We start from the raw sequence: 72,089 nt of genomic DNA, 5'->3' as shown, positions 1-72,089 counted from the left end.
TTTTGACCAGGCGATAGTTTGCAATACACATTTTGTATATATAAAAAAAGTGCTAGGACAAGTGTCAGGTTTCTTTCATTTAATTTTGCTGTAATATTTTTATTGGGAAGCTGCAATAACACCAATGTTCACATTTGCGCTCAATGCATTCATAAGTATTAGATTATTATACCTTTGAGAGACTAAGTTACACTTAAAAACATTTTGGAACCTTTATTTTTACGAATATATAGGTTGATATCTGTTTTTAAGAGATCGTTCACCCAAAAATGAAAATTGATTGTGGTACTCTTGTGAATGTGCGTCCAAAGGCTGACACAAAAGAAAAGAAGTGGTTGAATAATGTTGTTTTTGTTGTCTTTGCACACAGAAAGTATTTTCATGGCTTCATAAAATGATGGTTGAACCATTGATGCCACATGGACTATTTTATCAATGTCCATACTACCTTTCAGGGCCTTGAACATGGTGGTTGTGTTTCTCTCTATGCAGGGTCAGAAAGCTCTCGGATTTCATCAAAAATGTTTTAATTTGTGTTCCGAAGAAGGTCTTACAGGTTTGGAACGACATGCGGGTGAGTAATTAATGACAGAATTAGTGTTTTAGGTTGAACTATCCCTTTAATTTGAGCTAAGACATTTATAATTCTGTTCTTCTTGTGCATGATGTTTTTCTAGATTAGAAGTAGAAAGAGACTTTCTTTTCATTTACCTTATAACACTGTCTGTACCTTATAATATATACATTTTAGCTTAAACTAAAAACTAATCTATATTACAGTAGTATGAAACACACATATTCATAACAATGTATTCATCCGACACAGTATAAGAGTAAAATGTTTAATAGTATATGAAGAGTGTTTGTGTTTGTGAAATTCTTAATTAGGAATTATTTGAAGATAATTCTAAAGTCCCAATTCACATACGTGTGCACTATTCTATGCCATTTGAGCATTTTATATACCCAGATCATGCTTTTAATGAACTAGAATCAAAAAGATGGATCACAGATAACCTTATAAAAGCCGTACACTAGACTAGATGGTTGAGTACAGCGAATGGTATTTGGGACGCATGTCTAAAGCAAAGCTTTACATGCATACAAGGAAGTATAACCATTGAATAGCAGGTCCGTGACATGTAACATACCTTGCAGTGAACAAATGGACAAACTGGTTTAAAGTTTTTGAGAAGGTACTTTTGTTCCCGTCATGGCCCGCCCATATTTATCAATAATATGTAAGATGGAGATGTGCATTTCAGCATCACTGTGTTCTGGCTGAGCTGTTGAAGAGAGAATCAGCCGTGATTTGCTCTGCAGCAGCATTTCATCTCAGGTGAAATTACTACTTCATTCATCCCATCTGACTCTACTTACTTTTTCAATCAAATGCTTTTGTTGTGCATATCAAATGTTTTGTGATTTTTAGCTTTAGTCTACCAATGGACATTTTACTAATTTGTTCTGGAGGTAATCTCAGGGTTTGTGGAATACTAGTTGCAACTTTTAGAAATATACACAACAGAGATAATTATAAAGCATCTTCTGCACTGCAAAAACATCTTAAATATTTTATACAAAAACCTTAACAACACTGTATGTTGCTTCTCATCATTTAGGAGTGCAAATATAAGAAGTGAAAGCAACTATTGACAATTATAATAGCAATTGCTTAATGGAAATAAATGCATTTATGAAAAGGCAAACTTTTAGAAATTACGCTTTTTTGAGCAACTTTGAGTTGTTTTTACCTAGTTGATCTCGATCTCTTTTTGTGGATGTATCAAGTCAGTTCCAATCAAGTAATCATGGGATAGATGGATAGAAATTTATTTGTCTTAGTTGTCCAAATACTCCAAATGCTATTTAGTATGCATGTTTTTTTTTTTTTTTTTTTTTTTTTACTGTTTGTTATGCATGCACATATATTACAAAATTAATTATGCATATAAATACATAAATATGCACATATTATTTACTTTTTTTGTTCTTAACAGATCACTTTGACATCTCTGGGGCACTTTGGCGTCTCCAGGAGCAGTCTGCCACAATGAGGTTTCTAATCTCTTTGTGTGTGTCGCTACTCCTGTTGATTAATGGTAAGAGATTTATTTAAATAGTGTCCACTTCATGATTTATAAAGGTAATTCCTTCCTCTTTCAATTTCTTTCTTTTATTAATCATAGAAAATATTTGTTTCAAACATTTTGCTATAATTTATTTAGCAATCTGCATTTGCACTGCAACAAACAATAATATGCATCTCAAACTTAGTATATATATATATTCTCAGACTTGTATACAAAAAGGACTCTCTCCAAAAATGTGTTTGGAATGTGAAATATTAATATACTGCACACCTCAAGGAAATTACAAAACATCCTTAGTTTCCAGAATATCTTTAATCAAAATGCATTAATGCTGTCATGTGTGATGTGGAGTTATGTGTGGCATTCATTTCCTGCTAGTATGCTTTGAACTGATTAGATCGTATTATCTTTTAATAATAAAATTACTTAAATTCTACTTACTTATTGTCGATATTGTTTTTATTTTGTAAATCACTGAACATTTTGTCATAACTTAATTTCATTCTGTTCGATATGTAAAACTGATGTTTATCATTCATGACACAAACTCTGAACACAAAATATTTAAAGCTGCAGTCTATAACTTTTTTTGGTTAAAAATTATACAAAATCAATTTTTGAGCAAGTACATAACCAGCCAGTATTCAAAACTATCGCCTTAATTTAGCCCGGTTCACAAAGGTTCGCTTATAATAATGTTTTCTAATTTGAATGGTATGGGTAGGTTTTCGCAGGGAAAAATTCAAGCATGCCACTGTGTCTTTAGGTCACGTAGCATGTGAGGATGCAGCTGCAGGTGCCGGATAGTTTATAGCCTTTTCTCACAGCGGCTGGAATAATTAGGGGCCAAGCACTGAAGGCAGCTATTGAAACCATTGGCGTTACGTTTCTTGAGTCTATGGCAGCCCATAGAAACACGGAAAGTTGTGAAATTTGGCACACTGGTAGAGAATAGACTAAAATGTCACCATAGAAAATTTGGTATCTTAATCTCAAACTTGGTGTGTGTTATAACCATAGACTGTAAAAAATATGGACGTAGTGTCCGTGATGTCACCCGTAGGTTTCTGAAGAGCGATGTTGAAGCCTATAGTGGGATTCGCCGTCGCCATCTTGGAATCGAGTCATCGCGCGTCACTCCCGGATAATCGAAAATGGGCAAAGAGGTGGGACGTGGGTGGAGCTTGGTGCTGAAACCACGCCCACTTAGCACGCCAGTGGTGACAGCATTGGCAATCCCCCGTCACTCAAGTGGCCACACCCTTAATTATGCAGAACTTTATGGCTTAATATAACTTAAACGGATGAGTTATAAAAAATTTCACCCACCTCACAGTTGACATGAAGGGCAAAATTAGCTATATAGTCTAAAACCACTTTTTGAACCAGGCTGTAAACATGTTTTATTTTTCTGCTGTAAAGTTGGGCATTTAAACATGGGGAGTCAATGGGACTGACTCCCTTTTGCAGCCAGTCTCTAGCGGCCAGTCGATGAATTGCAGTTTAAGCCACTTCCGTGTTGGTTTCAATAGAGAGAGCGGGAGGTTGCCGCCTGGTTATAACCAGCATGACCTGAGGCTACCTGCAGTGTTTCGGCACAGTGCAACCTAGTGGTCTGGAGATATGAAAAATGTCTATTTGTGCTTATAACTTTTCAATGGTTTGGCCAAAAATCTCGAAATTGGTATGTTTCTTCGGCACTGTGCCCTGACAGTACTTAAGTTAAATGGCAGTGCCACCTTGTGTCCAAAAGTTATAAGGAAATGTTGAAAAATGCTTAGAACTTCTGATTAAAATGGCTTATTGTAATGAAATTATGCCAAAAATTGTCCGACCTTCCTCGGCACCATTTTGATTATTGTAGAAAACCTACGTTTTCAAACTCCTCCTAGACAGTTGGTCCGATTTTCACCAAATTTGACTCAGATCATCGTTAGACCCTGCTGACAAAAAAATTATGGATTTCGTGTCGATATACAAAACCGTTTTCAGTTAACGCATCAACGAATTTGCTGGAAAGATGCCAAATTGCATTTGAAGCTGTGTCTCTCCAAGGCTTTGAGATATTTGCACCAAATTTTGTATGTGGCATGGTCACCTCACACTGATTACACCACATCAATTTGGCAACAGCACCGCCTATTGGTCAAGAGCAATAAACCATTCATTAACCATTTATTATGAATTAAAAAAAAAATGCTAATTGTTGACTTCATTAGCCTATTGTAATGAAAGTCTCAAAATATTCCTTGGGTCATGCCAACAACATGTCTAGACAGTTCATTTGATTTTCACCAAAATCGAGTTCCTTTACTCATTGTGCTCTCTGCCATGCTTAGTTTCTCATTTTTCCTTTGGTGCGCTTGGCCCCGTTGCTGCTTGCAGCTATATTTATATTTATATTATATCTTGTAGAAAAAATATTTCAGTGACTTCAAAAATGTAGTTTTTCACAAATCACGCATAAACGTTTTTTTTTTTTTTTTTTCAAAAACACAAGCATGTACATTCATGTTGTTTACATTATTGTAGCCCAATTTGTGCTAATTACAGTGTAATTCATGTCAAAACTTCCTCAAGACCCCAAAACACCCTAGACAGACCCCAGAGGGTTAACTGCAATTGCAGGTTTTCAAACAGAGATGGCGACAAAGAGGCAAACTTACAGACTGGATCTTTAATTTAACTATTTAATTGAAAATGCATTGGCAATCAGTTTTCTTTGCTTCCCAAAATGCTTTGCATAGGACATAGAAAGTTCAAAAGAAAAAAACAGAAACCTTTTGTATCAGTATAAATGTCTTTACTGTCATTTTTGATCAATTTAAAGCATCCTTGCTGAGTAAAAGTATAAATTTCTTTAAAGAAAGTCTTTAAACTTCAAACTTTGAACTGTACTGTTTAATTTCTATGAACACTCACCACAGATAAAACTCAGTATAAAAGTCTCACACGTTGCTCTTTCACTAACAACCCTTTCCTTCATGACAGTTGCTTCTGGCAGTGTCAGTGTTGATCCTTGTGACAACTATCAATCTCTGGATCGTCCCTGGAGAGCCACAAATGAAATTGGAAATTACATATGTGATGAAGATTTCTCCTGGAATGGCTGGTATCGACTTTTCTACAATGGAATGGATATTCAAATGCCAGAGAGCTGTGTGAACGCAGGCAGCTGTACCGCATATACCAGTCTGTGGCTCAATGGTTCTCACCCTCAGATAGAGGATGGAGAGGTGACCATAGGGGTCTGTGGAAGCACATTCTTTGACTGCTGCGATTTAGAATCAACACCCATCAGAGTCAAAGCATGCCCAGGCGATTACTTTGTCTATGAACTTGTAAATCCACAGTTTGATTGTTCAGGATACTGCACAGGTACTATTTTTCTTCCAGGTTTTCAAAACATTCCAGTTTAATTAAAAGTAATTTATTTATTTATTTATTATTATTATTTTTATTTTATTCTTATTTTTTACCTTTTTTTAGATATCAACGCAGTAGCCCAGACCTCTTCCACTTTAAGTCCGTCTACAATTAGTGGATCCAGCCTTACCACATGTAGGTTCCTAAACACCATCAATTTATTTATTGATTTAAATTCTGTCATCATTTACTCCCCCTCATGTCATTCCAAAACTGTACGCATTTCTTTTTTCTGTGGCACACAAAAGAAATTTTGAAGAATATTGGTATCCAAACCATTTTGATGTCCACTGGTTTACATTGTATGGACGAAACCACTGAGACGTTTCTCAAAGTATCTTTAAGGTTCCACAGAATTAGAAACTTCTTTTGTTGACTCTAAACAGGATGGAGGAGTCCACACCACAACTATGTTGATAATGACAATGACACAGAGGAATGATCCTTTTATACAATAGCAATTTTTTCCCATCACCTGATGAACATTGGCAGACTATCAAAAATCCTTTTGACATTGACATGTGTGCTGCAGTTACGTTTACAGCACTATTTTAGTTTGTAGTTTATATAGTTGTAGCTTTAAAATCAGGCTACAATACTGGTACCAAACTGTCATGATGTTGAATGATATATTTTCTTTCTTTCTTCAGCTGCCATAGATTATGACCCATGCTACAACTACAACATTCTTGATGAATACTGGAGAAGCACATTCAATTACTGGTATCAGTATGGATACATGAATGGATATGATGACACTCACGTTGAATGGCACGGTTGGCATCGACTCTTCATTAATGGATCGAGTGCTCAGATGCCTGAGTGGTGTTTCAGTTATATGTCTTGTGGAGGTTATAGTTCTCTGTGGCTTGGTGGCCCTCATCCTCAGCTAGAAGATGGAGTTGTTACTCGTGAAGTCTACGGCTCTGTTAATGACCAGTGCAGCTCCTACACATCCAACCCTATCCAAGTCAAAGCTTGTCCTGAAAATTTCTATGTCTACAAACTTATAAGTCCAATGCCATCGATCCCAGGGCCTGTATATTGTGCAGGTAGTCATTCTCCTTCATGACTTGCAGTATTATAGTCACTGTATTTACAGAACTGTTATTGCTAAATGGTATTGATCTTGTAGTCTTGAACATATTTAGTCCACAGAACATATAAAACACTCTTTGTATTTTCACAATAGTTCCATCCGATACTCCAATTACTGATCCCTGCTATGACTACACCAATCTGGACGACCTTTGGAGAGCCACTGACAATTATTACAACGGTTACACGTGTGATTACAATGTCAACTGGAACGGCTGGTACAGGCTCTTCTACGATGGTCAGAGTGTCCAGATGCCAGATTCATGTGTTAATAGCGGCGCGTGTGGCACAAACAGCCCACTGTGGCTCAACGGCCCTCACCCACAGCTGGAAGATGGAGTGGTCACTCGGCAAGTGTGTGGTTCCACATGGAATGACTGCTGTGGTTTCACATCTCATCCCATACGAGTCAAAGCTTGTCCAGGAAACTATTATGTGTATGAGATTGTCAGGCCACTATTGTGTTCATCTTATTGTACAGGTAAATATGTTTTCAGTACCCTGGTGAAGAAAAAAAAACAAAAAAAAAAACAGCTAAAACCAGCCAGTTTTAGAGGGGTTTTGGCCACTTTTCCAGCCTGGCTGGGATGCCAGCTAAAACCAGCTAAGACCAGCCAACCAGCCTTGGCTGGTTTAAGCTGTTTTTTTTTTTTTTTTTCAGGAGGGTATTTGCATGTTGTTTGGAATTTTTATGGTTTGGTGTCATAAATAAATGTTCCTTTACCAGATGTCTCAAGCATCAATGTCCCCACAACAACAGTGGCAGTCATATCTCCAGAATCCATTATTTCGCCAGTCACAGACACAGGTAAGGTACTAAACTTACGCTTAATTTTTATACAATTAGGATTTTTATTTATCTATATTATTTTAGTTTTATTTTCAACTCACAATTAGGGAATCCATGGGTATATTTTATGCACCCACTTATTTTTGTAGTTTTAAGTTTTATTTTTCATAATCATAATTCCATTTGCCCAACATTTCTATAAACACCAATGCTTTCTATTATTGTAATACATCATTTAATTCTATATATGTAGAATCACTACTATCGATTTGCCGCCAAAACTCATGGTGAAGAAATCTTTTCACAGATGGGTTAAGAGTAGATGATGTACGTACAGTAGGCTTATTTGGGGGCTACTACTTTTTTCAAGACAAGTGCTTATTCTCTAGCAAAACCTCGCGATATCGTCTCGTTTATTGGGTTCTTTGCATTTTCGTGTCTTGATTGAAAATGGAGAGAAGCGAAGATGTCCTACTTTTTTAAAGACGAGTTGACGATACTATCTCCAGTCTTTAACATTTGCGCGTAGGCGCAATTTAACGGTCGATCCGGTGTAGTGGCTCACTGACTGACATTCGTTCATCGGTTTCTTGCCATTTTCGTGTCTTGATTGATAATGGAGAGAAGGGAAAGTGTACAGTTTATTATACAATTACGTTAAGAATTATGTTAAAATGATTGGTTTTGTGGAATGATTTATATAAAAATCTACGTAACGTTACAATATCCCACCCTGACAAAACTCGGAACACAGAAAGTGAAAGTGTTTATTATGTGTGATTAAAAAAAGAGGCGAGGAGTCTCCACAAAATACACACACATGGGTGTCTGTGAATTGTGGGGCTTTCCATAGAGTTATATTGTTTTTATACCGACCTTTCTACCTGTCGTCATTGTTACACTTATACTGAGTGTAAAACATTATTTACTATTTTTAACATCAGCGCCCTCTAGTGCCGAATGTGTGTTTTCATCAAACACTAAATACTATATTAATAATATTATATTATTAAGAAGAACTTAAGTTTGTTATAGGTTATCGTGGCTTTAAGAAACTGTATTCGCACTCATGCTCCTAAATACGTTTTACATTTTCGAGCCCTGATTTGGTCCCCACAGTGTAGCATAAACAAGAACACACAGATATCTCCCATTTTTTTTTTACTTTTTTTAACTTTTTTTTTCTTTTTCTTTTTCCTTACAGTCCTCTCATCTGACCCCTGCTATAGCTACACTGTGCTGGACGATCCTTGGAGAGCCACCGACAATCGATATACATTCAATTTAAAGTGTGACCTTGATGTCTACTGGGACGGCTGGTATCGTCTCTTTATTCACGGCCAGAGTGTTCAGATGCCAGACACATGTGTTGATCGGCTAAGCTGTGGCACTCATGCCCCACTTTGGCTAAATGGTCCACACCCACAAATTGAGGATGGAGTGGTGACCCGAGATGTCTGCGGTAACTGGTGGAATGACTGCTGTGGTTTCCAGTCAAATCCCATTAGAGTGAAAGCCTGCCCAGGCAATTACTATGTCTATGAGTTTGTTCAACCAAATTTTTGCTATGGGACCTACTGCGCAGGTAAGCACATTTGCATTCATTAATGTATATGTCAGTATAATGTATCACATCTATCAACTTGTAAGACCATCTGTCTCCTTTTTTGTGTCTTTTTTTGTGTCTTTTGTATGTGTTTAATTGATATGTTTAGTTGTTCATTTGAATAATATTCATTAATTTTTTTTTTTTTCCAGAGGTTAGGAACATTAGCCTCAACATTCCTACTCTCACTCCAGGTAAAACATTGGCTGGTAATGTACTATGTCCTCTACTGACTGTTGAAGTTTTGACAGGGAAGATCAAATATGTCATATGGCAGTGGTGTGTTTGTATGTGTAGGCTAAGATGGTAGATAAAACAGTGTTTGCAGATGCAAATTTAGTTATTTTGCTGGGCTTCATGTACAGCTACACAATATTTACTCATTCATTCATATTTAATTTTACTGTATTAACACTTGATGTGTGAATCAGCTGTGTAGAAATATTTTTTATGTATTTTCTAGACATATACATTTGTTCATTTCAAATGAATGAATGCTTATTTTCGCTTTAATTTATAACAGGGGCTTTCCACACTGACCCCTGCTACAGCTACACAGCCCTGGATGACCCTTGGAGAGCAGTAAACAACCACGATTCATACAACTGTGATGCTGCTGTCAATTGGGATGGCTGGTATCGTCTCTTCATCGAGGGCCAAAATGCTCAGATGCCAGAAACATGTGTTGATCAGTATAGCTGTGGCACTATTGCCCCGCTGTGGCTAAATGGTCAACATCCACAAATTGAAGATGGAGTGGTGACCCGTCAAGTCTGCAGCAACTGGGACAATAACTGCTGCTATTTTGTGTTTAATCCCATGAAAGTGAAAGCTTGCCCAGGAAATTATTATGTATATGAGTTCATCAGCCCAGTGTTCTGTAATGTGGCATACTGCGCAGGTAAATATATTTTCATTCAAACTTGTATAAATGTGTTTGTTTGTATTTAACTAATATTTATCCAAAACTTTACAGAACTGACAAATATCAGCTATACAGATGTCACGCCACAGACCACCCCAATCGGTAATTTAGTGTTCTTTGTTCTCTGCCATACCTATTTTTTATTTTTTTGGACTAAATTTAGCAGGAAACTTGAACAAGCTTAAATCTTAAAGAGATCATAATAACAAAAAATACACAACTAAACAAATAAAAATAACCTTATCTGTATAAGGTGGTATATATACCATTATAGAAATCAAATAAAAAAAAAAAATTAACATTTTGCAGATTCACTTTTAAAAGATTTCCTGCTGTCAAAAATATATTTTTATTGTTCAAACCTTTATGCCATATTTTTACATAACTGTTTATAGATATCAAATCATTATAATCCTAAAGTCGTTTGTTTGCCACTTAATTTGGAAAATAAAATGAGCAGTCCAAGAACAGTTGTATAAAAAAAGATGTATCTTTAAGCTAAAACCCCTCTCATATTTTATCTCTCAAAAGTCACAACTCCCAGCTCTGACCCATGCTCTCATTATAATATTCTTGATGACAACTGGAGAGACGTGCGCCAGATCATATCCTTCGACCACGATGACACTCTTGTTGAGTGGAACGGCTGGTATCGGCTGTATTTGAATGGAGAGAGTGCTCAGATGTCTGAGTGGTGCGTGACATACACAGGATGTGGTGGGGAAGTTGGACTTTATCTCGGTGGTTCTCATCCACGTCTTGAGGATGGGGTGGTGACCCGTGAAGTCTTGGGATCTACAAGTCAGTGGTGGAACCCCAGCGAATGTGGCTATTATAGATCCACCTCCATTGAAGTCAAAGCTTGTCCAGGAGATTATTATGTCTATAAACTTGCCAAACCGGATGCGTCAATCTCCAGAGCTGCATACTGTGCAGGTACTCCTGCACTGCTTTGTATAATAATGTAAAACTTTTACTTCAATAAGTTGACTTTTTTTTACATTTAAACGGTGATTTCACAATCTTTTTCTCCATTTCAGTTGCTTTCAGCAGCATCAGTAGTGATCCTTGTTACAACTATGAATCTCTGGATCGTCCCTGGAGAGCCACAGATGAAACTGGATTTTACATTTGTGATGGATATTTCTCCTGGAATGGCTGGTACCGACTTTTCTACAATGGAGCGAGCATCCGAATGCCAGAGAGCTGTGTGAACACAGGCAGCTGTAACACAGAATTCAGTCTGACACTCAATGGTCCTCACCCTCAGATAGAGGATGGAGTGGTGACCATAGAGGTCTGTGCAGGCTTATGGTATTCCAGCCAGAATTTGAAGGCAACACCCATCAGAGTCAAAGCTTGCCCAGGCGATTACTATGTCTATGAACTTGTGAATCAACCAGCATATGGGTGTTCAGGATATTGTACAGGTAATGTTTTCACTTTTAAAAAAATATCTTCTTTCAACATTTTTATATTGTAAATAATGTGTTTCATTTCCACTTTTTAGATGTCAACACAATGTCTCTGGTTTCCACTACAAGTCCAGCTACCAGTCCTGAATTCAGCACGACATTGAGTATGTTTCTATAGTGATAACTCAAAATGGTCTTTAGTCTCAATTAAGAAGAATCATGAAAAGCATGTATTAAAAGCATTGCAATTGAAATGTTAAGAGGATAGTAGAAAATGTAGGAGTTACCAGTATAATTTTCAAGATTGTTTTTCAGCTTGCTCTTTCCTGATGTTCTTTATTCTGTTTATTTTCTCTCTTTGCAACATAGATTATGACCCATGCTATAACTACAACTTTCTTGACAATTACTGGAGAAGCACATTCTGGTCTATGTCTGGATATGATGACACTCGTGTTGAATGGGATGGCTGGTATCGATTCCTCATTAATGGATCGAGCGCTCAGATGCCTGAGTGGTGTTTCAGTTATATGTCTTGTGGAGGTTTTACTTCTCTGTGGCTTGGTGGCCCTCATCCTCAGCTAGAAGATGGAGTTGTTACTCGTGAAGTCTACGGCTCTGTTAATGACCAGTGCAGCTCCTACACATCCAACCCTATCCAAGTCAAAGCTTGTCCTGGAAATTTCTATGTCTACAGACTTGTAAGACCAAAACCATCAATCCCAGTGCCTGTATATTGTGCAGGTACAGTCATACCATGAATTGTATCATTCATTTAAAAACTGCACTAGATTTGTTCATTTTTAATGCATTTTCTCTTTATATTTTCTCTATAGTTTTATTTCACACTCCGAGTACTGATCCCTGTTATGACTACACCAGTCTAGACGACTCTTGGAGAGCCACGGACAATTATTACTACAATTACATGTGTGATTATAATGTCAACTGGAACGGCTGGTACAGGCTCTTCTACTATGGTCAGAGTGTCCAGATGCCAGAGTCAAGTGTTGGTTATGGCATGTGCGGCTCTTCTTACCCATTGTGGCTCAACGGCCTTCACCCACAGTTAGAAGATGGAGTGGTCACACGACAAATCTGTGGTTCCACTTGGAATGACGACTGTGGTTACAAATCTCATCCAATACAAGTCAAAGCTTGCCCAGGAAACTATTATGTGTATGAGTTTGTCAAGCCCACATTCTGTGGATCTTACTGTGCAGGTAGTTTTTTAATACGCTTTTAGCATTTATATTTTAGGTTTAAAATGACTGACAATTATTTAAAAGTAATATATTTGCTTTACAGATGTTACAAAACTTGCATCTACAACGACATCTGAAACAACAGTGACAATTGAACACACAGAATCCAGTACTGTCTCCATTACAACCACAGGTAATTTTTGTACATTAGTTTCACTAATGTTCCACAAATATTTTATGTGCACTTTTTCAATGGAATTTTTGTTATTTTACATTGAATGAATTAGTTGGCCAAATTTATGCTTGGGTAATAAAAATAGCTATGTACACTTCTCCAGTCATTTAAAAGGGATGCTCTAATTTACAAATTGTTTTTGCCATGTATAAAGTCAAACTGTACCAGGTAGCTCAGGAGAATGTACAGTTAAAGTTTAGTTCACCCAAAAATTTAAATTCCCTCATTATTTACTCACCCTATTGTTGTTCTTCTGAACACAAATTAAGATTTTTGTGATGAAATCCAAGAGCTCTCTGACCCGCCATAGACAGCAAGGGTACAAGAACGGTCAAGGCCTAGAAAGGTACATTGACAAAATAGTCCATGTGACATCAGTGGTTCAATCTTAATTTTTTGTTTTCTTTGCACACAAAAACCTTTCTTGTAGCTTCATAAAATTAAGATTGAACCACTAATGTCATGTGGACTATTTTGATTTGGCTATTGGTACTTTTCTGGGCCTTAAGCCTCAAAAAAGAGAACTCTCAGATTTTTATCAGAAATATCTTAATTTGTGTTCTGAACAAGAACAAAGGACTTACGGGTTTGGAACAACATGAGGGTGAATAATTATTGACAAAAAGTTTGTTTTTGGGAGAACTAACCCTATAGGAAAAGTTTAAATGAAGCTCCACTTGTATGCAAATTAAAACTAAACAAATATTGACCTATAAAGAAATTTTTATTTTCTCAACTGATCTATTTTATATTGCTAATGTTTCCACAGCAGAAGCTATTACTTATGACCCCTGCTATAACTACACTGTGCTTGATGATTCTTGGCGATCAACTAGCAATCAACATTCCTCTTCCATAATGTGTGATGCTTATGTCAACTGGAATGGCTGGTATCGTCTCTTCATTGGTGGCCAGAGTGGTCAGATGCCAGAGACATGCGTTAATCAGTATAGCTGTAGCACTCACGCCCCACTGTGGCTAAATGGTCAACATCCAGAAGTCGAGGATGGAGTGGTGACCCGAAATATCTGTGGTCACTGGCACAATGACTGCTGCTATTTCCAATCCAATCCCATTAAAGTGAAAGCCTGCCCAGGAAATTATTACGTCTATGAGTTTGTTCAACCAAATTTCTGCTCTGGGACCTACTGTGCAAGTAAGCACATTTGCATTTGCTCTAAATTGTATGTTTATATATATTTACAGTTATTCTTCACAGTCCATTGCAGAATGTCATTTGCTATGTCTTGTATTGATTTATTTTTGGGCTGAATGTATAGGATAAAACAATTTAAAATCTACAAACCTTGGTAACTTTTTTTTTCTCTTGACATTCTAAAGTCTCAACTCCCAGCTCTGACCCATGCTCTGGTTACAATGTTCTTGATGATGACTGGAGAGACTTACGCACAAACTTCTACCAATCTTATTACCATGATGACAGATATGTTGAATGGAACGGCTGGTATCGGCTGTATTTGAATGGAGAGAGTGCTCAGCTGTCTGAGTGGTGTGCGAGCTTCACAGGATGTGGTGGTGATGTTGGACTTTATCTCAATGGCTCTCATCCAAAACCTGAGGATGGGGTGGTGACCCGTGAAGTCTTGGGGTCGTCTTCGTGGGCCTGGTGGTGGTGGTGGTGGAATGCTCGCCATTGTGGCTCTTACAAATCCACTCCAATTGAAATCAAAGCCTGTCCAGGGGATTACTACGTCTATAAACTTGTCAAACCTGACATGTCAATCCCTATGCCTACATACTGTGCAGGTACAGTTTTAACTTGAATGTTCTTTATAGATTACTTTGTTAATCCCCTATATGGAAGATTAACATTTACAGTTCAACTTTGAAATTCCAAAACATTTGTATAATACAGTTGAAGTCAAAATTGACACACACCTTGCAGAATCTGCAAAATCGTAATCATTTGACCAATATAAGTGTGATCATACAAAATACATGTTATTTTTTATTTAGTACTGACCTGAATAAGATATTTCTCATAAAAGATGTTTACATATAGTCCACAAGAGAAAAAAATAGTTGCAGTGTGTATGATCCCTCTTATTTTGGTACAGTAATTAACATTGTGAAGATTTTGCAAGGTGTGTGTAAACTTTTGACCTCAGCTGTATGTACAGGTAGTAATGGCTGTTTCAACCAGTTAGACTAGACACATACACCCAATAGATGTCATTATTATGCATTTCATTTTATGATATTATTTTAAAGAAAAATGATTCTGTAATACAGCATTTAAACTGAGATCTGACAACTTTTTCTCCATATTAGTTGCTTTTAACAACCCCAGTAGTGATCCTTGTTACAACTATGAAACTCTGGATCGTCCCTGGCGAGCCTCAAATGAAACTGGGCTTTACATTTGTGATGAATATTTTTCCTGGAACGGCTGGTATCGACTTTTTTACAATGGAATGGACATTCAAATGCAAGAGAGCTGTGTTGCTGATGGCAGCTGTAACACATATAATGGTCTGTGGCTCAATGGTCCTCACCCTCAGATTGAGGATGGAGTGGTCACAATGGAGGTCTGTGGAGGCAGATATTACGGCTGCTGCGATTTCAAATCAACTCCAATCAGAGTCAAAGCTTGCCCAGGCGATTTCTATGTCTATGAACTTGTAAAGCCACATTCATTTCAGTGTTCAGGATACTGCACAGGTACTATTATTCTGTATGACTTTTTTTATTCAAAACTTTTATATTGTTTGATTAATCTTTTATAATTACCTCCTTCAGATACAAGCACTATATCAACAACTTTTTCCACTACAAGCCCAGCTACATTTATTGGGTCCACCATGAGTATGTTTTTTCTTTCTTCATTCATAGGATAATACACATTAAATATTGTTGTTCTTGAAACATTTAAAAAGGAAATTGTTTGAAAATTATTTATTACAGCATTTTTACATATATTGTTAGAAGGATATTGGTTAATTAAGAAATTTGTTGGTCTTGGTTTATAATAAAGAGCTAATGACATGCTGTACAAACTAAGTGGCTTAGATAGACTTTTGACTGTTGGCATGAACATTGCCTTACTAATTTATTTATTTGTTTTTCATCTAATCAGCTGCTATTAGCACAGACATTGACCCGTGCTATGACTACAACATTCTTGACAACTCATGGAGAACCACATTCAGTGTCTCGTTTCAGTATGCACATGATGACACTCTAGTTGAATGGCATGGCTGGTATAGACTCTTCATTGATGGATCGAGTGCTCAGATGCCTGAGTGGTGTTTCAGTTATATGTCATGTGGAGGTTTTACTTCTCTTTGGCTTGGTGGCCCTCATCCTCAGCCAGAAGATGGAGTTGTTACTCGTGAAGTCTACGGCTCTTATTACACCCAGTGCAGTTACTACAGATCTGACCCAATCCAAGTCAAAGCCTGTCCTGGAAATTATTATGTCTACAAAATTAAAAGGCCAAAGGTATCGATCCCAGCTCCTGCATATTGTGCAGGTACAGTAATTCTCCTGCATCTTTTGCATGCTTATCATGAATTCGAGCTTTGATGCATTTACAGACGTGTTAAAGAATGTATTTACAATGAAAAGGATTTGTGTTGTTCTTGAAGAAATCTTAGCACCTCTTTACTGTTCTTTAAACAGTTGCTTTCACCACTCCAAGTGCTGACCCTTGCTACAACTATAACAGTCTAGATGAACCCCGGAGAGCCACCATCAGCCCACACTACGATAAATATTATTCCTATGAAATATGTGATTATAATGTCAACTGGAACGGCTGGTACAGGCTGTTCTTCAATGGTCAGAGTGTCCAGATGCCAGATTCATGTGTTGGTTATGGCATGTGTGGCACTTATCACCCACTGTGGCTCAACGGCCCTCACCCACAGCTGGAAGATGGAGTGGTCACTCGACAAGTGTGTGCTTCCACATGGAATGACTGCTGTGGTTCCACATCTCATCCTATACAAGTCAAAGCTTGTCCAGGAAACTATTATGTGTATGAATTTGTCAGACCACCGATTTGCTCTGCATATTGTGCAGGTAGAGCACCAGTACATTAGTCAGATTTTTGTGTTTGAAAAGTGTTAATATATATTTCAGTTTGCATATTCTTTTTATTCACAGAAGTAAACATCACACATGCAACGACAAGATCAAATATTTCCTCAGGTACTTAAACAAAAATAATATAAGTATGTCATCACATGGTAACAGAACTTTGATATATTAATAGCCAAATAGGTATAGTATATGTAAAACTAAATATGCTGTGGTATTTATGTTATGTGAGCTTTATATCCAAAACTATATACCATACAGTACACAATGTTTTTCTGGCTTAATACCTGTTGCAGGACCATTTTATCCATTTGGAGATGGAGACACAGAGAATGATCGCTCTGATGATGGGATTTCACCAGTGATCTCCCTACTGCAACCGTTTATATTTTTTGGACAGACGTACAACCAATTATATGTAAGTGAATCGGGCGCTATTTTATTTAAATCACCATGGCACTCACACTGAGTTACAAGTGAACTTTTGAATGATCAAAATAGTTTTGCTCCCTTATTAACATAGCAAGCTTTAGTGTATTTCTGAACCTGTAACATAAAACTTTAGGATAGTAAATGATGGCTGTGTTGCTGATTGGTTGGATGTATTATTATTAAAACTGTTGTGCACATTGTAATCCTTCATTTCAGATCAACAACAATGGTTACTTGACATTTGATTGGTCATGGTACAGCTACTTTCCATACCAGTTCCCAGGATATGGTGGAATAGACCTCATCGCTCCATTTTGGACAGATATTGATAATCGTGGCAATGGTGTTATTTCATATCGTCAGTACACATCTGGCAGTGTCCTTACAGATGCCACACAAGACATTAACCAATACTTCCCTGAACTGAGCTTTTTTGCTACTTGGGTCTTTGTTGCAACATGGGACAGCGTTGCATATTATTCATATACAGGAACCGTAAGAAATTCAATCTGGTTTTGTAAAATTCTGTTATTTGTTTTATTTGCATATTTGAAAAATCTAAACTGATGACACCATAGAGTTCAAGTTGTATGATTACTGCTGTTTGTTATTTTTTTAGCAAACTTGTGTTGGCCAGCACGTGATTTTTCAAATTTGTATTTTTCAGGAAACATCTTTCCAGGTGGTTTTGATTTCAGATGGGCATTTCTCATTTGTTTTGTTTAATTATGGAACAATTGCTCCAACTCAAAGATATGTACAGGTGTGCACCGACATGACAAGTTGAAACTATTCCAATTTAATAACTGAAAAAAAAAAAAAAAACTAACATTTTCTTTTGCGTTTTTTTATTGTTCACTTATTATAGGCTGGTTATGACACCATCAGCTCTACATACCACTTCTCAATTACTGAATCTCTACAGAGTAACATCACAAGTTTAACATACAGCAGCAATGTCAATGTGCCAGGCAGATGGGTCTTCAGAACAGATCATGGATCACGGGGTTGTCAGTTTAATGGTAATTTTTTCTGATTTCCTGATTTAATTACTTGCTGTTTACAGTGACCCTCAATAACCTTTTAAAAATATTTTTTTATGTGTTTGATCACCTAACATACAATATTGAGTTCAAAGCCATGTGAAACTACTTTACTGTAGGTCTGCCAGTGCAGCTTGGAGACTCTTTCTGGAGCGATGCCACCTGCCAGCAGAGATGCACCTGTACCAGCAGTGGCCTCCAGTGTAGCCATGAGCCCTGCGGTTACTCCCAAGTCTGCCGTCCAGCTGCCTTCCAATTCTCTTGCCAGAACATTCAGCGGCAAACCTGTACCATCTCTGGTGATCCCCACTACTACACCTTTGACTATCAGGTTTTTCACTTTCAGGGCACCTGCACTTATGTTCTATCTGAGGTTAGTCTTTCTCTATAATTTATATGAGTTTGTATTTATTTTGTTGGTGTGAATCAACTGATAATCCTTGGATTTTTATTTAGGCTTGCGGCTATGGTTTGCCATATTATCGCATTGAGGGCAAAAATGAGCATCGGGGCAGCACGCATGTGTCATGGACACGGATGGTCAGAGTATTGGTCTACGATGAAGTAATTGAACTAGTCAAAGATCACTATTATGAAGCAAGGGTTAGTATGACTATTTGCTTTGTTACTTGAATACAACCTTCAGCTCATTATTCTAATTCCAACTTTTTCTGAAATTGTTCAGGTTAATGGAAGCTTTGCAGCAACGCCATTCACCCTTCGCAATGGCTCCATCCAGGTCTATCAGTCAGGGTTTTCCTTGGCCATCAGCACAGACTTTGGTCTGCTTGTTACATATGATGCATACAGCTACGTTAGCATTTCTGTACCATATGACTATTTTAATGCCACTTGCGGTCTGTGTGGAAACTTTAACCTGCACCCCGAAGACGACTTCCGTTCCCCAAGTGGTGAAGTGTTGAGCTCAGATGTGGACTTTGCAAACAGTTGGATGGTACAAAGTGACACAGATCCTGAATGCCATAATGTCAGGTGCACAGGTCTGGCTTGTGCTGTTTGTACCACAGATGAAACGACTTTGTACGGTGACAGCAACCACTGTGGAATCCTAGAAGATGTTTTTGGCCCTTTTGCCGATTGCCACTCTGTGCATGCACCACAGACCTACAAAGAGAACTGTGTGTATGACCTTTGTTTGGGAGGAGGGTACCAGCCCATTCTGTGCCAGGCCCTTAATGTGTATGCTACTCAGTGCCAACAGCAGGGTGTCCATCTTGGTCAGTGGAGACAGCAGGGCTTTTGTGGTAGGCATCTTGTTGAGATGGATAGCTAGAAAAAATAAATCACTCTCCAGACTGCATATTCTTGATCCATGTTCTTTATTTTATTCATCTGTTTCTAGAGATTCAATGCCCTGAACACAGTCATTTTGAGGCTCAAGGAACAGGTTGTCCTGCGACTTGCAGTAATCCATCTGCCTCAATTAACTGTCCCCTGCTCAGTCAGGAAAGCTGTATCTGTGACCCTGGGTACATCCTTAGCGCTGGAGAGTGTGTGCCAGAAGCAAACTGTGGCTGCATCTTCGAGGGTTTCTATTATGCAGAAGGACAGTCAGTGGTGTTGGATGGTGACTGTGGGAGACAGTGTGTCTGCAGCAGCATGTCGATGACCTGCAATCAGCACCAGTGTGGTCCGGCAGAGGTGTGTGGAGTCCATGATGGTGTGAGAGGCTGCAGACCCACTGGCTACGCTACTTGCTCAGTTGAAGACCTCGGGTCATATCATACCTTCGATGGACTAAGTTTCAGATACCCCGGAGCATGTAGACTGACTCTTGCTAGGGTGATGGGGCCATCCCCACTAACACATTTTGTTTTGACGGTGGAGAAAGTACCCAGAGGCCTTCAAGACTTTTCCAGGTTCCTGAAGTTTGAGGCAGAAGGAATTCAGGTCTCCATTGAAATGGGAGAGGGCAGCAATGTAAAGGTTAGGCAAAATATGAAATTGCTTACCTTTTCCATAGTACAAAAGCATAATTGCATTATTTTTCAATTTTATATGCTGGATGGAAAAGTCTCCTGACACTGTTTATCATTCTTTTCAGGTGGATGGACAGGTGGTTGGTCTGCCTGTCAGTGCTGGTTCTGGTCAAATCCGCATTTATCACAGCAGTGTGAGGGGATTTGTTTTAGAAACAAACTTTGGGGTCACTGTGAGAGCTGATTGGCCACACATTGTCAGAATCATGGTGCCGAGCACATACAGCGGTACACTTGGAGGACTGTGTGGGAACTTCAATGGAGACATTGCTGATGAGTTTTATACTCCAGATGCTGTCCTGTTAAATGACACTCAGCAGTTTGCAGACAGTTGGCGTGATGGTTCCCTATCAGCCAACTGCGTGGACCCAAATGACAGCTGGGAAACAGGGCATTATCAGAACAGCAGCCAGTTCTTTGAACATTGTAGCATCATGGCCAAGCATGATGGGCCATTTGCTGAGTGCAGCAGAGCAATAGATCCTCAGCAGCGAATCTTAGACTGTGTTCAGCTGCTGGAACAGACACAAGGTGCCAGAGAGGCTCTATGTGAGGCTCTGCGAGGTTACACACTACTTTGCCAACAGAATGGCATTGCAGTAGAAGAGTGGAGGAGTGCCACCCACTGTGGTAAGCATCAAGTGTTGAATCTGCTGACCTTTAACTTGATTTCATGAGGCTGAAATGTGCTTATATTTTCTGCCATTGTGATTATGTCTTTGTAATTTCAGATCCCACCTGTCCAGAAAATACCTATTATGAAATATGTGGCACGTCCTGTCCTTCATCCTGCCCCAGCCTCTCATTTCCATTTCAGTGCACATTGCAGTGCCAGGAGGGATGCCAGTGTAATGATGGAAATGTGTTAAATAAAGATCGTTGTGTGCCTCCTGTGGGTTGTGGTTGTTACCACTCTGGGCGTTATCGGCAAGCTGGAGAGACGTTCCGGCACGGTGAAGAATGCCAGTTCATGTGTGTTTGTGATGGAATCACTGGAAATGTTCGTTGTACACCATCTTCTTGCAGCGAGGGGGAGGTCTGCCATGTGTTGGACGGCGAGTACGGCTGCCACCCTCGGCCACATGCTACTTGCTATGCTTCAGGAGACCCTCACTACAAGTCTTTTGATGGAACCTACTTTGACTTCCAGGGCACATGTCGCTATGTGCTAGCCACAGTATGTAATGACACTATTGGGCTTCCACACTTCCAGGTGGATGCCAGGAACGAGGCATGGCATGGACTCTCAGTATCACTTACAGTTGAAATTTTTGTCAATGTCTCTGGGCATCTTGTGCACATGTCACGGGATATGAACCGTCATTTTACTGTTGAGGTAATCAAGCACTGTAGCTTATAGATTAATGATAGTTTTGTGTGATTGATTTAATGCCATTCTCTACAAAAAATGACTTCTTAAAACAATTTCAATCTGTTTTTTCTCTCTTGAACACACCTAGAGGTCACTTGTTTTCAAGCCTTATTGTATTTAGTCATGTATTAGCAATATTGCCTGATTGGCTTTAAAACAAGCTATTAATTTGTTCTTTTTTCAATCAGGTTGATGGAGAGACCAGAAACCTCCCCATCCTGCTTGACTCTGGTCGGGTGTCTGTCTACTCCAGCGCACAGTACACATTTGTATCAACCAACTTTGGTTTGAGCGTTGGCTATAGTGGCTCCTGGGCGGTGAACGTCATCGTACCAGCAGAATACAGTGGGGTTACATGTGGCATCTGTGGCAACTTCAACGGCCAGAGTAATGACGACTTCATGACTTCTTCAGGTGCTCTGGTGCGCTCAGCAGACCAATTTGGGGCTAGTTGGAAGGTTGAGGATGAGCTGCCATGCAGTGATGGGTGTGGAAACAATTGCCCTTTGTGCCAGGATCAGACAACCTCCCGTTCCCTGTGTGAAATCATCAGGTCCAGTGAGGGCCCCTTTAGTTTCTGCCATGTTTATGTTGATCCTCAAGCCTACTTTGATGACTGTGTTTTCGATGTGTGCCTTTCTGGAAACCTTAATGATGTTCTGTGTCACTCGATCCAAACATATGCGAGTGCCTGTCAATCTAACAATGCCGTTATCTACCCCTGGAGAGAAAGCGCGTCCTGTGGTGAGTGAGATCATTTTTTGTTATTTACGTTGATTTGTAATTAACTAGCACATGGAATACATTTTTAACACTTGCTTAACATAAATACAACTGTTACAGTCATAACCTGCCCAGAGAACAGCCACTATGAGTTGTGTGGCACAGACTGTCTTCATACTTGTGCCAGCAACATTGATGCTAGTTGTGAACACACATGCTCAGAGGGATGTTTCTGTAATGATGATTTGGTGATGAGTGGAGGACTCTGTGTACCGGTGGAGCAATGTGGCTGCTTGTATGACGGATTTTACTTTAATGTAAGAATTGAAATTTTCTTTTGATGAAACTTTATTATATATCACATGATATTGAAAAACAGAGCCTTGTATGTAGAATTTCACTACAAAAGCAACTAAAGTTCTTTTTTTTTGTGGTATGATTCATAGGTTGGTGAGCATTTCTGGAATCTAGAATGTTCTCAACACTGTGAGTGTTTTGCTCCAAATGATCTTCGCTGCTCTGCTTCCTCCTGCCAACCTAATATGGTGTGCATGGTCAGAAATGGACGTCGTGACTGCTACGGTCAGTACATGCCTATGATGCTTTTTTTTATATTGACTTACCTGAATTATGTCAGCTAAATGTTTGTCATTGTATACAAAATAACTATTGTTATACATTATCTTTCTGTCACTATCCAGTCACATAAATCATGATTTGATGATCTCTGTTGTATTCTCTATGGCTTTTAGGTTTAACATGTAATTAATAAAAAATATTTTCATGTAATTTTCTTTTTACAGAAGAGAGTACCACATATACAACCACCACCGGATCAAGCCGTCCCTCAGGTATTTCTTAAAAAATGCAGAGAAAAAAAACCCTTCATGAAATAAAAGAAGTCATGTGATATGAGTGATTTGTTTACAAATAAAGTCTCACAGGTGTTTTATTTTATATATTTTTTTTACAGCAATTTAACTGATTCATTCCCTTTTATGTCTTTAATGTTGTCTCAGAGGTAGCTTAGTTCAGAATTTTTTGCTATTGAAGAACTCTTTCATATCTTTCTGGAGAAATTAAATAGGAAAAACACTTCTAAGCAGCATTGGTGAAAAAGCAGACAATCATTGTTGCACACTACAGGGATATCAGAGTTGGCATGTAATGTGAAAAAGATATATATTTTTTTCTCTCTTGTAGAGTGGAGTACCATTAACATGACCACCACCAGACCAATCCCCCCAGGTATTTTTTGAAACAATTTGGAAAAATGGATACAAAAAATAAAATAATTAATAAAACAACAATAAATGTCAATTTATAAATTCCCGCAGCTGTGTTTTATCCATTTGGAGCTGGAGACACAGAGAATTATCGTTCTGATGATGGAAGTTCATCTGTAATCTACCTTCTGCAACAGTTCATATTTTTTGGACAAACATATAGTCAAATACATGTAAGTCAGTGAATGAGATGAATGAGGAAATACCTATTACTTGCATTTTTCATTTATGTTATGTAAATTCTCTGAATGTTATTGTTTAAATAGTTGTTTTGTTTATGTCTAAAAACAAATCAAAATGTTACCATTTTACTAATAGTCTTGTAGCCTATTTGATAATAAATTATGGCACTTTTCTCACATGACTGAATTTTGCATATTTTAAAAGAAAGTGTGTGTGATTTATCTGTTTCAGGTCAACAACAATGGACACTTGACATTTGATGAATCATTTGACAGCTACTCTCCAAACCAGTTCCCAGGATATGGTGGAATAGACCTCATCGCTCCATTCTGGACAGATATTGATAACCGTGGCAATGGTGTTATTTCATATCGTCAGTACACATCTGGCAGTGTCCTTACACAAGCCACACAAGACATTAACCAATACTTCCCTGACCTGAGCTTCTCTGCCACATGGGTCTTTGTAGCAACATGGGACAGAGTTGCATATTTTCCATATTCAGGAACAGTAAGAATCCCAACTTGATTTTGTCCAATCTTTCAGTCCTTGATCAATAACAAATCTGAGAAATCAAAATAAATGAACCACGTAAAGAATCCTTGATACACATTATACGATTTAATTTTTGATTTGTGTCAAGAAAACTTGTATTGACTAGCACTTTTATAATTGTCTTTTTCAGGAAACATCTTTTCAAGTGGTTTTGATTTCAGATGGACATTACACATTTATTTTGATGAATTATGGACCAATTGCTCCAAGACATTATGTACAGGTGTGCACAACATATTAAATAAAACACAGGAATTTAGAAGACTGTTTAAATAAGATGCTGACAGTGTTTTATCATAATTTATCACAGGCTGGTTATGACACCGTCAACTCTAGATACCATTTCTCAATTCCTGGATCATTCTTGGGTGACATCACAAACTTGACATACAGCAGCAATGTTGATGTGCCAGGCAGATGGGCCTTCAGAACTGATCATGGATCACGGGGTTGTCAGTTTAAAGGTAATGTTTTTTATTCTCCATATGCACTCTTTATTCCCTAAACATCCAGTAATTTTGAGTTGAAAGCCATGTGAAACTGCTGTTTTGTAGGTAGTCCAGTGCAGCTCGGAGACTCTTTCTGGAGCGATGCCACCTGCCAGCAGAGATGCACCTGCACCAGCAGTGGCCTCCAGTGTAGCCATGAACCCTGCAGTTACTCCCAAGCCTGCCGTCCAGCTGCCTTCCAGTACTCTTGCCAGAACATTCAGCGGCAAACCTGTACCATCTCTGGTGATCCCCACTACTACACCTTTGACTATCAGGTTTTTCACTTTCAAGGGACCTGCACTTATGTTCTGTCTGAGGTTAGTCTTTCTCCAATGCAGGGTAGCCAACTGTGAGAGCTAACTCTTCAAGAAAGCTCTCCAACAGCATGGTTGGCTACGCCTACTCTATAATTTCTTAGGCTTTCTATTAATACTATAAGAAGTATTAATTAATTGGTAATCCTTCACACTTTTAGGCTTGTGGAAACGGTTTGCCATACTATCGCATTGAAGGCAAAAATGAGCATCGGGGCAGCACGCATGTGTCATGGACACGGATGGTCAGAGTCTTTGTCTATGATGAAGTAATTGAACTGGTCAGGGATCACTCCTATGAAGCGAGGGTTAGTATTTCTACACTGCTTTAATTCTCTCTTAATTGCTGTTCATTTTCCTAATTTCGTCTTTTTCCAACACTGTCCAGGTTAATGGAAGCTTTGCAACAACGCCATTCACCCTTCGCAATGGCTCCATCCAGGTCTATCAGTCAGGTTTTTATGTGGCCATCAGCACAGACTTTGGTCTGGTTGTTACATATGATGCATACAGCTACGTCAGCATCTCTGTACCATATGACTATTTAAACAGCACCTGTGGTCTGTGTGGAAACTTTAACCTGCATCCCGAAGATGACTTCCGTTCACCGAGTGGGGAGATCCTTAGCTCAGATGTGGACTTTGCCAATAGTTGGAAAGTAGACAGTGACACAGATCCTGAGTGCCATAATGTCAGGTGCACAGGTCTGGCTTGTGCTGTTTGTACCACAGATGAAATGACTTTGTACGGTGACAGTAACCACTGCGGAATCCTAGAAGATGTTTTCAGCCCTTTTGGTGCTTGCCACTCTGTGCATGCGCCACAGACCTATAAAGAGAACTGTGTGTATGACCTTTGCTTGGGCGGAGGGTACCAGCCCATTCTGTGCCAGGCTCTTAATGTGTATGCAACTCAGTGCCAGCAGCAGGGTGTACAGCTTGGTCAGTGGAGACAGCAAGGCTTCTGTGGTAGGAATTTTTTTGATGAATGATCTAAATTGAGCAAATAAGATCTCAGTCCAAAACGAAGGATTACAATAATTCATGCATATTCTTTATTGTCTTCCTCTATTTCTTCCTCAGAAATTCAATGCCCTGAACACAGTCATTTTGAGGCTCAAGGAACAGGCTGTCCTGCGACTTGCAGTAATCCATCTGCCCCAATGAACTGTCCCTTGCCCAGTCAGGAAAGCTGTATCTGTGATCCTGGGTACATCCTTAGCGCTGGAGAGTGTGTACCAGAAGCAAACTGTGGCTGCATCTTCGAGGGTTTCTATTATGCAGAAGGACAGTCAGTGGTGTTGGATGGTGACTGTGGGAGACGGTGTGTCTGCAGCAGCATGTCGATGACCTGCTACCAGCACCAGTGTGGTCCAGCAGAGGTGTGTGGAGTCCATGATGGTGTGAGAGGCTGCAGACCCACTGGCTACGCTACTTGCTCAGTTGAAGACCTCGGGTCATATCACACCTTCGACGGACTAAGTTTCAGATACCCCGGAGCATGTGGACTGACCCTTGCTAGGGTGATGGGGTCATCCCCACTAACACACTTTGTGTTGACAGTGGAGAAAGTACCCAGAGGCCTTCAAGACTTTTCCAGGTTCCTGAAGTTTGAGGCAGAAGGAATTCAGGTCTCCATTGAAATGGGAGAGGGCAGCAATGTAAAGGTTAGGCAAAATATGAAATCGCTGAGATTTTCCATAGTACAAAAGCATAATAGCATTATTTTTCAATTTTATATGCTGGATGGAAAAGTCTCTTGACACTGTTTATCATTCTTTTCAGGTGGATGGACAGGTGGTTGGTCTGCCTGTCAGTGTTGGTTCTGGTCAAATCCGCATTTATCACAGCAGTGTGAGGGGATTTGTTTTAGAAACAAACTTTGGGGTCACTGTGAGAGCTGATTGGCCACACATTGTCAGAATCATGGTGCCAAGCACATACAGCGGTGCACTCGGAGGACTGTGTGGAAACTTCAATGAAGACATTGCTGATGAGTTTTACACTCCAGATGCTGTCCTGTTAAATGACACTCAACTGTTTGCCGACAGCTGGCGTGATGGTTCCCTATCAGCCAACTGTGTGGAACCAAATGATAGCTGGGAAACGGGACATTATCAGAACAGCAGCCAATTCTTTGAACATTGTAGCATCATGGCCAAGCATGATGGGCCATTTGCTGAGTGCAGCAGAGCAATAGATCCTCAGCAGCGAATCGTAGATTGCGTTCAGCTGCTGGAACAGACACAAGGTGCCAGAGAGGCTCTATGTGAGGCTCTGCGAGGTTACACACTACTTTGCCAACAGAATGGCATTGCAGTAGGAGAGTGGAGGAGTGCCACCCACTGTGGTATGTATCAATTGGATCTGCTGACCTTTTAACTTGATTTCACAAGGCTGAAATGTGCTTATATATTCTGCTATTGTGTTTTTGTAATTCCAGATCCCAGCTGTCCAGAAAATGCCCATTATGAAGTATGTGGCACGTCCTGTCCTTCATCCTGCCCCAGCCTCTCATTTCCATTTCAGTGCACATTGCAGTGCCAGGAGGGATGCCAGTGTAATGATGGAAATGTGTTAAATAAAGATCATTGTGTGCCTCCTGTGGGTTGTGGTTGTTACCACTCTGGGCGTTATCGGCAAGCTGGAGAGACGTTCCGGCACGGTGAAGAGTGCCAGTTCATGTGTTTTTGTGATGGAATCACTGGAAATGTTCATTGCACACCATCTTCTTGCAGCGAGGTGGAGGTCTGCCATGTGTTGGACGGCGAGTACGGCTGCCACCCTCGGCCACATGCTACTTGCTATGCTTCGGGAGACCCCCACTACAAGTCTTTTGATGGAACCTACTTTGACTTCCAGGGCACATGTCGCTATGTGCTAGCCACAGTATGTAATGACACTATTGGGCTTCCACACTTCCAGGTGGATGCAAGGAACGAGGCATGGCATGGACTCTCAGTATCACTTACAGTTGAAATTTTTGTCAATGTCTCTGGGCATCTTGTGCACATGTCACGGGATATGAACCGTCATTTTACTGTTGAGGTAATCAAGCACCGTAGCTTATAGATTAATGATAGTTTGTGTGATTGATTTGATGCCATTGTCTACAACAAATGACTTAGAACAATTTCAATCTGGTTTTTCTCTCTTGAACACACCCAGAGGTCACTTGTTTTCAAGCCTTATTGTATTTAGTCATGTATTAGCAATATTTGCCTGATTGGCTTTAAAACAAGCTATTCATTTTATTCTCTTTTCAATCAGGTTGATGGAGAGACCAGAAACCTCCCCATCCTGCTTGACTCTGGTCGGGTGTCTGTCTACTCCAGCGCACAGTACACATTTGTATCAACCGACTTTGGTTTGAGCGTTGGCTATAGTGGCTCCTGGGCGGTGAACGTCATCGTACCAGCAGAATACAGTGGGGTTACGTGTGGCATCTGTGGCAACTTTAACGGCCAGAGTAATGACGACTTCATGACTTCTTCAGGTGCTCTGGTGCGCTCAGCAGACCAATTTGGGGCTAGTTGGAAGGTTGAGGATGAGCTGCCATGCAATGATGGGTGTGGAAATAATTGCCCTTTGTGCCAGGATCAGACAACCTCCCGTTCCCTGTGTGAAATCATCAGGTCCAGTGAGGGGCCCTTTAGTTTCTGCCATGTTTATGTTGATCCTCAAGCCTACTTTGATGACTGTGTATTCGATGTGTGCCTTTCTGGAAACCTTAATGATGTCCTGTGTCACTCGATCCAAACATATGCGAGTGCCTGTCAATCTAATAATGCCGTTATCTACCCCTGGAGAGAAAGCACGTCCTGTGGTGAGTGTAATCATTTTTTTTTTGTTATTTACGTTTGTAATTAACTAGCACATGGAATACATTTTTAACACTTGCATGACATATATACAATTGTTACAGTCATAACCTGCCCAGAGAACAGCCACTATGAGTTGTGTGGCACAGACTGTCTTCATACTTGTGCCAGCAACATTGATGCTAGTTGTGAACACACATGCTCAGAGGGATGTTTCTGTAATGATGATTTGGTGATGAGTGGAGGACTCTGTGTACCGGTGGAGCAATGTGGCTGCTTGTATGACGGGTTCTACTTCAATGTAAGAATTGAAATTTTCTTTTGATGAAACTTTATTATATATCACATGATATTGAAAAACAGAGCCTTGTATGTAGTATTTCACTACAAAAGCAACTAAAGTTCTTTTTTGTGTGGTATGATTCATAGGTTGGTGAGCATTTCTGGAATCTAGAATGTTCTCAACACTGTGAGTGTTTTGCTCCAAATGATCTTCGCTGCTCTGCTTCCTCCTGCCAACCTAATATGGTGTGCATGGTCAGAAATGGACGTCGTGACTGCTACGGTCAGTACATGCCTATGATGTTTTCTTTTATTATGACTTTTCTGAATTATGTCAGCTAAATGTTTGTCATTATATACAAAATAAATATTGTTATACATTTTCTTTCTGTCACTATCCAGTCCCATAAATCATGATTTGATTTGATCCCTGTTGTACTCTATGGCTTTTAGGTTTAACATGTAATTAATAAAAAATATTTTAATGTAATTTTCTTTTTATAGAAGAGAGTACCACATATACAACCACCACCAGATCAAGCCGTCCCTCAGGTATTTCTTAAAAAAATCCAGAGAAAAAAAAAAACCTTAAAAAAATAAAAGAAGTCATGTGATATGAGTGATTTGTTTACAAATAAAGTCTTACAGGTGTTTTATTATTATTATTTTTTTTACAGCAATTAAACTGATTTATTCCTTTTTATGTCTGTATTGTTCACTCAAAGGTAGCTTAGTTCAGATTTTTTTGCTATTGAAGAACACTTTCAAATCTTTCTGAAGAAATTGAATAGGAAAAATACTTCTAAGCAGCGTTTGTAAAAAAGCAGACAATCATTGTTGCCACTATATCAGGGATGTCAGAGTTGGCATGTAAAGTGAAAAAGATATGTATTTTTTTTCTCTCTTGTAGAGCGGAGTACCATTAACATGACCACCACCAGACCAATCCCCCCAGGTATTGTTTGAAACAATTTGGAAAAATGGATACAAAAAATTAAAATAATTAATAAAACAACAATAAATGCCAAATTTATAAATTCCCACAGCTGTGTTTTATCCATTTGGAGCTGGAGACACAGAGAATTATCGTTCTGATGATGGAAGTTCATCTGTGATCTACCTTCTGCAACAGTTCATATTTTTTGGACAAACATATAGTCAAATACATGTAAGTCAGTGAATGAGATGAATGAGGAAATACCTATTACTTGCATTTTTTATTTATGTTATGTAAATTCTCAATTCTCAAATTTTTTTTGTTTAAATAGTTATTTTGTTTACGTCTAAATACAAATCAAAATATTACAGTTGTATTAATAGTATTGTAGCCTATTTGATAATAAATTATGGCACTTTTCTCACATGACTGCATTTTGCATATTTTAAAAGAAAGTTTGTGTGATTTATCTGTTTCAGGTCAACAACAATGGACACTTGACATTTGATGAATCATTTTACAGCTCGTCTCCACACCAGTTCCCAGGTTATGGTCAAAAAGACATCATCGCACCATTCTGGACAGATATTGATGACCGTGGCAATGGTGTTATTTCATATCGTCAGTACACATCTGGCAGTGTCCTTACACAAGCCACACAAGACATTAACCAATACTTCCCTGACCTGAGCTTCTCTGCCACATGGGTCTTTGTAGCAACATGGGACAGAGTTGCATATTTTCCATATTCAGGAACAGTAAGAATCCCAACTTGATTTTGTCCAATCTTTCAGTCCTTGATCAATAACAAATCTGAGAAATCAAAATAAATGAACCACGTAAAGAAGCCTTGATGCACATTATATGATTATTTTTGATTTGTGTCATCTAGAAAACTTGTATTGACTAGCACTTTTATAATTGTCTTTTTCAGGAAACATCTTTTCAAGTGGTTTTGATTTCAGATGGACATTACACATTTATTTTGATGAATTATGGACCAATTGCTCCAAGACATTATGTACAGGTGTGCACAATATATTAAATAAAACACAGGCATTTAGAAGACTGTTTAAATAAGATGCTGACAGTGTTTTATCATAATTTATCACAGGCTGGTTATGACACCGTCAACTCTAGATACCATTTCTCAATTCCTGGATCATTCTCGGGTGACATCACAAACTTGACATACAGCAGCAATGTTGATGTGCCAGGCAGATGGGCCTTCAGAACTGATCATGGATCACGGGGTTGTCAGTTTAATGGTAATGTTTTTATTCTCTATATGCACTCTTTATTCCCTAAACATCCAGTAATTTTGAGTTGAAAGCCATGTGAAACTGCTGTTTTGTAGGTAGTCCAGTGCAGCTCGGAGACTCTTTCTGGAGCGATGCCACCTGCCAGCAGAGATGCACCTGCACCAGCAGTGGCCTCCAGTATAGCCATGAACCCTGCAGTTACTCCCAAGCCTGCCGTCCAGCTGCCTTCCAGTACTCTTGCCAGAACATTCAGCGGCAAACCTGTACCATCTCTGGTGATCCCCACTACTACACCTTTGACTATCAGGTTTTTCACTTTCAAGGGACCTGCACTTATGTTCTGTCTGAGGTTAGTCTTTCTCCAATGCAGGGTAGCCAACTGTGAGAGCTGGAGAGCTAACTCTTCAAGAAAGCTCTCCAACAGCATGGTTGGCTACGCCTACTCTATAATTTCTATGGATTTCTATTAATACTATAATAAGAATGAATCAATTGGTAATCCTTGACACTTTTAGGCTTGTGGAAACGGTTTGCCATACTATCGCATTGAAGGCAAAAATGAGCATCGGGGCAGCACGCATGTGTCATGGACACGGATGGTCAGAGTCTTTGTCTATGATGAAGTAATTGAACTGGTCAGGGATCACTCTTATGAAGCGAGGGTTAGTATTTCTACACTGCTTTAATTCTCTCTTAATTGCTGTTCATTTTCCTAATTTCGTCTTTTTCCAACATTGTCCAGGTTAATGGAAGCTTTGCAACAACGCCATTCACCCTTCGCAATGGCTCCATCCAGGTCTATCAGTCAGGTTTTTATGTGGCCATCAGCACAGACTTTGGTCTGGTTGTTACATATGATGCATACAGCTACGTCAGCATCTCTGTGCCATATGACTATTTAAACAGCACCTGTGGTCTGTGTGGAAACTTTAACCTGCATCCCGAAGATGACTTCCGTTCACCGAGTGGGGAGATCCTTAGCTCAGATGTGGACTTTGCCAATAGTTGGAAAGTAGACAGTGACACAGATCCTGAGTGCCATAATGTCAGGTGCACAGGTCTGGCTTGTGCTGTTTGTACCACAGATGAAATGACTTTGTACGGTGACAACAACCACTGTGGAATCCTAGAAGATGTTTTCAGCCCTTTTGGTGCTTGCCACTCTGTGCATGCGCCACAGACCTATAAAGAGAACTGTGTGTATGACCTTTGCTTGGGAGGAGGGTACCAGCCCATTTTGTGCCAGGCTCTCAATGTGTATGCTACTCAGTGCCAGCAGCAGGGTGTACAGCTTGGTCAGTGGAGACAGCAAGGCTTCTGTGGTACGAAGCTTTTTTTTCAGATTAATGATTTGAATAGAGTTAAAAAGATCACAGTCCAAATTGAAGGATTACAGTAATTTATGCATATTCTTTATTTATTTTCTTCCTCTATTTCCAGAAATTCAATGCCCCGAACACAGTCATTTTGAGGCTCAAGGAACAGGTTGTCCTGCGACGTGCAGTAATCCATCTGCCCCAATGAACTGTCCCTTGCCTAGTCAGGAAAGCTGTATCTGTGATACTGGGTACATCCTCAGTGCTGGAGAGTGCGTGCCAGAAGCAAACTGTGGCTGCATCTTCGAGGGTTTCTATTATGCAGAAGGACAGTCAGTGGTGTTGGATGGTGACTGTGGGAGACGGTGTGTCTGCAGCAGCATGTCGATGACCTGCTATCAACACCAGTGTGGTCCAGCAGAGGTGTGTGGAGTCCATGATGGTGTGAGAGGCTGCAGACCCACTGGCTACGCTACTTGCTCAGTTGAAGACATCGGGTCATATCACACCTTCGACGGACTAAGTTTCAGATACCCCGGAGCATGTGGACTGACCCTTGCTAGGGTAATGGGGCCATCCCCACTAACACACTTTGTGTTGACAGTGGAGAAAGTACCCAGAGGCCTTCAGGACTTTTCCAGGTTCCTGAAGTTTGAGGCTGAAGGAATTCAGGTCTCCATTGAAATGGGAGAGGGCAGCAATGTAAAGGTTAGACAAAATATGAAATCGTTGAGATTTTACAGAGTACAAAAGCATAATTGCATTATTTTTCAATTTTATATGCTGGATGGAAAAGTCTCCTAACACTGTTTATCATTCTTTTCAGGTGGATGGACAGGTGGTTGGTCTGCCTGTCAGTGTTGGTTCTGGTCAAATCCGCATTTATCACAGCAGTGTGAGGGGATTTGTTTTAGAAACAAACTTTGGGGTCACTGTGAGAGCTGATTGGCCACATATTGTCAGAATCATGGTGCCGAGCACATACAGCGGTACACTTGGAGGACTGTGTGGGAACTTCAATGGAGACATTGCTGATGAGTTTTACACTCCAGATGCTGTCCTGTTGAATGACGCTCAGCTGTTTGCGGACAGCTGGCGTGATGGTTCCCTATCAGCCAACTGTGTGGAACCAAATGATAGCTGGGAAACAGGACATTATCAGAACAGCAGCCAGTTCTTTGCACATTGTAGCATCATGGCCAAGCATGATGGGCCATTTGCTGAGTGCAGCAGAGCAATAGATTCTCAGCAGCGAATCGTAGATTGCGTTCAGCTGCTGGAACAGACACAAGGTGCCAGAGAGGCTCTATGTGAGGCTCTGCGAGGTTACACACTACTTTGCCAACAGAATGGCATTGCAGTAGAAGAGTGGAGGAGTGCCACCCACTGTGGTAAGCATCAAGTGTTGGATCTGCTGACCTTTTAACTTGATTTCATGAGGCTGAAATGTGCTTATAATTTTCTGCCATTGTCATTATGTTTTTGTAATTCTAGATCCCAGCTGTCCAGAAGATACCCATTATGAAGTATGTGGCACGTCCTGTCCTTCATCCTGCCCCAGCCTCTCATTTCCATTTCAGTGCACATTGCAGTGCCAGGAGGGATGCCAGTGTAATGATGGAAATGTGTTAAATAAAGATCGTTGTGTGCCTCCTGTGGGTTGTGGTTGTTACCACTCTGGGCGTTATCGGCAAGCTGGAGAGACGTTCCGGCACGGTGAAGAGTGCCAGTTCATGTGTGTTTGTGATGGAATTACTGGAAATGTTCATTGCACACCATCTTCTTGCAGCGAGGTGGAGGTCTGCCATGTGTTGGACGGCGAGTACGGCTGCCACCCTCGGCCACATGCTACTTGCTATGCTTCAGGAGACCCCCACTACAAGTCTTTTGATGGAACCTACTTTGACTTCCAGGGCACATGTCGCTATGTGCTAGCTACAGTATGTAATGACACTATTGGGCTTCCACACTTCCAGGTGGATGCAAGGAACGAGGCATGGCATGGACTCTCAGTGTCACTGACAGTTGAAATTTTTGTCAATGTCTCTGGGCATCTTGTGCACATGTCACGGGATATGAACCGCCGTTTTACTGTTGAGGTAATCAAGCACCGTAGGTTATAAATTAATGATAGTTTTGTGTGATTGATTTGATGCCATTGTCTACAACAAATTACTTTTGAGAACAATTTCAATCTGGTTTTATTCTCTTGAACACGCCCAGAGGTCACTTGTTTTCAAGCCTTATTGTATTTAATTATGTATTAGCAATGTTGTCTGATTGGCTTTAAAACAAACTATTCATTTTATTCTCTTTTCAATCAGGTTGATGGAGAGACCAGAAACCTCCCCATCCTGCTTGACTCTGGTCGGGTGTCTGTCTACTCCAGTGCACAGTACACATATGTATCAACTGACTTTGGTCTGAGTGTTGTCTATAGTGGCTCCTGGGCGGTAAACGTCATCGTACCAGCAGAATACAGTGGGGTTACGTGTGGCATCTGTGGCAACTTCAACGGCCAGAGTAATGACGACTTCATGACTTCTTCAGGTGCTCTGGTGCGCTCAGCAGACCAATTTGGGGCTAGTTGGAAGGTTGAGGATGAGCTGCCATGCAATGATGGGTGTGGAAACAATTGCCCTTTGTGCCAGGATCAGACAACCTCCCGTTCCCTGTGTGAAATCATCAGGTCCAGTGAGGGGCCCTTTAGTTTCTGCCATGTTTATGTTGATCCTCAAGCCTACTTTGATGACTGTGTTTTCGATGAGTGCCTTTCTGGAAACCTTAATGATGTTCTGTGTCACTCGATCCAAACATATGCGAGTGCCTGTCAATCTAATAATGCCGTTATCTACCCCTGGAGAGAAAGCGCGTCCTGTGGTGAGTGAGATCATTTTTTGTTATTTACGTTGGTTTGTAATTAACTAGCACATGGAATATATTTCTAACACTTGCTTAACATAAATACAATTGTTACAGTCATAACCTGCCCAGAGAACAGCCACTATGAGTTGTGTGGCACAGACTGTCTTCATACTTGTGCCAGCAACATTGATGCTAGTTGTGAACACACATGCTCAGAGGGATGTTTCTGTAATGATGATTTGGTGATGAGTGGAGGACTCTGTGTACCGGTGGAGCAATGTGGCTGCTTGTATGACGGATTTTACTTTAATGTAAGAATTGAAATTTTGTTTTGATGAAACTTTATTAGATATCACATGATATTGAAAAACAGAGCCTTGTATGTAGTATTTCACTACTAAAGCAACTAAAGTTATTTTTTTTGTGTGGTATGATTCATAGGTTAGTGAGCATTTCTGGAATCTAGAATGTTCTCAACACTGTGAGTGTTTTGCTCCAAATGATCTTCGCTGCTCTGCTTCCTCCTGCCAACCTAATATGGTGTGCATGGTCAGAAATGGACGTCGTGACTGCTACGGTCAGTACATGCCTATGATGTTTTTTTATATTGACTTACCTGAATTATGTCAGCTAAGTGTTTGTCCTTATATACAAAATAAATATTGTTATACATTATCTTTCTGTCACTATTCAGTCACATAAATCATGATTTGATGATCTCTGTTGTATTCTCTATGGCTTTTATTTTTAACATGTAATTAATAAAAAATATTTTCATGTAATTTTCTTTTTATAGAAGAGAGTACCACATATACAACCACCACCGGATCAAGCCGTCCCTCAGGTATTTCTTAAAAAATGCAGAGAAAAAAAAAACTTCATAAAATAAAAGAAGTCATGTGATATGAGTGATTTGTTTACAAATAAAGTCTCACAGGTGTTTTATTTTATTTTATTTTTTTACAGCAATTTAACTGATTCATTCCCTTTTATGTCTGTAATGTTGTCTCAGAGGTAGCTTAGTTCAGAATTTTTTGTTATTGAAGAACTCTTTCATATCTTTCTGGAGAAATTAAATAGGAAAAACACTTCTAAGCAGCATTGGTGAAAAAGCAGACAATCATTGTTGCACACTACAGGGATATCAGAGTTGGCATGTAATGTGAAAAAGATATATTTTTTTCTCTCTTGTAGAGCGGAGTACCATTAACATGACCACCACCAGACCAATCCCCCCAGGTATTTTTTGAAACAATTTGGAAAAATGGATACAAAAAATAAAATAATAAAACAACAATAAATGTCAATTTATAAATTCCCACAGCTGTATTTTATCCATTTGGAGCTGGAGACACAGAGAATTATCGTTCTGATGATGGAAGTTCATCTGTAATCTACCTTCTGCAACAGTTCATATTTTTTGGACAAACATATAGTCAAATACATGTAAGTCAGTGAATGAGATGAATGAGGAAATACCTATTACTTGCATTTTTCATTTATGTTATGTAAATTCTCTGAATGTTATTGTTTAAGTAGTTGTTTTGTTTATGTCTAAAAACAAATCAAAATGTTACCATTTTACTAATAGTCTTGGAGCCTATTTGATAATAAATTATGGCACTTTTCTCACATGACTGAATTTTGCATATTTTAAAAGAAAGTGTGTGTGATTTATCTGTTTCAGGTCAACAACAATGGACACTTGACTTTTGATCAACCATTTGACAGCTACTCTCCAAACCAGTTCCCAGGATATGGTGGAATAGACCTCATCGCTCCATTCTGGACAGATATTGATAACCGTGGCAATGGTGTTATTTCATATCGTCAGTACATATCTGGCAGTGTCCTTACACAAGCCACACAAGACATTAACCAATACTTCCCTGACCTGAGCTTCTCTGCCACATGGGTCTTTGTAGCAACATGGGACAGAGTTGCATATTTTCCATATTCAGGAACAGTAAGAATCCCAACTTGATTTTGTCCAATCTTTCAGTCCTTCATCAATAACAAATCTGAGAAATCAAAATAAATGAACCACGTAAAGAAGCCTTGATGCACATTATATGATTATTTTTTGATTTGTGTCATCTAGAAAACTTGTATTGACTAGCACTTTTATAATTGTCTTTTTCAGGAAACATCTTTTCAAGTGGTTTTGATTTCAGATGGACATTACACATTTATTTTGATGAATTATGGACCAATTGCGCCAATACATCATGTACAGGTGTGCACAACATATTAAATAAAACACAGGAATTTAGAAGACTGTTTAAATAAGATGCTGACAGTGTTTTATCATAATTTATCACAGGCTGGTTATGACACCGTCAACTCTAGATACCATTTCTCAATTCCTGGATCATTCTTGGATGACATCACAAACTTGACATACAGCAGCAATGTTGATGTGCCAGGCAGATGGGCCTTCAGAACTGATCATGGATCACGGGGTTGTCAGTTTAAAGGTAATGTTTTTTATTCTCCATATGCACTCTTTATTCCCTAAACATCCAGTAATTTTGAGTTGAAAGCCATGTGAAACTGCTGTTTTGTAGGTCTTCCAGTGCAGCTCGGAGACTCTTTCTGGAGCGATGCCAGCTGCCAGCAGAGATGCACCTGCACCAGCAGTGGCCTCCAGTGTAGCCATGAACCCTGCAGTTACTCCCAAGCCTGCCGTCCAGCTGCCTTCCAATACTCTTGCCAGAACATTCAGCGGCAAACCTGTACCATCTCTGGTGATCCCCACTACTACACCTTTGACTATCAGGTTTTTCACTTTCAAGGGACCTGCACTTATGTTCTGTCTGAGGTTAGTCTTTCTCCAATGCAGGGTAGCCAACTGTGAGAGCTGGAAAACTAACTCTTCAAGAAAGCTCTTCAAGAGCATGGTTGGCTACCCATACTCTATAATTTCTATGGCTTTCTATTAATACTATAAGAAGTATTAATTAATTGGTAATCCTTCACACTTTTAGGCTTGTGGAAATGGTTTGCCATACTATCGCATTGAAGGCAAAAATGAGCATCGGGGCAGCACGCATGTGTCATGGACACGGATGGTCAGAGTCTTTGTCTATGATGAAGTAATTGAACTGGTCAGGGATCACTCCTATGAAGCGAGGGTTAGTATTTCTACACTGCTTTAATTCTCTCTTAATCGCTGTTCATTTTCCTAATTTCGTCTTTTTCCAACATTGTCCAGGTTAATGGAAGCTTTGCAACAACGCCATTCACCCTTCGCAATGGCTCCATCCAGGTTTATCAGTCAGGTTTTTATGTGGCCATCAGCACAGACTTTGGTCTGGTTGTTACATATGATGCATACAGCTACGTCAGCATCTCTGTACCATATGACTATTTAAACAGCACCTGTGGTCTGTGTGGAAACTTTAACCTGCATCCCGAAGATGACTTCCGTTCACCGAGTGGGGAGATCCTTAGCTCAGATGTGGACTTTGCCAATAGTTGGAAAGTAGACAGTGACACAGATCCTGAGTGCCATAATGTCAGGTGCACAGGTCTGGCTTGTGCTGTTTGTACCACAGATGAAATGACTTTGTACGGTGACAACAACCACTGCGGAATCCTAGAAGATGTTTTCAGCCCTTTTGGTGCTTGCCACTCTGTGCATGCGCCACAGACCTATAAAGAGAACTGTGTGTATGACCTTTGCTTGGGAGGAGGGTACCAGCCCATTTTGTGCCAGGCTCTCAATGTGTATGCTACTCAGTGCCAGCAGCAGGGTGTACAGCTTGGTCAGTGGAGACAGCAAGGCTTCTGTGGTACGAAGCTATTTTTTCAGATTAATTATTTGAATAGAGCTAAATAGATCTCAGTCCAAATTGAAGGATTACAGTAATTTATGCATGTTCTTTATTTATTTTCTTCCTCTATTTCCAGAAATTCAATGCCCTGAACACAGTCATTTTGAGGCTCAAGGAACAGGTTGTCCTGCGACGTGCAGTAATCCATCTGCCCCAATGAACTGTCCCTTGCCTAGTCAGGAAAGCTGTATCTGTGATACTGGGTACATCCTCAGTGCTGGAGAGTGTGTGCCAGAAGCAAACTGTGGCTGCATCTTCGAGGGTTTCTATTATGCAGAAGGACAGTCAGTGGTGTTGGATGGTGACTGTGGGAGACGGTGTGTCTGCAGCAGCATGTCGATGAACTGCTATCAACACCAGTGTGGTCCAGCAGAGGTGTGTGGAGTCCATGATGGTGTGAGAGGCTGCAGACCCACTGGCTATGCTACTTGCTCAGTTGAAGACCTCGGGTCATATCACACCTTCGACGGACTAAGTTTCAGATACCCCGGAGCATGTGGACTGACCCTTGCTAGGGTGATGGGGCCATCCCCACTAACACACTTTGTGTTGACAGTGGAGAAAGTACCCAGAGGCCTTCAGGACTTTTCCAGGTTCCTGAAGTTTGAGGCTGAAGGAATTCAGGTCTCCATTGAAATGGGAGAGGGCAGCAATGTAAAGGTTAGGCAAAATATGAAATCGCTGAGATTGTCCATAGTACAAAAGCGTAATTGCATTATTTTTCAATTTTATATGCTGGATGGAAAAGTCTCCTGACACTGTTTATCATTCTTTTCAGGTGGATGGACAGGTGGTTGGTCTGCCTGTCAGTGTTGGTTCTGGTCAAATCCACATTTATCACAGCAGTGTGAGGGGATTTGTTTTAGAAACAAACTTTGGGGTCACTGTGAGAGCTGATTGGCCACATATTGTCAGAATCACGGTGCCAAGCACATATAGCGGTGCACTTGGAGGACTGTGTGGGAACTTCAATGGAGACATTGCTGATGAGTTTTACACTCCAGATGCTGTCCTGTTGAATGACACTCAACTGTTTGCCGACAGCTGGCGTGATGGTTCCCTATCAGCCAACTGTGTGGAACCAAATGATAGCTGGGAAACGGGACATTATCAGAACAGCAGTCAGTTCTTTGAACATTGTAGCATCATGGCCAAGCATGATGGGCCATTTGCTGAGTGCAGCAGAGCAATAGATCCTCAGCAGCGAATCGTAGATTGCGTTCAGCTGCTGGAACAGACACAAGGTGCCAGAGAGGCTCTATGTGAGGCTCTGCGAGGTTACGTGTTACTTTGCCAACAGAATGGCATTGCAGTAGAAGAGTGGAGGAGTGCCACCCACTGTGGTATGTATCAATTGGATCTGCTGACCTTTTAACTTGATTTCATGAGGCTGAAATGTGCTTATAATTTTCTGCCATTGTCATTATGTTTTTGTAATTTCAGATCCCACCTGTCCAGAAAATACCCATTATGAAGTATGTGGCACGTCCTGTCCTTCATCCTGCCCCAGCCTCTCATTTCCATTTCAGTGCACATTGCAGTGCCAGGAGGGATGCCAGTGTAATGATGGAAATGTGTTAAATAGAGATCGTTGTGTGCCTCCTGTGGGTTGTGGTTGTTACCACTCTGGGCGTTATCGGCAAGCTGGAGAGACGTTCCGGCACGGTGAAGAATGCCAGTTCATGTGTGTTTGTGATGGAATCACTGGAAATGTTCATTGCACACCATCTTCTTGCAGTGAGGTGGAGGTCTGCCATGTGTTGGACGGCGAGTACGGCTGCCACCCTCGGCCACATGCTACTTGCTATGCTTCGGGAGACCCCCACTACAAGTCTTTTGATGGAACCTACTTTGACTTCCAGGGCACATGTCGCTATGTGCTAGCTACAGTATGTAATGACACTATTGGGCTTCCACACTTCCAGGTGGATGCAAGGAACGAGGCATGGCATGGACTCTCAGTGTCACTTACAGTTGAAATTTTTGTCAATGTCTCTGGGCATCTTGTGCACATGTCACGGGATATGAACCGCCATTTTACTGTTGAGGTAATCAAGCACCGTAGGTTATAAATTAATGATAGTTTTGTGTGATTGATTTTATGCCATTGTCTACAACAAATGACTTTTGAGAACAATTTCAATCTGGTTTTATTCTCTTGAACACGCCCAGAGGTCACTTGTTTTCAAGCCTTATTGTATTTAGTCATGTATTAGCAATGTTGTCAGATTGGCTTTAAAACAAACTATTCATTTTATTCTCTTTTCAATCAGGTTGATGGTGAAACCAGAAACCTCCCCATCCTGCTTGACTCTGGTCGGGTGTCTGTCTACTCCAGTGCACAGTACACATTTGTATCAACCGACTTTGGTTTGAGTGTTGTCTATAGTGGCTCCTGGGCGGTAAACGTCATTGTACCAGCAGAATACAGTGGGGTTACGTGTGGCATCTGTGGCAACTTCAACGGCCAGAGTAATGACGACTTCATGACTTCTTCAGGTGCTCTGGTGCGCTCAGCAGACCAGTTTGGGGCAAGTTGGAAAGTTGAGGATGAGCTGCCATGCAATGATGGGTGTGGAAACAATTGCCCTTTGTGCCAGGATCAGACAACCTCCCGTTCCCTGTGTGAAATCATCAGGTCCAGTGAGGGCCCCTTTAGTTTCTGCCATGTTTATGTTGATCCTCAAGCCTACTTTGATGACTGTGTATTCGATGTGTGCCTTTCTGGAAACCTTAATGATGTCCTGTGTCACTCGATCCAAACATATGCGAGTGCCTGTCAATCTAACAATGCTGTTATCTACCCCTGGAGAGAAAGCGCGTCCTGTGGTGAGTGAGATCATTTTTTATTATTTCAGTTGGAATTTAGCTTGGAAATGGAATACATTTTTTTAAGAAATGCTTGACATAAATACAATTTTTACATTTCCAGTCATAACCTGCCCAGAGAACAGCCACTATGAGTTGTGTGGCACAGACTGTCTTCATACTTGTGCCAGCAACATTGATGCTAGTTGTGAACACACATGCTCAGAGGGATGTTTCTGTAATGATGATTTGGTGATGAGTGGAGGACTCTGTGTACCGGTGGAGCAATGTGGCTGCTTGTATGACGGGTTCTACTTTAATGTAAGAATTGAAATTTTCTTTTGATGAAACTTTTTAGATATCACATGATATTGAAAAACAGAGCCTTGTATGTAGTATTTCACTACTAAAGCAACTAAAGTTATTTTTTTGTGTGGCTGCCTGTATGATGGATTCTACTTTAATGTAAGGATTGAAACTCTTTTAACACACATCTATTAGATTTCACAAGATATCTGAGCTTTGTATGTAGTATGTCAATACTAAAACAACTCTTTCCGAACTTTGTCCTGGAAATGTTAAGTTCATTGTTTTGTTGTATGATCTCATAGGTTGGCGAGCAATTCTTCAATGAAGAATGTTCCCTACTCTGTGAATGTTTTGCTCCAAATGATTTGCGATGCTCTGATTCATCATGCCCATCGACTATGGAATGTACAATCAAAAATGGACTTCGTGGCTGCTATGGTTAGTACACGTTTGATATCTCTCTCATATTAACTTTGCACACCAATAAAATATTGTTGTGAGATCCTGTGGAGAAAATGAATAGGTAAAGCACTACCAGAACCAAGGTGACTGAAGGAGTTGATGATCACTGCTATGCTCTATGTGCATACGGAATAAAGAAAACAATTGTATTGTATTTTTCTGTATACAGAAGAGAGCATCACACACATGACCACCACCAAATCAAGCATTCACTCAGGTATTTTATAATGCTTTTTGTAATCTTGTGATCTGTCTTAGACATAGGCTTATTTAATACTCTGCAGACACATTTTTTTAAAACCTTATCGAGGCAATCAATAGAAAAAGTACTTCCAGAACCAAGGTATATGGTAAAAATAATTGTAATATATTTTTCTCTTTACAGAAGAGAGCACTACACAAATTACCACCACCACATCAAGCCTTCTGCCAGGTATTTTTTATTTCTTATATACAATTTTATGATTTGTCTTTGAGGTGTTTAGTTTGGTTTAGAACTCTCTTGCACTCATTTTCACTGTCTTTACAGAAGATAGCACCACCCACAAGACCACCACCAGAACAACCCTTCCCTCAGGTATTTTTTAAGCAATTCAGAGAGGAAAATAAAACACATTCAATGAAGAGATGAAGTCATTTCAATTGATATCATTAATGGTTGTTTTTGATGTTTTTACTTTCACTCTTAGCTATTTTTAGCTAGTCCAGTAAAAACAAATGTCTTAATGCTGAATCTTTTATAGCAGAGGTTACTTTATCTAATAAAGGTAGCTAAGAGAGTATCTTCACTCCAGATGTTATGTAATATATTATTCCATGTGTTTTATATAGGCCCCAGCTTTTGTCATTAATCCTGTTGTTCTCATCTTAGGTGAAGGAGACCCCTGTTATGAGCTCAGCTGCACTGGGAATGAACGATGTGAACAAAAACATGGTGTTTACGGCTGTTCCTGCATGGAAAACCATCACAGATCTCAGCATGACTCCTTTGGTTGGACTCATTCCACAACTACATTCCAATGTAGTTTCAATGACTGATAACATTTTGTTTTTGACACTCTTAAATATGTTCTCTCTCAGATTTCACTGAAACCTGTGAAGGCAGCTCTGGCTCAATTTCTCTGCCTCGCTGTCAGCTTTTCGAGGCTGGTTTTCCTTCTGACATCTTACACCTCAATGACCCCAACTGCAGGGGAACAGTCCGGAATGGCAGAGTGGAGTTCTACTTTGACAACAATGACCACGTCTGTGGCACAAATCTTATGGTAGGATTCATTATGCACATCCTTGAACGGTCCAGAGAACAATAAATCATTTTTGAATCCCCTTAAAGTACAGATATTCAAATAATATGTCCTTACAGGCCAATGGCACCCACTTCATCTATGAGAACTTTATTGTCGGGGAGCCGAACTTAGTTGGGCATCTCATCAGCAGGAAGAAAATTCTGAAACTTTCTTTTAGTTGTGTTTACCCACAAATCCAAACACTTTCCATGGACATCAACCCTCTGGAAAGGTGAGAGACACTAACTTTAGCAAACTTACAGACTGAAACAATTGATTATACTTATTTATAGTTGACACATATCATGTAAAATTATTTCAACAGCACTGTGCATATGCACCTTCCTGCTGGTCAAGGGACGTATCGGGTCAGGATGATTCCATATCAGGATGCTGAATTCTCCCACCCCTTCGCTGGTAGTGTGAACGCAGAGCTGAACAAGCGAATCTTTGTGGAAGTTAATGTTGATGGAGTTGACAGCCGTCAGTTTGCCTCAGTGATTGACAGATGTTGGGCTACACCTGTGAATGATCCTCATTATCCTCTCCGCTGGGACCTCATCGTTGATGGGCAAGTCCATGCTTTTATTTGATTGCTTGTCTTCACTTAGCACTAAATTGATGATTATTTATTTACTCTCATATCTTTCCAAACCTGCGTATGTTTCAACTGTACAATTCTTGAACATAGTTAACCTACTAGATTGTATAGATATATCTTTATTATACTGTTCCAAAATGCTCAGGTGCCCCAATCCAAATGACGATACAGTGGAGTTGCTGCAAAATGGTGTTTCCACATCCAGTCGTTTCTCCTTCGAGATGTTTATCTTTACTGCAGACTCCACCAAGGTTTACCTGCACTGCGGTATTCACCTTTGCCTTCTGACAGGCAATCACTGCTCAGTGGTGAGTGTACATATTCATTAGTAATAAAATGTTTGAGAGTTTTCTTATGGACATGGCTATGGTTGCTTTTATGAGTAAATGTTATCAAGTTTCTTGACACAGATTGCCTTTTTATCTGTCATTTAGCACTGTGACTCTGAACACCACCACAGAGACAGAAGATCTGTGGACTTCCATGGCAGCACTTCCATATCCCTTGGTCCAATGATGTGGTCAGATAGTAACAAAGGTGACTGCTTATGTATGTTTTAATTCAGCAATATCACATTAACAATAATCTTGTAGTTCCACAACCCTCACAGGTCTGGAACGTAGTGGATGCAGAGAATAGCAGCACTCTTGAAGTGCTGTTTGCACAATCAATCAACTGACTGCTGTGTAATTTCTGTTCACAGATACGCCAGTGCCACGCCAAGTGCTAGCATCCAGGGCTCCATGTCTGTTGGGTTCCCTGACTATATCACTTATTTCTCTAATGAGCATCCTGATATTCTTCTAGAATATTTTGCTGAGAATCACCCTAATGTTTTACACATCTAGTGTAATCTTTCTCATTTCTTTCTCAATTAATGTGCTACTGATGCCAAACTGAAATCAAGCTTTCTATAAATGTGATGTTTGATTATGTAGAAAATCACAACCTTTAAAATGTTTTATAAATCGGTCTACTTTTGTGAGAGTAAAGCATATTAAAATCACAATAAACAGATTTGATCTTTGGTTTTTTGTGATATTTGTGTCATTGTTGTGTGTTTAAGAGATATATATTTTACTATTGCGTTGTTTGTTACACAATAGTTTAGCTATTATTTGGATGAAAGTTTTACATATATAAAGTTTATAAATATAAAAGCATCTGTAAAATCGAGCAGCGATTACCGAGGTTCAATTGCTTTAAGGCATTTATGCACTGAAAAAAGACATTATTTAGCAAGTTATTTTTTGGCAAATTGAGGTAATTTACAAAATAAATATTACGTTTTAAATGTTTATGACTGTTATGGTGCCAGCTGTTGTCCAGTCATAAAACTTGGCATGCTTGTTTAGAATCACATGTCGCATGTACTCACCAGGTTTCGTGAAGTTTTGAGTTTTCCTTTAGGCTTTATAGGATTTTGGATAAATCTGGACAGGCCCCTTATCTAAACGACCAGTTATAGCGTCTCAAAGGGTAAATTTGAGAGAGTTGTACTGCAGTGTTTTTTTTCTAGATTGAGCGAAAAACCTAGGAGTAGTTTGCAAAAGTATCTCAATCATTTACCAAATTATTTGATTGACAGCAGTGGTTCTAGAGGCAAAGTTGTCTGGAATGAGGAGTTCTGCCAATACGAATATGGCATGCATGTGTGAAAATATTAGTTGAATTGTTGAATAGAGGGGTTCACGGTTTGGTCAGTTTTGGATTGCACTGTTAATGTACTACTAAATAAGTTGTTCAGCAAATTTATGCTCTCTAGACCATGGGAAAAAACTTGTGGAAGCTGCTAAATCATATAGAAAAGGACTTTGTACGAAGGAAAGGGCGCAATGTTTTGACAAACTAAAGGTAACGATACATACGAGCAGTATTACTTAAGATATTAGCCTAATATTTCACCTACCTGACCGCAAATGATAAGAACAAACACAAATGTTAAGATTCTTGACCTGGAAATCCTTAGTTTCTCAGACAGTTTTTTGTACCTTTCTCCTTGATTTGTGATGACTTTTGGCAGTCTAGTACTCCAAATTTTTTTCTGAGTCTGACCAATTACTACAGAATTTAACATGATAATAATTGACCATTTTCAGCAGTAATAATCAGCGAAATATGCAAGTTTCGTTTAGTTCAAAGGCATTGTTTACGTTCAGTGCCGTCAATACTGTATATATGGCCGATTGATGACGCGTTGTGAAAACACTAGTTGAATTGTTGAATAAAGTAATTATTTTTGTTTTCTTTGCGCACAGAAAGTATTCTCATCGCTTTGTAAAATTACAGTTGTCACATGGACTATTTTAACAATGTCCTTACTGTATTTCTGGGTCTGGGAACATTTCAGTTGCATTGCTGTCTATGGAGGATCAAGCCTTCGGATTTCATCAAAAGTATCTTAGTATCTCATGTTTTTGGAACGACATGAGGGTAGTAATTAATGACAGAATTTTCATTTTTTGGGTGAACTATCCCTTTAAATGATCACTATGTTTCCTGGCCATTTATCTATTGGCAAATCAAACTGTAAAAAATTTCCAGTTGAGGAGAGAAATTATAATTAACACTTAATTAAATTTGAGGCTCTCTATCAACTGACACCTTTTGTCTCTTGACACTATTCTCTTCGATACCACAACAACCAGCACTGACCCATGCTTTGAATATACGGTTCTGGATAACCTGTGGAGAGAATCTATTAGTAACTATTATGGAAACTCTTATGTGTATGAATTTGTAAAGCCACTATTGTGTGCAGCTTACTGTGCAGGTAGACACATTGTGTTGTGTTCTTTTTAATATGTGACCATGGACCACAAAACCAGTCATAAGTCGCATGGGTATATTTGTAGAAATAGCCAATAATACATTTTATGGGTGAAAATAATCGATTTTTCTTTCATGCCAAAAATCATTAGGATATTAAGTAAAGATCATGCTCCATGACGATATTTTGTACATTTCTTATCGCAAATATATCAAAGCTTAATTTTTGATTAGTAATATGCATAGCTAAGGACTTTATTTTGACAACTTTAAAGGCGATTTTCACAATATTTAGATTTTTTTGCACCCTCAGATTCCAGATTTTCAAATAATTGTATCTCAGCTAAATATTGTCCTATCCTAACAAAACCATACATCAGTGGAAAGCTAATTTATAATTTATTGCTTTTTAGTTGATGTATAAATCTAAATAAAAAAAAAAGACCCTTATGAATGGTTTTGTTTTTCAGGGGTCACATATAATGTAAAAAAATTGACAGTATTGTATAATTATTTGTCCCAGACATCACCTTACACAACAGATGCAATCCCAGTCACAGAATCCAGTGGTAAAGATTTTATGTCATATGTTCATATGATTTCAGCTTCAGTCGTTTTCTGTCAATGTGTGAGAATTCCGGTTCATTAGCCACTGTAGAGAAATAATGAGAAGAATAACAGAGTGCAGTAAATGGTAAAACAGTTTGCACTACAAACTAGTGTGCTCATAATTAAAGGGATAGTTCACTCGAAAATGATGTTTATCAAAAACTTGATGTTTATCTGCTTATCTCCAGAGCATCCCAGATGTAGATGACTTTGTTTCTTCTTTAGAACACAAACAAAGCTTTTTAAATCAAATCGTTGCAGTCTGTCAGTCATATAATGGCAGTCAATGGGACCCATGCTTTGAGAGTAAAAAACACACACACAGACAAAACCAATTTAAACCCTGTGGCTAATAATTGAGGTCTTAAAACACAAAACAATCGATTACAGATTTTCAAATAGCTCTATCTCAGCCAAATATTGTCGTATCCTAACAAACCAAACATTTAAAAAATTGACTAATGACTGGTTTTGTGGTCCAAGGTTATATACAGACATTAAACACATAACAAAACCTCTAAAACGTACTCAAATTAAAACAGAAAACACACACAAAAAAATAAAACCTACATCAATATTTTAATAAAAACTGTAATATATAGAGGCAATCCCACTTATGAAAACCATTGCTACTTTTAAATGGTATATTTTATTTTATTAGATAAATTTTGTAGCGATGATACCAGGGTATTTTGTGTTTCTATCTCAGATTCCTCTTTTGTTTTGATGATTATCATTATGAATATTCTCAGGTGTCCCAGCCCAAATGACGAAGTGGAGCTTCTGCAGAATGGTGTTTCCACATCCAGCCATATCTCTTTCAGCATGTTTATTTTCACTGGAAACTCCACCAAGATTTACGTGCACTGTGGTATTCACCTTTGCCTTTTGACAGACAATCCCGGCTCTCTGTCCTGTTTTGTTACTTTTAGCACAGTGGCTCTGAACACCACCACTGAAAGGGCAGATCTCTGAACTTTCATGACAGAACTTCCATATCCATGGGTCCTTTGATGTGGTCTGACGGTAACAAAGGTGATTTATGAAATATAAAAAAGTCTGATTTTTTATGCATATCTGACATAGTTCATGTTTGCAAGATCACAAATTATACTTTACATTCCCTCTTCATAGGTGTATAGGTCTCAAAACAAGTGCAGGTGTTCAGGGCTCCAAGTCTGTCTATTTTTTGATGTTACTAATTTCTATAAGTGATCTGATATTCTTCTAAAATGTTTCCAAGAATAATAATAATAATAAGAATTCTCCCTGTAATCTATTTTTTTGATGAATTTAGCACCAGAATTTAGTTGCCATATCCACATATGTTATTAGAACCTTCTTATGCTAAAAATTAGCAGACATTGCAAACTAATTAAAAGCAGATATCTGTTTGGTTTTTGTGGTTTATGTGTCAGTTCAAACTTCTTTGTGTTTTTATACCTATTAATAAACTGAACAGAAATAAACAAAACAGAAACATGCTTTATTTTATCTAACATTTTAATAATCATACACCATAAATAGTGAAACAAGAAGTGTCAGGTTATGCATTATTTGGTTCGGTGGAACTTAAAGATGATCTTTCATCAGCAAAATCCCCTGTCAACAATGTGTTCACATGTCAATAACCCATTCATGCCATAATTCCTCTTTTGTCCTTGTACTTACGATTTTTTTTTATTCTAATCATTCATATACATATAGCACATAACTGTACTCTACACATAAAACCTTAAACGTAATGTCTAATTTTGTATTTCATGTTATCATAATTGAGCAAAGTCATTCTGTTGCTGCTCTGGATTTACAGTACGATTTACATTTATGATTTATGACAGACATGGCTAGTGCAAGAAGCAAGTTTCTCCAATGCCTGAAGGGTATTTCTTGTGCTTGTCATTAAAGCAGCTGCAGAATGTGTTCAGTCCACCAAATGCTGCTGAACATATTTTTGTTATGAGGCTCTTTTCCAAACTTACAGTACACTTGGAGTAAGCTGGGGTGAGGTGTCTTGCTCAAGGGCTCGATGGTGATGGATCATGCTCATGACTTGTTTCTTAGTGGACATGAACTTACAACCCTTATCAGGTTATCAGTAAGACATTTTGCCTGAGGATCTGGTTAAAAACAAAAAAATCCAAGTAGTGGATTTAAAAATTAAAACTACTGGAAAACATTTAAATCCAACTAAAATAATACAGAGAATATTATAAAACTGAAAAATTTTGCAGTCCACCATGTAAGAACCGCTGACAGTAATTTTTTAAAGAGCATTACTTTCTAAACAGCAGATGCACAAGGAAACAAACTGCTCAAATGATAAATATAATAGGAATTCTGTCAAGTCATAAAAAGAAAAGAAAAACTGGTTTAGGTGTTAATGAGAAGCTGCGTTCCAGACATTATTTTATCAATAATTGTGCAGATAACCCTCATTTAATAACAGAGATACTCAAAAAAGTCACAAACTGATCATTTGAAAAAAATGTGCAAGTTACGCTAAAACTGTGATGCTGCTAATGAAGTTTAAACAGAATTGTATCTCAGAAATAGTTGCTTGTCTTCATTCAGTTTTAGTCAGCCTTAAATTTTGTAGAAACATGGCTATTCTGATTTTCATTCCTTCTAATTCTAATTGATCAGTATCACAAAACAGTTATGTAATGTGATTTTGAAATTGCTGTATGTGTTGATTCCACTCCAGTAATAATAAAAATAAAAATAATGGTAGCTATATGAGATGTTAAAACGGCAAAATTTGTGGCATCCTTATCTCATGCATCTGTTAGTCCTGTTGCTTCCAAATATCGCTTAACTTCAGTTTCAAGTTTGTTTGCCCTTTGACACATTTATCAGGACGATATCTCTTCTTAACTCTTCCCTCTTCTCTCTTAATTCCTAATTCAGGTTTAGAATGTTCAGACGCTAAATTATCTATTCTCATTAAAAGGATTATGAAATCCAAGAGATAAGCATGATGTGTAACCTAAAGCAAACTTAAAGTAAAAAAAGTGTTCCACCTAGTGGTTCTTTGGATAAATGCAATAATACTTGAGGTGCTCAACTGTTTTTGTCTACTGCGTGACAAAAAATTCATAATGTAGGCTACTGTAAAAAATGTAAGTGTATCATGAGGTATTTATAAAAGAACTGTGTTAAGAATAGTTGTGCATGATGTATGAGAGCAGCTACATGTTGTGCAAAAAAGTGTTTTTTATTAAAGTATAGCCTATATAAAAAATCTGTATGTGGCTAGTATTTATTGATTTATAACACTTATTGCGTGTATCTACAAGTACGCTAATTTAAGTAGCCTATTATTACAGGCTATATTTTGAAAGGGAATTTTGCTAAATGTTGCCTAAATTATGTAAACATTTAATACCAGTTTATAGGTTCACTTAAGATCGATCTCCTTAGTATAGGATAGGATTTCGTCAAATAAAATCTTTTGAAAAAGTAACGACAACTAAACGCATTATGTCACGTGACTTTGCTAGTTTGTATTCCGAAGCACTGATTCGAAATAGAAGATTCGAATCTACGTGAAGCAGTGTGAAGCCATTGAGAAACAACAGTTTGTTTAGGGACTGACTTGTGCATTACAATCTCCACTGGGACTTGAGGGGTAAGAGTAAACTTTACACAGGCTATGTAAATTTTTTAAATCTAGGCCCAATAGTATAAGAACCGGTTGTAGATATAACCTGCGAACCTGGATAAACACTCTTCGCAGTGACTGTGTCAATAAAAGACACAAAGCTTGTTTATTTCTCTCTCACGTAACTTTTCAGGAAGCTATTTTACTGATTAAGTAGCAGCTGCTACTATTGTTCTGACAATATTTCAACATTACTATTGACCTGACTTCATTAATATTTCAACAATAATATGCTGCTTGCTTGGAATTAAAACAAGCGCTGTCCGCTTTGGAACGTTTGATTCTTTTGTATCGATTCTTTTCAGTGAATCGGTCGAAACGAATCGAATCGTCAAAGTTTCAGTTAAAATCGATCTGGGTTTAGTTTCTCAACAGATTCGTAAACCGAAGGAGATTGTTGAGGCTATTAGCATAAATTGACAGACTATGAGTAGATTAATCAAATACCTTTAAGATGTATTACCATTTCTAAATTCTGAGCTTTTGGTGGCGTGCCTCATGACCGAAATGAATATTAAGTTTGTAATACTCGTTATGCTCAGTTCTCTTGTTTTCACAGATGAAAGTGTTCAGACATAGCCTATTTACTTTTGTCCATTTCTTTACTACGAACTGAACCGTGTCTTTTCCCCACAGATATTTGGACTCCAGAACAAAGCAATGTGTCCATGGCTCCAGGTCTGTGTGGTTCCTTATTGGTTTCATTTTTCTACAAACTGTTTCTGTAAAGATAGATGTAGCCCCTAAGATATCCGTATGTTTAAGTTGCATTCTGGGCAGTGAACATTAGATGGCACTGCATGCAAACAGTTGGGTGTTGAGAGGCTGTAAGCCACTTAGAGGCGGGGAGTTACATTTGTATCAGCATAATTTTCTCAGTTCTCTGCAGAGCGGACATTTGTATCTTAATGCTACATTGTGTAGCTGTGTGTCTGTGGCGCTGAAAGAATCATGTTTGTCTAACATGATCGATATGCATCTCACCTCGTCAAGCTGGGGATGAAATTGAAATTGATTTGTGAACAGTGTTATTCAAAAGATCCACCCTGTGATGCAGTTCCTTTGTCTGCAATGACACAAGACTGTGGGATATAAAAGGGTCATGATGATTTCTTTGAGGCTTTACTTACTTGGCACTCTAACAAGGCTTATTATCAAACCCCACCTTCTCTTACATACCTTCAACTGCAGATATTATTCCATCTGTGGTTCCATTACTTTGAGTAATGTGTTCTAATTAGCTAACTATAAAGCTGAAACACTTTCATTTATTATGCATTATGATGTCTGCATTTTTAAAATGTGAGGTGCACCTCACTCCATTAGGAAAATGAGAGCCCATGTTGTTCTTTTGACACAGAATCACATGTTAAAAGGATGCCAACAACGAGCCTAACATTTGCTCTGTGGTACAATGTCTGGCACAGTGATGCACAAACACTCGCCAAGGCTTTCAAATAGCGTGTAATTACATTCATGCATCCCGTATCCTCATATGAATGTGTTAACATTGTCATGCTTTAAAGGAATAGTTCACACAAAAAATTAAAATTCCGGTGTAAAGGAAATGTCCATGCTGCTCTTTTCCATATAATGAAAGTAAATGGTGAAAAACCCCAAAATATCCCTCATTCACTATATTTTTTTCTTAAGCCAGACTGTATCTTAGCTTTTTGTGAGAAACTGATATGTAAATTGTTGTTTACTTTTCAGTTTCACCTTGCACTTTCACATCTCATTAATGCAAATTGAATATGTATTGAAAGCCAGTGCTTCATGACAGGATACACGATACACAAAGTCTTGATGCATTATGTTTCAATATAAGAACTGCAAACATTTAGTTGTAGACTATAATCCATTTCAGGGAATAATAACCCAAAAATGAAAATCTGCTGAAAATGTATTCGCTCTCCAGCCATCCAAGATGTCGATGACTTTATTTGCTTATCAAAACAGATTTGAAGAAATTAAGAGTTATGTCACTTGCTCGCCAGCTCATCCTCTACAGTGAATGGGTGCTGTCGGAATGAGAGTTCTGATAAAATGAGAGTCCTGATAAAACATCACAATAATACACGAGCATTTTGTGAAGTAAAGAACTGTGTATTTATAAGAAACAAATCCACCATTAAGATTTTTTTTTAGTTTCAATCTGTTGCTTCCAACTAAAATACGAGTCCTCTGTCCAAAATATTGCTTTTCCAGTCAAAAAGTAATCATATCTGAATCAGAAGAGAAATTTGCACAGATCATGCATTGTTTAAAAGCTAAAACTATCCGAACAGTTCTAAAAAAAAGTATGTCAATGGATTTTATTATTGATTGGTTATTAATTATGGGCACATATTTAGAAGTAATGGTTCAAAGCTAAAATGCCTTAAAGCAGGGGTTTTCAAACCTGTCCTGGAGCCTCCCCTGCCCTGCACATTTTGCTTGGCTGTATCCGAAATCGCCCCCTATACCCTTAAATAGTGCACTATTTGAAGGGACAGCCATTTTAAGTGGTGTTCGAAACCATAGTGAACGTTCCCGAGTGCACTCATTCAATCCCACAATGCACCGCAAAAACGAGTGTACAACCGATGTACACTCAACAGCTAGAGATAACCCATAATGCACTGTGAGAGTCGCGCGCCGACTGAATTCCCGCGTCTCGCCAGACGATGGCGCCCGCAGCTGAATCATCCATCCATTCGCTTGTCCACTGCATAATACAGCATACAACACGGGTACAAATTCGTTGTAAATTGATTATTAAATTGTTTAACCAGGGTTTATATGTAAACTCCTTGACATAGTTCAAGATAAATCCTTTAATCTAACTACTCGAACTGTCCGTTTTAAATGATTGTTAAACAGTAAGCAATACTATGCAAAAGCGGCAGTCCTTCCGGTGCACTCAGTGTCCGAATTCACTCACTCGTTTTCACTCACTCCTTCAAGTGGACTGAATGAGTGGACTAATGTAGGGAATAGTGAATGAGGGTATAGGGGGCGATTTCGGATACAGCCCTTGTCTCTCTCATCTAATACACCTGATTCAAATCATCAGCTCATTAGTAGAGACTGCAAGACCTGAATTGGGTGTGCCTAATAAGGGAGACATACAAAATGTGCAGGGCAGGGGAGGCTCCAGGACAGGTTTGAAAACCCCTGCCTTAAAGGGATAGTTCACCCAAAATGAAAATTTGATGTTTATCTGCTTACCCCCAGGGCATTCAAGATGTAGGTGACTTAGTTTCTTCAGTAGAACACAAACAAAGATTTTTAACTCAAGCCGTTGCAGTCTGTCAGTCATGTAATGGCAGGCAGTGGGATCCACGGCTTTGAGAGTAAAAAAAAAAAACATACAAAGACAAAACCAAATTAAACCCTGCAGCCCAGAACAATACATTGAGGTTTTAAGACACAAAACAATTGGTCTGTGCAAAAAACTGAACTGTATTTATATGTTTTTTGTTTTTTTTTTACCTGAGATTGTGGGTACAACAGCTACTTAAAATGGTATTTACTTGTGCTTATACTGATTGTTGCAACCGATTAAAAATTAAAAGATTACGTTTGCTTGCGCAAACTCATCCAGGAGTGTTGACTTTTCACTGACTCCCAACTTTTGAGCCTGATCAACTGAAGTTATGGTTGCTTGCTCTTCATCACGCACCGGCTGTTGTGAACGTGCTTAGGGCAGTTGGACATTGCGCTGGATCAGAGGTAAAAAATTATATAAAAACTGTTCAGTTTCTTGCACAGACCGATTGTTTTGTGTCTTAAGACTTCAATGTATCGCCACAAGTTGCAGTGTTTAATTTGGTTTTGTCTGTGTATGTTTTTTGACTCTCAAAGCCATGGGTCCCATTGACTGCCATTATATTACTACCAGACTGCAACAGTTTGAGTTAAAAAATCTTTGTTTGTGTTCTACTCAAAAAACAAAGTCATCTACATCTACAAAGTAACCTCATCTGAATCAGAAGAGAAATATGCACTGATCATGCATTGTTTAAAAGCTAAAACCATCCAAAACAGTTCTAAACAAGTATGTCAATGGATTTTATTATTGATTGGTTATTGATTATGGGCACATATTTAGTCCAGAAGTAATGGTTCAAAGCTAAAATGCCTTAAAGGGATAGTTCACGCAAAAATAAAAAATTGATGTTTATCTGCTTATCCCCAGGGCATCCAAGATGTAGGTGACTTTGTTTCTTCAGTAGAACACAAACGAAACTCAAACCATTGCAGTCTGTTAGTCATATAATGGCAGTAAATGGGACCCACAGCTTTGAGAGTTTTCTACTCCAAAAAAAAAAACAAACAAAAAATAAGTAATCTACATCTTGGATGTCCTGGGGGTAAGCAGATAAACATCAAATTTTCATTTTGGGGTGAATTATCCCTTTAATGATGGATGTGTTTGCTACAGACAAATATTTTTTCACTTCACAAGACAATGATGGATGTACTGGAGTCTTGTGGATTATTGTGCTGTTTTTATCAGCTGTTTGGACTCTCATTCTGACGGCACCCATTCACTACAGAGGATCTATTTGGATTAATTAATGTACTGCTATTTTTTTTTCAAATTTGTTCCGATGCTGAAAAACATTTATCAATATCTAAAGGAATAAGTACATTTTCAGCAAATTTTCACTCCCTAACCTCTATTTTTGTGCTCCACAAAATAAATAAATAAATCATGCAGCATTGGTAAAATTGGGTAAGTAAATTATGACAGCATTTTATTTTCTGAGTGCATTGTTCTATTAATGCAAATCACCATACACGTACATATATATCCGGCTTGACTGGGCCTGCCAAAGCCTGAACTGGGTGAATTATTATTTAAAGGCCAGAGAGATGAACTAATCAAACAGAGGACAAGGGCCATTACACAGCCATGAGAGAGAAAAAAGAGAGGGGGGAGAGAAAGATTAATAACAAGCGCCTGTGATTCTACAAAAGCCTGTTAGTCTGCAACTCGCCGAAGCTTTGGAATTTTCAACATATGATGTTACTCAGTTGTTAACACGGATAATGAACAGACAAAAAAAAGTTCAGCTCTAAGTGCAGTTTTCATTTCATTGTTTACTTATTCAGCCAGGATGCTGGAACTGTGAAAGTCTCATCACAGATACTGATTTATGAATGATAATTAAATGTTCCGTGGAAGAACGAACGGGAGAAGTCACCATGTCACAGATGTACACACACACGCTCACAGACACGCACAGACATTTGCTGATTACTTTTGGCCCGGCCATTCATTCATGTGTCTGTGTGGATTTTTCTATCTGCATTTTCTCCATAATGAAATGCTGACTTTGTGGCATGTTTGATTTAAATGATTTTGGCATACATTGATATCACTGGCTCTGGAATATGATCTACGCAGAACTCATTAAAATAGCAGAAACTAATATCAGGGAGACCAATAGGACATTACCTGTACCTGTCTCCTCCGGAGAGCAGAATTATCTAGGAAACACAGTGTCGTAAACAGGAATCCAGGTTAATGATACTTTAATGATTCATGAAATAATGGCTTGTGCTGCTGTATTTAACCATCCCAGTGCAGATACAACCCTATTTTGAATTAACTGTCTCTGATTCACTCTTGTTTGGCAGTGATTCATAGACACAAAATCAGGGCTGTTTTCTTTAAAGAGGCAAAATAAAACTCTGTGAAGTCAAGGCTAATATAGTCATAATTTTCAGATTTCTCTGATCATGTACGGTGACGATACGTATTTTTCTGAGATCGTATTTAGTTTGTCTGTCGCTGCAATGGTTTGTTATCATACATTATGTACTGGTGCATTTTATATACAACATTTTTCTTTCCAGAATTGAAATTTTTACTGGAATTAAAATTGGAATGGAATGTCATACAAAAACATTTCAGCAGTATGCTCAACAGTTAGTATTAACAATTAAACAATTAACTAACATTGACTAAAATGTAATTAATTTAAGTAACTTTAAACTAACTTTAACTACTATTTTTGAGATTTAAAAAAAAAAAAAATGTATAAGGGTCAAAGACGTTAAGATGTTCACATCAAAAGACTAATTTTATGTCTGTATAAAGCACATTAAATATAAGTAAAGTGTCTTTTAAGGTTTCAAATAAGTTTTTGGAGAATAAAATGCCAAAATTTGGTTGAAATAATTTGACATTGTCATTCAGTGTAACCAAATATTTATGTAAAAATTCAAACAACATGCTTATTCTGACTTGTACATATTAAAATATATAAAAGAAAAAGGGAGCATATAAGATTTTATTGTTTTAAATGAGTAAAAATTCTTACTGACAAATGGACAAAACCTAGGATAGTGGCAAATTTTTAAAATGTAGCATTCTAACTAATTAGTATTTGGGGTGAAAGTAATCAGTCTTTTAATGTCATAAATTGATTTTTTTTGCTGCAAATATGCCTGACAAGATTGTTATACAGAATGACATTTTAGTAGGTCTCTTCTGTAAATGAATGAAAAATTTACTTAGAAAAACAAAAACAAAAATGCAATTAAATTAAACTGAAAACTTTATAACTTATTTTCTTTTTTGAAAAACAACATTAATTTAAAGCAGTATTTATGCTTTAACCCTTTTTCGTCTTTGAACTATAAACTTGATGAGACTTTGTCTTAGTTTTGCTAAATCATATGAGTAACAATTTATAGGTTGAAATTTGAACGCAATATGTATCTTTACTAAGCATCATGACCTAATAATGAACAATAATGTACAGTATTTAATATTTTGTGCTAATGTTAATTTAGAACTGTTTGCTTGCTGTTATTTATTTTTTAATTCATGTTTGTTCATACACGATCTATTTGGCGCTCTGTAGAAATTATTATTATTATTTAAAGATTTTATGCTTACCAAGTTTGCATTTATATGATCAAAAAAAAATTTGAATGGTAAGTTATTACATGAATTAATGATATATACAACCTCAAAATATGGTATATGTATTAATTTACATTAACCTAGATTAATAAATGCTGTAAAATATTGGTTATTGTAATTTGGGCTGTCATGATTCCTTGATTTAGTTCAAGTAAAAATCCTTGACTGCAATTTGCCCCCTGTCGAGGAACCAAAAAAATGTCCACATATTTAAGAAATTTCAGTAGTTGTAGCATTTCTGTCACAAAGAAATGTCCAAATATTAAAGATTAAGTGAACACTCAATATTAAACATGGAATAGATTGCGCAGCAAAGTGTAAAAAAACAATCATCAGGCTGTTGGCACCCTCTGAGTCTGCAGGCCTTTGATGCAATACATAATGCACATTAATTCTGTTGTTTATAATATATTATGTATTTTCAGTTCTGTTTAATAAAACTATATGATTGCTTGCTTTTGATACTTTATTTGAACCCATTATTATTGCCTAATGTGTTTAAAGTCATTTTAAATGCTATTGTTACATTAGGTCTATTTTTATTATCTCAAAAGAAAAAAAACTGATTACTCGATTAATCATCAGAATAATCGACTGATTACTCGATTATCAAAATAATTGTTAGTGACAGCCTTATTCATAAGGATTGCATAAACACATTATACCAAAGTCTAGTAGTAAAACCACAAATGTGACCCTGGACCACAAAACCAGTCATAAGGTTAAATTTGACAAAACTGATATTTATACATCATATGAAAGCTCAATAAATAAGCTTTCTATTGATGTATGGTTTGTTAGGATAGGACAATATTTGACTGAGATACATCTATTTGAAATCAGAAATCTGAGGATCAAAAAAATCAAAAAGACTGAGAAAATCACCTTTAAAGTTGTCCAAATTAGGTTCTAAACAATGCATATTACAAATCAAAAATTACATTTTGATATGTTAACAGTAGGAATTTTACAAAAAATCTTCATGGAACATGAACTTTACTTAATTTCTTAATGATTTTTGGCATAAAAGAAAAATCAAAAATTTTGACCCATGCAATGTATTTTTGGCTATTGCTACAAATATACCCCAGCGACTTAAGACTGGTTTTGTGGTCCAGGGTCACAAATATAAAACAGTATTGGTCGCTAATTGATTGTTTTAATTGTCTCTCAACAATGCAATATCAGTCTTAATGCTAAAACTTGCAGTTCTCTTGATCTGCTTTGATGTATGGCCTCTTAGTTTGCGAAACTGGACGTCCTGGTTTTGACACTCACAGTTGCAAGTGTGCTTATCGTTCACTTGTCTTTGTGCGACAGAAAAGTTGTCATTCACCATCAGCTGTCTCTTTTCCAGCTTACAGCACATAGGTGAAGTTCTCTTCTGCGTCTCCATCTCTTGCACTCCATCTCTTTGTGATGTGACATGGCTCACTAGCCTGACTCACCCATTAAGGCTGCACATATACCCTGCTCTTCTCTGGCAGTCGTACTTCGTTCCTGCTCCCTCTCATCCTCCTCCTCTTTCGTGTTTGTCTTTGCATTATGTCATAAACTGACGGCTACTGGTTTTTGTTCTGTCTGTTCTGACAATTGAAGCAAGCAAGAAGACATGCAAGGCAAGAGTGGGCAGGCATATGTCAGACTATGCTATACTTTCCGTCGAGAGGCAACGGTTTATGAAAATACAGAGAGTAGCATATAGTATTGTAGTTGTAAATATAGTCTGTGACTTCCTGTATAGGCAGCGATTAACAAAAAAAATCCTTGATGATGAATTTGCTTTATATCGAATGCAAATATGTTACCATAAAAAAAAAAACAATATTTTCTGGCATGATTCATCACTTCATTCTTATAATAGCTATGCTTTATTTAGCTCTGAGTCTAATTACTCCATTCCTTAGTGAATGAGGTGTTGTGCTTCAAGATTTCTGGTAGTTTAACAGAGGGAGTTGTTGGCTTCAGAGCAATATAAGCTTATGACTGATCACAGACCGGTCCAGATGCTAAGCTTATCCTTGGAAAGCCCTGGTTGGCATGGCAATAGGCCCTAAAGCACACCCTCCATCTTTGTTGGCGGCTGGGAGAGTTTTTTTGGGCTAACTCAACAGATGCTTCTCGGACTGTGAGCTGCTCCAAGGGTGTTGTGGAAATGGGAATGAGCTTTGAATTACTCTGAGGTAAAATCAAATGTTTTGAGCTTTATGACACTGTTTGTGGGCCATATGGATGGTCGCTAGTTTGAGAGGTCTCTGGGACCGAGCTCGATGTGTTTGTTGTTGTTTATAATGACTGAACCCAACTGCTTTCTTCTCACAGTCTTGATTTGTCCACTTCAGAAAGCAGCTGAGACAACTTAAAGGTCTACAGGTGGTCACCTAACAATTTTTATTTACTCAGCCTCATTTGTTTATTCATTTCATATTGTCAAGCTTCAAAAGTGACAAAAAAGCAAAAATAAAATTAGAGGTCAACCGATTATCGGCACCGATATTAAAAACTTTGAAATTTGCCGAAAAAATCATTTAAAAGCATTTAAAGAGAGTATTTTTCAGAGCCCTTGTTATTCTTTATTTTGACATTCATTTTCTTTTTTTTCTTTTTTTTACACCAGACCAAAAGTTTACATACACCTTGCAGTATCTGCAAAATGTTAATTATTTTACCAAAATAAGAGGGTTCATGCAAAATGCATGTTATTCTTTATTTAGTACTGACCTAAATAAGATATTTAACATAAGACATTTAGTTGAATTTATAAAAATGAACCCATTCGAAGGTTTATACTTGATTCTTTATACTGTGTTGTTGCCTAAATGATCCACAGCTGTGTTTAGTTTTTCTGTTTAGTGATAGTCCCTTGAGTCCCTTGTTTGTCCTGAACAGTTAAACTACACGCTGTTCTTCAGAAAAAATCCTTCAAGTCCCACAAATTCTTTGGTTTTCCAGCATTTTTGTGTATTTGAACCATTTCCAGTAATGACTGTATGATTTTGAGATCCATCTTTTCACACTGAGGGACTCAAATGCAACTATTATAGAAGATTCAAACACTCACTGATGCTCCAGAAGGAAAAACGATGCCGGGGGTGAAAACTTTTGAACAGAAGATGTGTAAATTTTTCTTATTTTGCCGAAATATCATATTTCTTTTTTTTTTTTTTCATTAAGTACTGCCCTTCAAAAGCTACAGAAGATACGTACATGTTTCCCAGAAGACAAAATAAGTAAAATTTACCCTGATCTTCAGATTCAAAAGTTTTCACTCTCTGGCTCGTAATGCATTGTGTTTTTTTCTGAAGCGTTAGTGAGTGTTTGAACCTTCTGTAATAATTGCATATGAGTCCCTCAGTTGTCTTCAATGTGAAAAGATTGACCTCAAAGTCATACCGTCATTGCTGGGAAGGGTTCAAATACACAAAAATACTGAAAAACCAAATAATTTTTTTGGACCTGAAAGATTTTTCTGAAGAACAGGGGGTAGCTGTTTAAGACAAACATAGCACTAAAACTTTTAACCTTAACTGTATATCGGTTCAGATGTATATGACAGTTATCACCTACTTAATCTGTAATAATCGGTATCAGCCCTGAAAAACGCATATTGTCAACTCCTAATAACGTCAAGTGTTCACAAGTGCAAATGTGAAGATCATCAGTGAATATCAACTTTAATTTCTCTGTTCTCTCGCACATATATATCATATTTCTCCAGGGTTTGGAACAACATGAGAGTGAGTAAATAATGACAGCTTTTTCAGTTTCACTTTTACTAACATTCTCACTCTCCTTGTTGGATTGTAATGTGTCCAAATATTCAGCAGAAGAGTCAGAGAGACTCTTTTAATCACTCAGGCTGTCAGTTACAGGGAGAGAATCGGGCCCTCTCATGGAGATTATGCTGACTAATGGCTGCTCTCCTCAAATTTTGCAGAGGAAAACATTAGGACAAGCGCTGCTGGAATAATGAATGGCGCTCTGGTGTCGCTGCATGTTTCTCAGAGCTCCTCACCTCTCATCTCCAGTACCGTCAGCCCGGTGAGTCGTGTTTCATTTCAACCTTTCTTCAGCTGTCAATTCATATTCATGTGAGGACAATGACTGAAAGGGGCCGCCGCACACCTACCTCAAGTTTTAATTAGTCTTGACTGTCTGATTAAATGGACCGGCATTGGAATATTTGTACAGTACACTTGGAACACACTCTGAAGTTTGGAAGCGTGTATCTATACTCACACACAAAAACTTATATTGCAGATAAAGATAAGTGCCTGAACTTTATATATTTATTCCTCTGACCTTATCAAACCACCACTGATATATATATATATATATATATATAATTTATATAAATTATATATGAATTTATTGCCGTTATCTAATACAGAAATGTTTTTTCTGATTGGGGTTAACTGCACTGGTTAAGTTTTCCCAAAACGCACACTATTTCAGCTGGTTTGAGCAGATTGCAGTCGATTTCAGGTGTGGGAGTTTATTTTACCACTGAGGGACAGCGAGTACATCCTGCTCTCACTTGACACCGAAGCAGAGAGAAGGGACAAAAGTAGGACATCCCTGGAGCAGAGAGATGGGCACATGAGCAGTGCTTAAAGGCAATTTTCCAAGCAAGATTAGAACCTGAAGTTTTCTGTTCGTGGGAAAGCACCATTTCCTCTTAGCCATCACCATTCTCCGGACCAATGAGGCAGCTCCATTCCACTGACACCTGCTGTAAAGACATTTGAATTTCTAACATCCTAGTTAACATCTTGCTGTAGCGAATGATAAATATTTAACATGTTTGATACATTTTTTATAATGTTATTTGATGAATATTTTCCAAATCCTGTTTATCACCACAAAGGTTCACTTCTAAGGGGATCATGGCTGGAAATAACTTGTTTTGAAGTCTGCCACATAGGAACAGTGCGTAAACAGAGGTGAGGATGGTAACAACTCTTTGCGATACACAATCATTCAAAAGTTTGGTAAGATTAGGCTTTAAAATATGCAAAGGTTGATTCATTTAAAGGGATAGTTCGCCCAAAAATGAAAATTTGATGTTTATCTGCTTACCCCCAGGGCATCCAAGATGTAGGTGACTTTGTTTCTTCAGCAGAACACAAACTGAGATTTTTAACTCAAACCGGTGCAGTCTGCCAGCCATATAATGGCAGTGGATGGGCACCAGACCTTTAAAAGTAATTAAACATGCACAGACAAATCCAAATTACAACTTGCGGCTCTTGACGATACATTGATGTCCTAAGGCGCGAAACGATCGTTTTTTGCGAGAAACTGAACAGTATTTATATCATTTTTTTTTCACCTTTGATACACAGCCACGTCCAACTGTCATGAGCACGAGCTCAGCATCCGGCTCGTTACATGTGTACGCGCTCTGGCGTAGTATACGCAAACGTCGGAAGCGATCTGTCGCGTGTATACGACATTCATTGTTTACACAGTGCACAGAGATTGTGGGTATAGCGGCTATTCAAAATGGTAATTACTTGCGCTTATCCTGATTGTTCAAACCGATTTAAAGCTAAAATATTATGTTTGTTTACGCAAACTCATCCGGGACTGTTGACTTTTCACCGATTTCTCCTTCCGGTGTTTGCGTATACTATGCCAGAGCGTGTACACTTTTGTTTTATGCCTGCGATAGTTATGAGCGAAACATCACGTCATTATTATGCATCAAACAGTGCCACCTCAAGGAATAAAGGTGAATTGCACGTGTCATCAGATATTATTTTTGTGCATGAAAAATATACTTGCACTATTACACACCTGGGGTCTCTAGAGAGCCTATATACTTTTTACAAAAAAAAAAAATCAGAAAACACATTCTTTTATATTTTGTTATTTTGTCTTGTTATATTGTTTATAATGAATAGATAGAGGAATACTATGAAAGTTGATGTCAAACTTGAAAAAAAATGGAGGGAGAGGGTAGTGAATGATGTCCCAGGTCGCTAAAGACCCAAGGTATAAAAAAAACAACTTTTCTCCCTCATTTCAGAACACCACACACACACATAATATGCATTTTTACCCCCCAAAAAAGAATGGTTATACTCAGTTCTAAAAAAAAATAAAATCTAATTTAAAAAAGTAAGGAAGCATATGTAATGTTATATTTCCATATTGTCTCTAAATTGTTGGAGTGAAAACTCCTGTAATTTAGTCTGCTGGGTAATTCCGACTTTATATCACATCATCCATGGCTTCTAAAGTTCAGAGTCAGTCTGAAGTCTGATGATAGTCAGGGATTGCTCTGACAGACATCCGTCATTGTAAAGCAAAGCCAGACAAAACAAAATCCATCCTCGTTGAGTCTGTCAACCACCATTAGTTTGCTGTGACAGAGCGGATCACTGACAGTTTAACCAGCCTCGGGAAAGTGACGCAGCCGACTGGTGACACATCCGTCATGGAAGTTGTCGGATCTAACATGGCAATGTGGAAAACCGTGCGTTTGGTACATGCAAGAGAGAAAGAAAGAGTGAAGGATTGATAGATTACAAAGAGCAAAGTGACATTTCTTTTGAGAGGTGACTGAGGGCTTTTCGTATAATTACTACCCTGATCATTGTATTGATTGGCTGAACTTTTGATTGACAGTACTGATTATCTTTCAGGACATATTTGGGACCTTGTAATTTTGTTTATCTGTTTTTTTTTTTTCTTTCATACCTGTCATTTAAGAGACATTTATCATGGTCACAGTGTAATTTGCATACCGATGTGGAATCATCTGAAGCACTGGTATTAATGAGGCTTAATTAGATTAGGTTCAGCCTTTCGCTCTGCATCAATTAACTATCAATTAACTTTGGCTGAGATCAAGGAATATTCTATTTATAATCCCTGTATCAATACATTTCTAAATTAATTATATTTAATCTGTTATCTCAATCATTAGCATTTCAATCAAAAAGTAGCAAGAGGATAAATACATTATAATAAAACGACAGATTGGGGTTGGGGAAAGTAAAGTTTTGACATATAGTTGCCAAGTTACAGTACTTATGGTTAGTAGTTGGCTATCAAAATAAAGTTTTACCCTATAGGCTTTAAGTAAAACAGCTGCACCTAATTATATTTCAGAGTGTCTCCTACACAAATGACAAACTTGAGGAAATCATATCCACCATCTGGGATTGCCTTCATGCAATTCATGCAATGTTGCCTTAATATTTTACAAAAATAATGCATCTTAGAAAGTAGCATCATATTGCTGTGACCTTTCAAATCAGGCTCCGCTTTGGGATGTCTCGTATGATGCCTGGAAATGTCTAGGTTTTTAGAACAGTACACAGGTTTTGAGAGGAACTTTTGTTATCATTCCTACAACTTTACAGACTACAGGACATCATCATGTTAAGTGCAAGTATTAATGGCCTCTGACAGCTAGTGAAGTTTAAGTCCCATCAGTATTCCAGTCGAGCATGATGGGAAGGTCATTACTGAATGCAGATAAATGTTACAAGAGATAAAGCGCTGACCTCAGATCAGCATAGAAAAATGAAGAAAGGTCAGATTTACATTTCTTCTCTCTCACTTTCTTCCTGTATCCCTTCACCTCAAGCTTTCTCTCTTGAGGCTTTGTTTCTTTTGCATATGTCTCTTTTTTTTAATCATATAAAATCAAGAGGTCATGGTGTGTAATCAATGATGTTTATTAAAAACTCCTCAGATGTTGCAGCTGAAGTAATATGGGTTTTTGAGTGCTTCTGCTAATGCCAACCACCCCCACATATGGTCTGTAATATTATATATTCTATATTCTATACATTGGGCTCCAAAACATGGAGACCACAATGAATATCCTGAAATCAAAAGATGTATGATTTTTTTTTAACCTAAGAATTGAATGAAGAGAACATAATATTTGAATTTATAAAAATTACTCCCTTCAAACATTTACATACGATGGATTCGTAAAACTGTGTTGTTACCTGAATGATCCACAGCTGTGTTTTTGTGTAGTGATAGTTGTTCATGAGTCCCTCAATTATCCTGAAGAGTTAAACTGCCTGCTGTTCTTCAGAAAAACCCTTTAGGTCCCACAAATTCTTTGCGTTTTTTTTTTTTTTTCATGATTTTTGTGTATTTTGAACCCAACAATGACTGTATGATTTTGAGATCCATCTTTTTACACTGTGGACAACTGAGGGACTCATATGCAACTATTACAGTTCAAACGCTCACTGATGCTTCAGAAGGAAACACGTTGCATTAAGAGCCGAAGGGTGAAAACTTTTGCACAGAATGAACGTGTACATTTTTCTTATTTTGCCTAAATATCATATTTTTTCATTTAGTACTGCCCTTCAGAAGCTACAGTAGATACTTGCATGTTTCCCAGAAGACAAATTAAGTTAAATATACCCTGATCTTCAAATTCCAAAAGTTTTCACCCCTTAATGCATTGTTTCCTTCTGAAGCATAAGTAAACGTTTAAACCTTCTATAATAGTTGCATATGAGTCCTTCAGTGGTCCTCAGTGTGGCTGGATCTCAAAATCTTACAGTCATTGTTGGAAAGGGTTCAAATACACAACAATGCTAAAAAAGTAAAGAATTTGTGGGACCTGAAGGATTTTTTCTGAACAACAGCGTGCAGTTTAACTGTTCACTGGAATTTTGTTTTAAGAGTTTTTATGGTGAAAAAAATTTGTTTAGACGTCTAATATGTGATTTGTTAATAAAGATAACGTCTATTTGAAATTTTGCTTCATTTTCGAAAATGTGAGCGGGTTTCAGTGGCCGATCAGCGCTCATGAAACTGCTGAGAGCAACCTCACCTTGGCCAGTTCTTCAGGAATTTGCTGCTGGCTCTGATGTCTCTATAGTGGTTAAACTCATCAGTAGAGGAGAAAGAGAATTGCTTTTAGTAAGCCTCATACCGACAGTGTAAGCTGTACTGTACTGAGTCAGTCACAAAACAGCAGCTTTACATAAGGGATTTAATTACACAACAGTTCTTACATAAGCTAGCCCAATCATATTACAGATCTTACTTGCGTGTCTTTACTGATATGAAGATGACAGCTGACGGACTGATGTATAAGTGCTCATGCAATAGATCAATATAAGACTGACAGAAATGTTAGCTGATGATGTTGTGGAAAATGATGATTTATGTCTTAAAAGCTTTCGACTCATTATCGAAGCTGGCATCATGAAAACAGTCGTGACAGATTCAGACACCATCAACTGAAAAAAAAACAGATTTTTGTTAAATTTGTAAAACAGCAGTAAACACAATAAAGGGAAAGCCTGCTGGGTGAGATATTTGTATGTTGGCGGTCTGCTCAGTCTTAACGTCTTTAGTGCAGTGGGAATAAACTGTGGCCTGCTGATTAAACTAAATGTCTTGGGATTTACTAGGTCATATGGTCAAATAATGGATAAAAGAAGGAAATAACCTTGTGCTCTTTTTCTCACTCTATTTTTCTGCCTTCTTCCTTTGGCTCGTCCTTCCTTGGGTTTCTCTCTTAAGTGACTGGAGGAGGACAGTTCAAGACTACTTGAAAATAGCTTCTTTCCTTTCTTTTTTCTGAATTTAATGGTATTCCCTAGACATTTTAATTGGAATATCATTATTATATTTTATTCATATGTTGAATATCTGTCTGTCTGTCTGTCTGTCGTTCAATCTATATATCACTCAATCTATCATTCAATCCATCCATCCACTGATAGTTGAAATATAGAACTGAACAAAGAAGTAGTACAAAGATGAACTAACATCTTAAGAAAATACACATTTGTGGAGAGTGAGTAGGCCATACAGATATCTCTGAGATGTTCTGAGTTCATCTGGAGCTTTCACAAACCTGTCAAAATGTCGTTCTGAGCCTTGCATGTTTGTTTGTGCTCAGCATTCAAGATCCAACCACACAGCCAAAAAGAGTCACACCTCATCAGCTGTTTCTTCGTGATCTTCAAGCTCTAATCAAATGTGTGACTTTGACAAGAGATGGTCTTGTTTAGAAACAAGACACATACTGGTATAAGGACAATTTGTGAAGGGCCACCTGCCACGGTGGTGAGTAGAATAAGCAAAATTACCCACATTTGGCTGGTGGCGGGTGTTCATTATGGTGGTGACATAAGAAACGCACATTATAAGGGTATGAAGTGTTGTTTTTGCTGGAGTCTCAGTAGTAGCTATGGGCCAATTCGTCGTTTTGAATGAAAAAACTGTGAAGAAAATCTATTGACATTTTCGTCGAAGAAATAAAAATGAGACGAAAACTTTTGAACTGTATCACAGCCTATTGATCTATCTGGCGGGACATAATCTTCATTGCTGCACATCTCATAAAACGTTCAAAAATGTCAATATCTGGAAGTAAGAGAAGAGCAAACATATGGATAAATTTGACAACGTAAAAGAACTCAATTCGGTCCGGTTTTCTGAGCGCAGACACTGAAGCAGTGCCTCTCACACAGTGCACGAGTATTACGAGAAATACACACAAAATGATGTTGAATTGTCCGTTTTGATGAGTATTCATATAAACACACTCAGATACATCTTAGGTGAGCATAAACAGTTTGGAGAATATCAGACATGTATCATCAGTACATTGCATCCATGCATTTGTTTTTAAAGGGACAGCAGCCTAATTTAGTTGCTATTGTCTGTGGCATTGATCTTAATCAAGCAACAAAAGAAATAAACCCATTAGATATTAGCCAGCTAAATTTACTGTAGATTTAGTAGACTGAAACTAAAACAATTCAGATAACTAAAATTAGACTAAAACTAAATGGCATTTTAGTCAAAAGACTATGACTAAGACTAAGGGTGTGTTCACTCTTGTCATGTTTGGTTCAATTAAAACAAACAAACTGCAATTTCTGTGTTAGTGTGGTCACGATCACGAAATATGTCATTTTACCCGACCAATATGCCTTTAGGTTCGCTGTCAAAAATGCCAGTGTGAACGCTAAGCGGACCAGGACCAAGTGTGAACACACCCTGAATCAAAATTTGCTGTCAAAGTTGCTGGCAGGTATGCATTAAAACCGTTTAATGCACAGGTAGTTCTAAATCAGTTAGATCACCGATCAATAATAATGCACTGCTTTAATTGATGCACACCCCCCCCCCCCCCCCACACACACAAATATGTCAGTTTCTCTCAGAAGCTCCAGTGAAATTATTGCAATGACTTTCTCCGGTTGTGAACAGACACTGGGCAATGCATATGCACTGAAATTTAGTTTGGAATACATGTAATGCACATGGAAATCAATATGTGATTTAGACTGCATAGTTTAGGATTTATACAAACAGTACTGTCAGAATCTGAAATTGGATTGGATTCAGTCTGAATGGAAAAAAGGTTTCTCCAGTCATTGCAGGCTCAGGAGCAAGAAGAAACGTTGTGCAGGCTCACAATACTTTTGTAGCACACCAACCATCATGATTTGAAATGAAATATACAGTTTGTTATGATAGATGATGATGGATTACCCAAAATTTCACAATTCCATATTTGACCTTGTGAATCTCAGCAGAGAAACCTTTATGTGCGAGTTCCAAAATAAAAAAAATCCCACTGAAAACAATTACGAGCCTCATGTTCTGGTGTAAATTTTTAATCGCGCATTGATTTTTATCCCGTTAAAAGGAACTGAAAAGTAATTCAATGCAACCACTGTGTTGGAGCATGTGAGCCGTGTGGGTGTCTTTGCTTGAAAAGTTATTTTCAGGGGTTCCCGCCACTCTCCGCAAGCTCTTTCTGATGTTCCTGTCACTAAGAGTAAAGCACCTCTAAATTACTGTCAGTATAACGCAATTACCTCACAGAGAAAGAGAGAGAGAGAGAGAGAAATAGAGTTACAATGCCCATCTGCTGCTTCTCCGCTGTACGTGTAGGACCTAAAATGGCTCTTACAAACAGTATAAGACACAACAGATGTGATACAGCCGTGTGACAGGTTTTATTTATTTATTTTTTTAAAGCAGAAGTTCTGTTGATGAGAGCTCAAACTCCTAAACGAGTTAGCATTGATCTGACTCCGCTTGCTCGATCTGTACTGCTCCTCTGCGGCAACTTGAAAATACTCAACCGAACATATGCACGCAACCTGTCTCGTAATTAACCGCATCCCCACACAGCCATACTGACATATACCTGTATGTTTCCTCAGCGCTTAAAGCTGTGTTGTCAAGGCATCATACACTTCAGTGTGAGAGTTTATTACTGCAGACTGCAATTCTGCACAATTAAATAATTCAGGAGGGGGAATCTGAAATAAACCTTGCATAAACCTTGAAATACAGAAGACGCTTCATGTTCATGTGAATCATAGCATCTGTGATACTTGATGTTGTAAACACAGTTTTAATTGGGAGATAAAAAGTGTCAAGGGTCAAATGAAGTAGGATGGAAGCGTCTGTGCTGTTTAGGAAAAGCAAACAACTTATTTCTTTGTACAAAGTTCATTTATTGAATTTCTTGGAAACACACAGAGACCTGTTCATAGTTAAAGGAATAGTTCAAGCAGTTTGCTGGTAATTTACTCATCATCAGGCCATCCAAGATGTAGACGAGTTTGTTTCTTTATCAGAACATATTCGGAAAAATTTAGCATTGCATCACTTGCTCACCAATGGATTCTAGGCAGTGAATGGGTGCCATCAGAATAAGAGTCCAAAATACCGTCTAGTCCATTAATTAATCTTTTCTAAAGTGAAAAGCTGCGTGTTTGTAAGAAACAAATCCATATATTTATTTTAAAGCTTCTGGCCAATAATGCATTATAATGCTTCCAAATAAAGGAAAAAGTCATCCATCCATCCTCTTAATTCAGACTTTGTCACTGGAGAAAATTATACAGGTATACATGCAAATCAATTTTAGCCACAAGCAATGGTTTGAAGTTAAAATTGTCTTAATGATTTATTTATTTTTTCTTATAAAAATGCAGATTTTCTCTCCACTAGCCATTAATTGATGGACTGGAATACTTGTGGATTATTATGTTTTTATCAGCTGTTTGGACTCTCATTTTGACGGCACCCATTCACTGCAGAGGATCCATCTTCAAATCCG

At 38.4% G+C, this 72,089-nt stretch overlaps 1 protein-coding gene across 1 annotated transcript; it reads left to right on the top strand.

Moving 5' to 3' along the window:
• Window positions 1-15,228: 15,228 nt before the first annotated feature.
• On the top strand, window positions 15,229-46,004 carry LOC141297496 (IgGFc-binding protein). The gene is made up of 71 exons (XM_073827922.1): window positions 15,229-15,475; window positions 15,891-16,286; window positions 16,436-16,837; window positions 17,152-17,273; window positions 17,504-17,782; window positions 17,955-18,050; window positions 18,156-18,309; window positions 18,450-18,703; window positions 18,787-18,933; window positions 19,016-19,595; window positions 19,694-20,277; window positions 20,396-20,960; window positions 21,062-21,666; window positions 21,891-22,446; window positions 22,546-22,742; window positions 22,872-23,007; window positions 23,229-23,276; window positions 23,629-23,673; window positions 23,763-23,884; window positions 24,126-24,404; window positions 24,580-24,672; window positions 24,760-24,913; window positions 25,004-25,257; window positions 25,416-25,562; window positions 25,643-26,222; window positions 26,337-26,920; window positions 27,039-27,603; window positions 27,697-28,301; window positions 28,524-29,079; window positions 29,179-29,375; window positions 29,504-29,639; window positions 29,861-29,908; window positions 30,267-30,311; window positions 30,403-30,524; window positions 30,773-31,051; window positions 31,228-31,320; window positions 31,408-31,561; window positions 31,651-31,904; window positions 32,071-32,217; window positions 32,298-32,877; window positions 32,996-33,579; window positions 33,698-34,262; window positions 34,366-34,970; window positions 35,196-35,751; window positions 35,851-36,047; window positions 36,178-36,313; window positions 36,533-36,580; window positions 36,931-36,975; window positions 37,061-37,182; window positions 37,424-37,702; window positions 37,880-37,972; window positions 38,060-38,213; window positions 38,304-38,557; window positions 38,724-38,870; window positions 38,951-39,530; window positions 39,649-40,232; window positions 40,351-40,915; window positions 41,016-41,620; window positions 41,846-42,401; window positions 42,505-42,701; window positions 42,992-43,127; window positions 43,321-43,368; window positions 43,537-43,584; window positions 43,681-43,728; window positions 44,023-44,142; window positions 44,232-44,416; window positions 44,515-44,669; window positions 44,763-45,008; window positions 45,184-45,346; window positions 45,473-45,575; window positions 45,742-46,004. The coding sequence occupies exons 1-71, from the start codon at window positions 15,229-15,231 to the stop codon at window positions 45,843-45,845; spliced, it is 19,635 nt and encodes a 6,544-aa protein (XP_073684023.1). The 3' UTR covers window positions 45,846-46,004.
• The last annotated feature ends 26,085 nt before the right edge of the window (window positions 46,005-72,089 follow it).

This window comes from Garra rufa, chromosome 22 (genome assembly GCF_049309525.1).
Source record: "Garra rufa chromosome 22, GarRuf1.0, whole genome shotgun sequence".
Lineage (NCBI taxonomy): Eukaryota > Metazoa > Chordata > Actinopteri > Cypriniformes > Cyprinidae > Garra > Garra rufa.
This window is presented reverse-complemented; position numbering and strand designations above follow the sequence as displayed.

What these genes read in the sequence shown, in the direction of transcription:
- LOC141297496 (XM_073827922.1), top strand. Translation starts at nt 15,229, where the DNA reads ATGGACATTCAAATGCAAGAGAGCTGTGTTGCTGATGGCAGCTGTAAC. An exon ending in ATGACGGATTTTACTTTAAT is followed by an intron (nt 22,743 to 22,871) that starts GTAAGAATTGAA and finishes TATGATTCATAG; the next exon opens with GTTGGTGAGCATTTCTGGAA. An exon ending in CACCAGACCAATCCCCCCAG is followed by an intron (nt 30,312 to 30,402) that starts GTATTGTTTGAA and finishes AAATTCCCACAG; the next exon opens with CTGTGTTTTATCCATTTGGA.